The sequence below is a fragment of the Nicotiana tomentosiformis genome, chromosome 1, assembly GCF_000390325.3.
Source record: "Nicotiana tomentosiformis chromosome 1, ASM39032v3, whole genome shotgun sequence".
In the NCBI taxonomy this organism is placed as follows: domain Eukaryota; kingdom Viridiplantae; phylum Streptophyta; class Magnoliopsida; order Solanales; family Solanaceae; genus Nicotiana; species Nicotiana tomentosiformis.
Genome location: NC_090812.1, coordinates 38,305,013 through 38,377,101, shown reverse-complemented (window position 1 = coordinate 38,377,101; position 72,089 = coordinate 38,305,013). Strand labels below are relative to the sequence as shown.

The 72,089-nt window shown below is 37.3% G+C and overlaps 2 protein-coding genes across 2 annotated transcripts; one reads left to right on the top strand and one right to left on the bottom strand.

Annotated features, from left to right (window-relative positions):
- Positions 1 to 31,089: 31,089 nt before the first annotated feature.
- Positions 31,090 to 32,892, top strand: LOC138905903 (uncharacterized). The gene is made up of 3 exons (XM_070194417.1): positions 31,090 to 31,102; positions 31,733 to 31,943; positions 32,280 to 32,892. The coding sequence occupies exons 1-3, from the start codon at positions 31,090 to 31,092 to the stop codon at positions 32,890 to 32,892; spliced, it is 837 nt and encodes a 278-aa protein (XP_070050518.1).
- A 9,536-nt stretch (positions 32,893 to 42,428) lies between these two features.
- LOC104104137 (wound-induced protein WIN1) lies at positions 42,429 to 44,327 on the bottom strand. The gene is made up of 2 exons (XM_009612141.4): positions 43,876 to 44,327; positions 42,429 to 42,840 (listed from the first exon to the last, which is right to left on the bottom strand). The coding sequence occupies exons 1-2, from the start codon at positions 44,293 to 44,295 to the stop codon at positions 42,634 to 42,636; spliced, it is 627 nt and encodes a 208-aa protein (XP_009610436.1). The 5' UTR covers positions 44,296 to 44,327; the 3' UTR covers positions 42,429 to 42,633.
- Positions 44,328 to 72,089: the final 27,762 nt, after the last annotated feature.

Genomic DNA, 72,089 nt, shown 5'->3' with positions numbered 1-72,089 from the left:
CTCATCACCACATCTCTGGTCTTAAAAGTTGTTCATAATTAATTCCAGCATCATCAATTAATCTCATATTAACCACCACCTCATTTTCAAATTTTTCACAACATTGACAACAGAATGTGAGGTATGAAGACCTCATGATTGCTTACTCGGATTGATGAGTCACATTTAACGCCACTTGGGCACTCATCTCATAGGTTAAAACTCAATGTTTACAGCACAAAAATGGCTGAATATGCAGAGAAAAATATACAAGAATTATCAAATAAGCCTAACAGGCATGACTCCATTTTAATACTATTGTACAATTAAAATTCACAAAGGAAAAATTTTAAACTCATAAATATTTCACCACAAGGACCTCGTCCTTACATAACTTCCATCGCGGCTTGCAGCCCGGTTTAAATATTTCACATCATGTAAACAAAATACGAGGATCTCGTCCTCAACTCCGAATCACAAGTATGTTGCACATTGTGCCAACTGTAATTTTCAATTTCCTTTCTTTCTTCTTTTCAATATATTTCATAAACAATTTTCACAACATATAATAAACCCTCATACCGGTAGGGCATATAATTCATAAAATTGAAATCAATTATTCCGAAATCACATCAAAACTCACAGTAGTGAGAAATAAAAAGTCACGCTTGGACTTATAGCCCTCAATGATGTACAAAATAAAAAAATGGTAGACACAGGCTAACATCATCAAACCTCCCAACAGGGATACACATGTGAGTGGTTCACAAAATTTTGAAGCTTACCCATAAGCAGAGCATAATAAGAGGACTCACCTCAATATTCGGATCCAAATCAAATTAAGGGAAGATATCCTTTATATAACAAATCAGGATCATACTTGTAACGACACCATCTGGTGTATCGGCCTTAACCAAATCATAGCATTTATAACAACGAGTCGGGCCTCCACCTCTTAGGCGCCGACTACCCGTCTATCCTCCACCTCTAACTGAATGTGCACATGAAGTATTAACTGGAATAAAGCTTGTAGTTGGAGTGTTATGATGAAATCCACCCCTCCCAAGTCTGGGACAATCTCTCATGATGTGCCTAGTGTCACCACACTCATAACAACCCATCTGAGGGTTCGGCTGCTCACACTGAGTCTATGCCGGATAACTGAAAAAACCATTATAGGAACTCCGTGCTAGTGGTGCATTAAAGAACTTACTAGAATACCCCGAGTATTCTGAAATTGTTTCTATGACCCCGTTGATACTGAAATGTAGAATTATTAACGACGCAGGAATATCGCAAGTCCCAACATCATCCCATACAAATCTCAGCTCTTAATCATATACAAGTTTTGGAGAACTTTTCCAATACAACATACATACATCTCATGCCAAAACTCATATAACACATGACCCCGCAATCTGATCGTTGATAGTGGACTCCCTCACTTGGCGCGAAGCCATAGGACATATTCTGATGATTCACATTACTAACCTTCATCGCTCGTAGGACACCAGTCATAATACACCTCAAGCCATTTATTTGGCGCATGCCATCCTCGTGATAGTTAAACTCGCTTCCTCCAGTGCCTTTGTTGCGTATGTACCCTTAGCTAAATAGAAATCCCATATGAACTACATAGTCTCTAATACCACCAACTATTTCAGATCTACATCTACCCCGTGACCCTACCACAATTGTGATGATTATGCAATTAATTAAACCTTCTTAATATCATACTTATCAACCAGATGTCAGAACCTGCTGCACCTTAATGTGCACAACTGAATGATCTCTTAATACTTCTGCATCCTCGATATGGACAACATGTTGTAATAATGGTTGAGCAACCCTGGGCCCCTTATAACCCCTCTATAGTATCACAAACTATTGGCGCATAGTTGATACCGAGTGCGCAATTTCATACACGAGTGGATGCAAAAGAACATATGATATATGCTTCAAGCTGAATAAATGTCGCATGATAAGGAATGAAAGAAGTGAAATTTCCTAACAGTTCTGTAGCCTCTCGAAGATAAGTACAGACGTCTCTGTACCGATCCGCAAGACTCTACTAGACTTTTTCGTGACTTGTAGAACCTATAAACCTAGAGCTCTGATACCAACTTGTCACGACCCAAAATCCCACAAGCGTCGTGATGGCACCTAGTCTCTAAGACTAAGTAAGCCGATTTCCATTACATTTCGAAGCCATTTTTTTTAATAAACGAAACCAACAACGGAAATAATAATAACAACCACCCAAGACTGGTAGTACTGAGTCACGAACTCTAACATAATACATGAAATGATCTCAATGATCGAATACTCAATACTGTTTGATTAAAAATTAACAGTACAATAAAATGAACAGACTCCAAGAGACTGCGATGACCAAGCAGCTCTACCTTGAATCTTTGCGATCACACTCTAACTCTGTCCAGGTCCGATACCTCCAATACCAAGATCTACACAAAAATGTGCAGAAGTGTAGTATGAGTACACCACGGTCGGTACCCAGTAAGTATCAAGACTAACCTCAGTGAAGTAGAGACGAGGTACAGTCAAGACACTCACTAGTCAAATAACCTGGACAATATAGAAGTATACAACAGTACTGGAAAAAAACTAGTAATGATAACAACAAACTCAACCAGTGACTTAACAACAAGGCAATAAGAACATCATAATTATTACTCAGGCGAATAAGAAACACAAGTACAATCAACAAGTCAAGTCCTTCAAATATAAATCCTTCACATATTATTCTTTAAGATAAATATCTTTCGAATATACTTCTTTTGAATAATTATCTTTCAAATATAATTCTTTTCAATAAATATATTTTCAAGTAAAAGTCATCATGTGACACCTCATTTCACAATCATAAAAATTACGGGTCTCAGCCCACTTTCATATTTTCCACGGCACCTCGTGCCCATATTTCTATCACCATCACACCGACAACTCACGTGTCAATAATAAAAGCATCATATTTTTCTCCGGCACCTCAAGCCCATATTATTTTCATAACTGCACGGACAACTCACGTACCAAAATCTCAATGTATATAAGATCCGCATGATCAATTTATTTTCAATAAAGTAAGGTTAAAAATCTTTAAATCAAGTAAGAAATCAACAAAAAGATAAGTTTATTTTAGAAATCGTTTGAGTGAGGAAAAATGACATTTCCATTAAAATAAAGCATCAGCTAAACTACTGATTTGGGTATAGAATATATTAAATTAAACATACTAGAAATTTTTCTTTTATTTAAAACAACTCAATCATAAAAAACAAATACAACCGAAAAATACAAATCCATAAATTCTTGTACGAAAAGGTCAAGGTCAACACAATACACCAAGAAATACAAAACACTTAATATTAAGTCAAATAATACATCACGGAAAATACAAGAATTTACAAATTACGGAAAAACAAAATAACGAAAGGCAAGTGCATCCATAAAAAATATCAACAAAAGGGCACTCCCGAAGTACCGCCTCGTAGTTCCAAAAGTAAATATGCAAGACAGTGAGAATCTCCCGAAGTACCGCCTCGTAGTCCCAAAAGTAAATATGCAGAGGAATCTCCCGGAATACTATTCCGTAGTCCCAAAGTAAATGTGCAAGGGAATCACCCGGAATACCGTTCCGTAGTTCCAAATTAAACGTGCAGGGGAATCTCCCGGAATACCGTTCCGTAGTCCCAAAGTAAATGTGCAGGGAAATCTCCCGGAATACCGTTCCGTAGTCCCAAAGTAAATATGCAGGGGAATCTCCCGAAATACCGTTCCGTAGTCCCAAAGTAAATGTGCAGGGCAGGGGGATCTCCCGGAATACCATTCCGTAGTCCCAAAGTAAATATGATTTCAACAACTATACATCAAGTGCTCACATATCACAACTTGCCACAGAAATCAACAATACATCATTTTCCACAATAAGGAGCCCATGGCTCGACCATAATGTGTACAAAATCTTAACAAAATATATTTCACATAAATTCAAGGTGGCAATCACACCAAATCATCATATATAAACAATTTCAACAAACAAGGATCTAGGCATGACAAATAGAGGATTTAATAAGTGCCAATAATTTCCAATTTAATATATAAGGGCATCTAAGGATTTTTAATCAATGAAATTCGCACATATAAACCAAGTACGTACTAGTCACCTCGCGTACATGGTTTTGAATTACACAATTTGCACATAAAACTCAATGCCTAAGGGGAAATTCCCCCACTCGAGGTTAAGCAAGACACTTACCTTTTTGAAGTTAGGCCGATATTCCAAAATCGTCTTTTTGCTTTAATTGACCTCTGGACGGCTCCAATCTTTCTTGAGCCTTCCTTACATTACTACGAGGTTCCGAAAATTCTAGCAACTTCAATCTATTTAGAAGCATAACAAAAGTGAACCATAATTAGGAATATTTTTATGGTTTCAGCTCATTTGAGCATTTTATCAAACACTAGGTGTGCAAATTTGATTACAAGGTTCTTATACAAGATTTCTTTCATTCCACAACCCAATCTTTACTTATTTGATGTCAACAATCTTCCTACAAATCTTATTGGTACAATCATATATACATAATACTCTTACACCCAAGAATCATACTCCCAATTACCAATCTTTTACCCCAAACACGAAATTGAAGACTAAGGGTTGAATCTTACCTCTTTGATGAAGATCTTGTGCTTAGCTTCCTTGATTCTTGAAGATTGGATGATTAGAATGTTAGGTTCCCTCCTTCTCTCTCTAAAATTCTCTTACCTCTCTCTAAAACCCTCAGAAAAACATCCCAAAATAAGCCCCAAAGCTTATTTATCAAAATGGGGTCGGGTTATGAAAATAGAAAAATTAACCCTCCGAAAGCAGGTCTACGGTCGCATAATGGACCGCAGAATGGGTATGCGGGCCTCAAAATTGATCGCAAAATCGGTGCCCAGAATTGGGCTCTTCTGGTCTATTTTACAACCAGTTTGCGGTCGTAGAAGTAGTTTTGCGATCGCATAACTGTTTTTCGATCGCATAATTTGTCGCAGAATTGTATTTTTCCAGCCTTTGGTAATATGGTCATAACTTCTTGTAGGAATGTCCGAATGGAGAACGGTTTGAAGCGTTGTAAACTAGATGCATAGACCTTTCGTTTGATAGGAAATACACTATATAAATCTTCATAACAAGAGAGGTATGTTCATTTGAAGTTAGGTCTTGTGCGAACTCACTTGAAACTTAGTCTATTATGAAATTTCCAACTTCAACATTCGACTGTCCTAGCTCTACCATATCTTTTGTTTCATTTCTTCTGGAACAATCACAAACACTTTTTTGATTATGGATCTACTACAAGAAATTCAATGCGTAATCTCAGCATTCAATGTGTATTCCTGAATAATCTCATTTTTCAATTATTCAATCATTTCATTTTACCAAGTTCAATGTTAGCTAGATTAGTCAACATTTTTCTCTTTCGATGCAACAACAACTTCAACATTCGATGCCGAAACCTATCGAATCAAGTCCGATTGATCTCAAATTTTGCACACAAGTCATAAGTGACATAATAGACCTATTCCAATTTTCAGAATTGGATTCCGACCTCGTTATCAAAAATTCAACCTTCGATCAAACTTTGCGAAAATCGTCTATTTTCCAACTTTCGCCAAAATGCGTCGAATTGTCCTACGGACTTCCAAATCCAAATCCGAACACGTGCCTAAGTCCAAAATTACCATACGAAGCTATTGACATCATCAAAATTCTATTCCGAGGTCGTTTAAGTCAGCTCTTTGGTCAACTCTTTCCATTTAAGCTTCAAAATGAGAATTTCTCTTTCAATTAAATTCTAAATCTTCCGAAAATCAAACTCGACCACACCCGCGGGTCATAATACATATTATAAAGTTTTTCGGGACCTTAAGTCATTGAACGGGGCGTTAATTCTTAAAACGACAAGTCGGGTCGTTACACCTAGGTTTTGATAAAAAATGAGATTTAGCCACAAAAATGATTATGAAATTGGGTAGAAATAATATATTTGAGTTCGTGAGGTTATGAGTAATATTTGTCTTCAAAAATTTTCAGAATCCAGACAGGAGGGTGAATTTTAAGAATCTTCCAATTTGGGTTGGGAAATTACTCTAATAGCTAAATTATGAACTTTTGAGTGTATATTGATTAATTTATATAATATTTGGCTAGTTTATATCATATTTGGCTAATTTATATCATCAAAATTCTATTCCGAGGTCGTTTACTCAAAGGTCAGCTCTTTGGTCAACTCTTTCCATTTAAGCTTCAAAATGAGAATTTCTCTTTCAATTAAATTCTAAATCTTCCGAAAATCAAACTCGACCACACTCGCAGGTCATAATACATATTATGAAGTTTTCCGGGACCTTAAGTCGTTGAACGGGGCGTTAATTCTTAAAACGACAAGTCGGGTCGTTATACCTAGGTTTTGATAAAAATGAGATTTAGCCACGAAAATGATTATGAAATTGGGTAGAAATAATATATTTGAGTTCGTGAGGTTATGAGTAATATTTGTCTTCGAAAATCTTCAGAATCCGGGCACGTGGGCACGAGAGTGAATTTTAAGAATCTTCCAATTTGGGTTGGGTAATTACTCTAATAGCTAAATTACGAACTTTTGAGTGTATATTGATTAATTTATATAATATTTGGCTAGTTTCGGATTGTTCGACACTAAGTTGAGGCTTTAGAGTGAATTTGTGGGCCGAAAAGTGAGCTTTGAGACAGGGTAAGTCTCTCGCCTAACCTTGTAAAATGTTTTAAATTACTATTTGCTTCTAATTTTGGGGGCTACGTACGCACGAGGTGACGAGAGTCCGTGCGTAGCTACTAATCATGCTTAAGTCCGGGTAGTTTTAGGATCCAAATAAAGAAATACTTGTATGGTTTGCACGTTACTTGTTAATTAAAGTGCCTAAATTATATTGAAACTTGAAAAAGGATTCGTAAAGAATGAATTTCAGTTACTTTGAGTATTAGCGGGTTACTTGACCGTTAATAGAAATTGTGCTTCTTTGTGTATTAGCCTGGTGAGAGCTTTTATGGGATCAGACCGTTCGTCTCGGCAGTATCATATTCTTATGGGATCGGGCCGTTGGCCTCATCAATACCATATTCTTACGGGATCGGGTCGTTCGCCTCGGCAGTACCACATTCTTATGGGATCGGACCGTTCGCCTCGGTATTTCTATAAACTACTCTTATGGGATCGGGTCGTTCGCCTCGGCAGCGTCGTGCGTAATACTTGACAAGAAACCAGCGTATCCATGTGTTTTTCCTGATTTGAGTTGTGATGACCTATCTGGTGAGGTCCATTTCATATATACTCCAGTTGAGGAGGTAACTAATGATTGAGAGCTTGAGTTTACTGTTCAGAGGAGGATTGTATCACATACCAATATTTGTTTATACTGTTTATTACCCTGCCTTAAATTTATTTACTTCCTACTGTATTTGATTTATTAGACCACTAGTAAGTGTTGATGTTGACCACTCGTCACTACTTATCGGGGTTAGGCTAGATACTTGTTGGGTATACATTGATTTACGTACCCATGCTACACTTGTTATACTTATTGTACATATATATATATATATATATATATATATATATATATATATATATATATATATATATATATATGTCTGGTGGCCTTTTGGGTGCCAAGGCGCGGCTGTTGCGGGGACTTTATGGTGAGCTGCATTCCATGTTACGATTCGCAACATAGAGAGTCTCCATCAGAGTTATTTACATTCTCCTGTCTAACTTGTATTCCAGACAGATGTTGTACTTTATTACAATCTTAGTAAATACCCATGCACTTGTGACACCGGAGTTTGGGAGTTGTTATAGAAGTTGTTTTTGGATTGTTTTACATTGGCACACTTGTGCTTTATATTTTAAATATACTGTAAGTAACCATGATTTATTTTAAATGCACTAGCTTCTTTATCTGAACAAGATTCATGATTTTAAAACTAATAAAATAAATAATTAAGTGCAGTGGCAGATCCAAGATTTTGGGTTCGTGGGTGCTTAACTTTTCTTGACGTACAGTTACTACCAATCACATAGTATAAGTGCATAAATATTTGAATATGGCGGTAAAAAAAGTTAATAAAAAATAGTATTAATAGAATAAACGCAAAAATAGTATTAATATAACAAATGCGTGTAACGAAAAATGCAACTGGCGAGAATATTTTTAATGAATTTTGCCACTCTAGAGGAACTATTTATTTTTAGAAGGGTCGAACTTTGGAGTTTCTTTCTTTCTTTGTTATAGAGAATTACTAGGTAAAATACAAAAGGAAAAACTTTATAAAAAAAGGGGGAAGGTAAAATAAAATTCAGGGAAAAAGTAATCTGGGATAAAAATAAATAAAGTAGTAGTATTGGATAAAAAATGTTGCTATCGGATAAAAATTAAAAAAGGAGACCTAAAAGGGGTAAAGGAAGAAAGAAAAATTAAGCCTACTATGAGTGAGTTTCGAACTCCCAACCCCTCACACTACTAAAGCAGCCACTATCCTTGCTTGACCAAAGCACCCATCAGCCTTTTTGTTATCTGGGTGCTTCCTGGATTAATATATCAAACGCCTCACATTTCTATATAGCTAATACATGCCATGTGGTAAGGTTAGTGGGTGCTGAAGCACCCAAATTTAGTATGTAGATCCGCCCATGATTAAGTGTTGACATGCCTAACGACGATATTGGGCGTCTTTACGGCCTATAGTAGGTTTTGAATCGTGAGATGGTGAGAGCGCAACACATTTATATATATATATATATATATATATATATATATATATATATATATATATATATATATATATATATATATATAAGGACATGAAGGAGGTGATGTGTTATCTCAATGGTGTAGGAATCTTTTTTATCTTTTTCCTAAAATTTTTTGCGTTTTTCCTTTCATTCTGTCCATTTTAATTGTTTAAAATTTAAAATCCATATCATAACGTCACAACTCTTCATTAGGGTCTATGACTCTTCAAGTCTATAACCTCCACAGTTTTAATGTCTTAAAAATAACTGTTTTAATTTTGGCTGAATTCTTTTTATGTGTATTTAAACTCCACACTCAGTGATATCCTTCATCCTCAATAAATAATGTTACCCATATTGTCTTTCACTTTTTAACTTGTTTACTCTTTCACTGCATATTGGCATATATGATTTACTGGGCAAATGACATATTTTTCTGTACTATGCATCTCTTACCAGTGTTTCCCCTTTAACTTCGCAGGTAAGTAACTAATACTTCGCATTTTCTACGGTTCATTTCTTCTCCTTTCTCTTTCACTTTAACAAAATATGGGGTTTATGTGATTTTGCTTTAAAGTAGGTATAAGCCTCGTGAATGTTAATTGTTAGAATACGATATTTGTATGTATTTTGGGTGTGATCATCCTTAAGCATATTAAAGATAAAAATAAATTAAAAAGACAGAAGGACTTTTTTCCATTTTTAAAAAATAATATTAGAATAACAAGTAAAGCAAGTGATAACAACGTTCATAAAGTTCTCCTATTAACCTAAAGCTTAGACAATATCAAAGTCCAACAAAATAAACCTTCAAAAGATATATACATCAAATACTACTATTTTTTTACTTTAAAAAAAATTAAAGCACAATAACTATTGAAGAACTAATATCATAAATGTGTAAATATTACACTGCAAGATCTTCACATAAGGGATGGAAGTCTTGGAATTTGGCTAAGAATGAAACTGAAAATGGAAGAAATAGATTTTCCATGTAGTAAAAGCGTGAATTCGATTTTTAAGATTTAATTTTCTTCTAATAAATATAATATCATAAATCATAATAACACAAAAATGTAATAAAAATACATAAACACTATACATTCTGTTGAATTTTCAATTTCAGTGTCTTATAAAGTAACATGATGCTTGTACATAGTTCGTTTGTTTTTAATTGTGATATATCACTTGTTGGTAAGATACAGGATATTATCCAATTAAGGCAAATTGGACAACAAGAGGTGTGAACACCTAATATTTTACCACAACCAGATTCTATACTATTTTAGTATAAATATTTTTTCTAGGTCTAATCTTGATATTTTAAACTTTTATCTTATTTTTAATAGGTTTTATTTGAAAAAAGTTAAAAATTACAAAAAAAACATATTCACATGATTATAGCATAAATCTTATTCCTATTTATAAAGAGAAAAAGAAAATATACAAAAATATATGGTTTCTTTAAATTAGAATTATAATAAATAAGTTAGCTTAGCTTTAGTATATTTTGGGTGTCATTTAAATTATAGTATAAATATTTAGTTTGCCTATATTATTTTAGTCTAAAAATTAGGTAGTTAATTTTTCTTATCTTTATATTTTATCTTTTAAAGAAAAACAAAAAGGAAAAGAAGAAGAAAAAAAAACTAAAAAAAAACCAAAAGATTAACTCATATCTAATCTAACTAATCACTACCTACACACACGCCACTCCTCACGTCCCAACCCCCATATCCCCAATTCCTTCACATACACACGGTTCCCCCATGTCCCCACTCTTCTTTTCCCATCAACACACACGTTCTATATATAGCTCACACACTTTACAAATAAAAGGGGGACGATATAGAAGGAGAACAACCCTAGAGTTTTAGGTCCGGCGCAGCAGCTCGTAAGAAAAAGAAAACCAAGCTGAAAAACAGTCCATAACAGTCCATAACCACCCAAAAACGACCTGAAAACACACTGAAACTCCATGAAAATGCAGCCATGAATACCAGCCATTAATCACCTCGAACTCAGCTCTAAATCACCTCGAAATCAGCCCAAAACAGCCATGAAAACTAGCTAAAAACTCCAGCGAAACAGCCCTTCTTCTTTGACATAAAGCAGCAACATTAAAAGGGAAGCGAGAGGTTGAATTGAAGTTGTTGTCCGGCGAGTCCGTTCGAGGTTATCGATTCCGTTCGAGGCTCCAGAAAGGTCACTGTTTAAAGGTCTCAGTCATTGTCCAGTTGTTCTGGCCGAAATTTTAACTCTGTATTTGCTTCGTTAATACAAAGGTCCATTTTTATCTCATCTCGATATTTTCAGTTTTATTCCATGATTAAAAGGCATGACTCGAATTTGTTTAAATATTTTGAGTTTGTCATCTATGTTTGATATGAGTATTTGATCGTCCATGGTGAATTGTTACATAAAGTAAACTTTGAGATATCGCATGACGGAGGAATGTCACTTAAATAGTAAGGGCATATGATCGTTTGAATTATTTTACCAGATTGTGTTACTACTGTTTCTTATTTGTCTTGGATCTTTGTCAAGAAGTGAGTTGTGAATAGTTGAGTTTTATGCCAATTCTCTTTAGATCGTACATGAGGCCTTTTTCACTATTTAGGCCAAAGAGTTCTGTCAGGCCACCAAAAAATGGTAATTTCTAGCTAGCTCATCTCTTATACATATTAATAATAGATATCAAAATAATTCGAGATATAGAATGTTGGTAATTTATTAAGTTGTAAATAGTTCTAAGGTTAATTGAGTTGTGAATAATTGTTTAAATAATACACATCTTCCACAACTTCATATCCATAATCTATGTGTAACGACCCGACCGATCGTTTTGAGAATAATAACCCTGATCCCCAATTTACTGCTTAATTTATTCTTTATAGTTATTTTATGACTTACCGGGTTAGTTGGTTCGGGTCCGGAAGGAATTCGAAACGAAATGAGACACTTAATCTCATTATTAAAATTTAAGTTAGAAAAGTTGACCGGATGTGGACCTATGTGTAACAGACCTCTTATTCAAATTTTGATGATTCCAACAGCTCCGTATGGTGATTTTGGACTTAGGAGCGTGTCCGAAATATTATTTGGAGGTCCGTAGTGGAATTAGGCTTGAAATGCCGAAAGTTTAATTTTTGAGAAGTTTGACCGGGGGGTTGACTTTTTGATATCGGGGTCGGAATCCAATTCTGAAAATTTTAATACCTCCGTTATATCATTTATGAGTTGAGTGAAATATTTGAGGTCAATCGGACATGATTTGATAGGTTCCGGAGTCGTTGGTAGAAATAAAAAATTTTATTAGGCTTGAATTGGGGTGTAATTCATGGTTTTAGTGTTGTTTGAGGTGATTTGAGGGTTCGACTAAGTTCGTATGATGTTTTAGGTCTTGTTGGTATATTTGGTTGAGGTTCCGAGGGGCTCGGGTGAGTTTTGGATAGTTAACGGATCAATTCGGACTTAGAAGAAAAAGCTGAAGTTTCTGCCCTCTGATGCAATCGCACTTGCGGAAATTCCATCGCAGGTGCGAGCTCGTAGAAGCGAGCCTGGCAAGCGCAGATGAGAAAATGGACTGTAGGACAGTGGTCGCAGGTGCGAGGGAAATTTCGCACCTGCGTGAGCGCAGATGCGGAAGGACGCGCGTAGAAGCGGCTTGCGCACACAGGCGCGCAGATGCGGTCAAAGGCGCAGATGCGGGGTTTTTTCCGCACATGTGGTTGGCGCAGAAGCGGCCAAGTTGCCGCAGGTGCAAAAACCCCTGGGCAGTACAAAAACAGAGGGGTTCCGAGCTTTTGCTATTTTTGGGCATTTAAGCTCGGGTTGGGCGATTTTGAGCAAGGTTTTCACGGAAAAACTTGAGGTAAGTCCCTTGTGATCATTTCTACTCCATAATATTGAATTATCATCGAATAATCCGACTAGATTACATATTTTTGAGGTATAAATCGGGGGTTTGAACTTAGGGATTTGAAAATAAGATTTGAAGATTTGGAGGTCGAGTTGAGGTCGAATTTTGGTAAAATTAGTATGGGTAGACTCGTGGTGGAATGAGCTTTCGGATTTTATAACTTTTATCGGGTTCCGAGACATGGGCCCCACAGGCAATTTATTGAGTGTAATTTCGGATTTTTATGGAAAATTAACATTTTCTTATGGAGTTAATTCCAATAAATTTTATTGACTGAAACGAATTATTTGTGACTAGATTCGAGGCATCCGGAGGCCGATTTGCGAGGCAAAGCCATAGTAGAGTGAAGAATTTCATACTCTGAAGTAAGTAACAGTTTTAAATCTGGTCCTGAGGGTATGAAACCCCGGAATTTGGTATCATGTAATTACTTTGGAGGTGACACACATGCTAGGTGATGGGCGTGTGGGCGTGCACCGAGGAGATTATGACTTGATCCGTCCAGTGAGACTGTACAGTTGAATAACTTATTGTTAGCTATGTGCTCTCTATGTGTTGTGAAAATTTGACTAGAAATCATGTTTAGACTATATGTTGGTACTGTTGGGACCCACAGAGGTCGTGTACATATTGAACTATTTGCTTAATTGTTAATTGTACTCGGTCACAGTTTACTTAATTATTTTATCTCAGTCTCTATTGTTCATTATTGATGCATCATATCATTGTTGTTTGGGCTGATTTTTCATGATTTCCCCGAGAGACTGGAGAGATTGATGACTAAGCAAGGTCGAGGGCCTGATTGTGAGATATATTATTATAGTACGTGAGTTGGCCGTGCGGATCCTTATATTATACTATAGCACGTGAGTTGGCCGTACAGATCCATATATTATACTATAGCACGTGAGTTGGCCGTGCAGATCCATATATTATACTATAGCACGTGAGTTGGCCGTGCGGATCCAGATATTTATATTATGGCACGTGAGTTGTCCGTGCAGATTATAGCGCTTGGGTTGTAGGAGCTCCTCCGGAGTCTGTACACCCCCAGTAAGTGCGGGTACCCATTGAGTGTGAGTGTTGAGGGTTGGGAGCCTAGTGAGTGATTGTTGTCCTGAGAGACTGTACTTGTTTTTCATTGGGTGATGCACTTAGTTGCTATCTGTTATTGGTGAAGTTTCTGAAAGATTCTATATCCGGATTACATGAACTTGAATTGTATAAAAATTAATTTGACTTAAACTGCCAGATTTGAAAGCATGTCTATTCTTTGCTAGAATTACTGAACATGAACTATAATTGTATAGATCGTCACTATCTTCGGTTTCTTATTTATTATTGTTAGTTGCTGAGTTGGTTATACTCATACTACACCCTGCACTTCGTGTACAGATTCAAATGTTCCCAGACGTAGCAGGTGTTGATTCTTCTGTAAAGCTGATTTTCTAGAGATTTAGAGGTAGCTGCCGTGTTTTGCAGACCTTGTATCTCCTTCCCTATCTCCTTATTACTGTATTTTGGTCTTAGACTATTGTAGACCGTACTTTTCCAGATTTGTATTCATATTAGATGCTCATGAACCTAGTGACACCAGGTTTTGGGGAGTGTTCGTATCAGAAGTTGTGGGATTTCGTATTGTATTTAAATATTATATTTTCAAACGTGAAAGAAATTTTAGTTTATTGATATTATCGGCTTGCCTAGTATCCTAATAGGCACCATCACGACAGGTTGGAATTTTGGGCCGTGACAAGTTGGTATCAGAGCCTAGGTTACACAGGTCTCACGAGTCATGAGCAGGTTTAGTAGAGTCTTGCGGATCAGTACAGAGACGTCTGTACTTATCTTCGAGAGGTTGCAGAACCCTTAGGAAAATTTCACTTTCTTGTATTCTGTCGTGCGATTTTGTGGATTGCGGAAACTAAAATTTTGTTATTCTATTCTCTCACAGATGGTGAGGACACGTACTACCAGATCAGACGGTCAGCCACCAGTGCCACCAGTTAGGGCTGGGGCCGGGGTCGAGATAGAGGTCGAGGTATAGCTCGTACCACAGTTGGACCAGCACCTGTAGTATCACCAGTTGCTCCAGCTCAGGCACCAGCTGTGCCCATTGAGATTCCAGGCCTTCAGGAGACTTTGGCCCAGATATTGGCAGCTTGCACTGGTCTTGCTCAGGTGGTTTCGGCTCAGGCCGCACTTGCCACTTCTCAGGCCGGGGGAGGTACTCATACCCCTGTTGCCTTTACTCTAGACCAGGTAGTACAGAGACTTCAGGTATCGGGGGCACTACCAGCCCAGCTGGCTGCAGCTGCTCAGGCCCCGGTAGTTCCTGTTATGACAGATGATGAGCAGAGGAGACTTGAGAGATTTGAGAGGCTTCGACCTCCACCATTTAGCGGTACTAAGTCGGAGGATGCTCAGAATTTTCTGGATAGGTGTCAATGGATGCTTCGGACAACGGGTATTCTGGAGACCAGTGGGGTCTCATTCACTACTTTTCAGTTTTTTGGGGCTGCACTCAGATGGTGGGAGACTTACGAGAGGCGAAGGCCTGTTGGCGCAGCACCCCTTACTTGGCAGCAATTCTCTGTGGTCATTTTGGAGAAGTTCGTGTCTTAGTCCCATAGAGAGGAGCTGCGCAGGCAGTTTGAGCAGCTTTTCCAAGGTGATATGTTCGTGACGCAGTACGAGATGAGATTTTCCGAGTTGACTCGTCATGCAATCTGGATGGTTCCCACTGATAGGGAGAGGATTAGGAGGTTCATTGATGGCCTCACGTATCAGTTGCGGTTACTTATGACTAGAGAGAGAGTATCTGGTGCCACTTTTGATGAGGCAGTGGACATTGCTCGGCAGATAGAGATGGTTCGTAGCCAGGAACGTGGAGAGAGAGAGAGGCTAAGAGGCCTCGTGGTCCAGGTAATTATAGTGGTGTTTCTTCAGGGGTCAGTTTTACCATGGTAGGGGTCGTTCTTCCAGACACACTCAGACGGGTCATCCTGCTCATCATGGAGCATCAGTTAGCCACGGTTCTTACAGTGGTCACTCAGGACAGTGTGCACTACCAGCGTTGAGTTCTCATCATGCCTCGTATGCTCAAGCTTCTACAGGTAATTCTTCGGGTTATCAGGAGCAGCAGTTCTGTCAGAGGAGGGGTTATTTTGAGTGCAGAGAATTTGGTCATTTCAAGAGAGAGCGTCCTAGGCTGTTAAGTGGGGCTCCACAATAGAGTTCTCGACCGACGGCACCAGCACCAGCAATTACACCACCCGCCCAGCCATCTCGGGGTGGGGGTCAGGAAGCTAGGGGTCGTCCAAGAGGGGGACGCCGATCAGGAGGTGGGCAGGCTTGATTCTATGCTTTTCCTGCCAGGCCAGATGTTGTTTCCTCAGATACAGTGATCACAGGTATTGTTTCAGTGTGCCACAGGGAGGCTTCTATATTATTTGACCCTAGTTCCACTTATTCACATGTATCATCGTATTTTGCTCATTATATAGATATGCCCTGTGAGTCCTTAGTTTTACCTGTTTGTGTATCTATACCGGTGGGTGATATTATTACTGTGGACCATGTGTATCGGTCGTGTGTGGTAACTATTGGGGAACTGGAAACTAAAGTTGATCTCTTATTACTCGGTATGGTTTATTTCGATGTAATCCTGGGTATGGATTGGTTGTCTCCATGTCATGTTATTCTGGACTGTCACGCAAATATCGTGACGTTTACGATGCCGGGGTTGCCAAAGGTTGAATGGAGGGGTTCTCTAGATCTTGTTCCTAGCAGGGTAATTTCTTATTTGAAGGCCAAACGTATGGTCGGAAAGGGATACTTGTCATATTTGGCCTTTGTGAGAGATGTTGATGTAGATACTCCTATTATTGATTCAGTACCGGTCGTGCGAGACTTTTCGGATGCATTTCCTACAGACCTGCCGGGTATGCCACCCGACAGGGATATTGATTTCGGTATTAACTTGGTGCAGGGCACTCAGCCCATTTCTATTGCTCCGTATCGTATGGCACCAGCTGAGTTAAAAGAATTGAAAGAGCAACTTCAGGAACTCCTTGAAAAGAGGTTTATTAGGCCTAGTGTGTCACCTTGGGGTGCACCGATTCTGTTTGTGAAAAAGAAAGATGGTACTATGAGGATGTGCATCGATTATAGGCAGTTGAACAAAGTTACAATCAAAAATAAATATCCCTTACCGCGTATTGATGACTTATTTGACCAGCTTCAGGGAGCGAAGATGTTCTCCAAAATTGATTTGAATTCTGGGTATCACCAGTTTAAAATTAGAGATTTGGATATTCTAAAGACAACATTCATGACTCGTTATGGCCACTATAAATTTCTTGTGATGTCGTTTGGGCTAACCAATGTCCCAACAACATTTATGCATTTGATGAATAGTGTATTCCAGCCATATCTTGATTTATCTGTCGTGGTATTTATTGATGATATTCTGGTGTACTCACGTAGCCAGGAGGAGCATGCACAACACTTGTGTATTGTATTACAGAGGCTGAGAGAGGAGAGACTTTATGCTAAATTCTCTAAATGTGAGTTCTGGCTTAGTTCGGTGGCATTCTTGGGACATATAGTGTCCAGTGAAGGAATTAAGGTGGATCTGAAAAAATAGAGGCAGTTCAGAGTTGGCCCAGGTCATCTTCAGTAACTGAGATTCAAAGTTTTCTCGGCTTGGCCGGTTATTATCGTCTATTGCATCGCCTATGACTAAATTGACCCAAAAAGGTGCTCCGTTCAGGTGGTCGGATGAATGTGAAGAGAGCTTTCAGAAGCTCAAGACAGCTTTGACTATAACTCCAGTATTATTGTTGTCTACAGGTTCAGATTCGTATACTGTGTATTGTGACGCATCGCGTATTGGTCTCGGCGCAGTACTTATGCAAGACGGTAGGGTGATTACCTATGCGTCCAGACAGTTAAAGGTACATGAGAAGAATTATCCAGTCAACGATCTTGAGTTAGCAGCTATTGTTCATGCCTTAAACATCTGGCGGCATTACTTGTACGGTGTCCATTGTGAGGTATATACAGATCATCGGAGTCTACAACATCTGTTTAAACAGAAGGATCTTAATTTGCGGTAGCGGAGATGGTTGGAATTGCTTAAGGATTATGATATCACCATTCTCTATCATCCTGGGAAGGCCAATGTATTGGCTGATGCCTTGAGTCATAAGGGGGAAAGTTTGGGCAGCTTAGCATATTTACCGGTAGCAGAGATGCCTTTAGCATTGGATGTTCAGGCTTTGGCCAACCAGTTTGTTAGATTGGATGTTTTCGAGCCGAATCGAGTATTGGCTTATGTGGTTTCTCGGTCTTCTTTATATGATCGCATTAGAGAGCGCCAGTATGATAACCCACATCTGCTTGTCCTTAAGGACACCATTCAGCACGGTGATATCAAGGAAGTTACTATTGGAGATGATGGTGTATTACGGATGCAGGGCAGGCTATGTGTCCCTAATGTAGATGGTTTATATGAGCTGATTCTCCAGGAAGCTCACAGTTCGCGGTACTTTATTCATCCAGGCGCCGCAAAGATGTATCAGGATTTGAGGCAGCACTATTGGTGGAGGCGGATGAAGAAAGATATAGTTGGGTTTGTAGCTCGGTGTGTAAATTGTCAACAGGTAAAGTATGAACATCAGAGGCCGGGAGGATTGCTTCAGAGACTTGAAATTCCGGAGTGGAAGTGGGAGCGTATTACCATGGACTTCGTAGTTGGGCTCCAACCAACTTTGAGAAAGTTTGATGCTGTTTGGGTGATAGTAGATCGGCTGACCAAGTCCGCACATTTTATTCCAGTTAGTACTAATTATTCTTCGGAGCGGTTGGCTGGGATTTATATTCGTGAGATTGTTCGCCTACACGGTGTTCCGGTGTCCATTATTTCTGATCGTGGTACGCAGTTTACCTCACAATTTTGGAGGGCAGTGCAATGAGAATTGGGCACTCAGGTTCAGCTGAGTACAACATTTCACCTTCAGATGGACGGACAGTCCGAGCGCACTATTCAGATATTGGAGGATATGTTACGCGCTTGTGTCATCGATTTTGGTGGTTCTTGGGATCAATTTCTGCCACTCGTGGAGTTTGCTTACAATAACAGCTATCAGTCGAGTATCCAGATGGCTCCGTATAAGGCTTTGTATGGGAGACGGTGCCGGTCTTCGGTGGGTTGGTTTGAGCCGGGTGAGGCTAGGCTATTGGGTACGGACTTGGTTCAGGATGCTTTAGATAAGGTCAAAGTGATTCAGGAATGGCTTCGCACGGCACAGTCTAGACAGAAGAGTTATGCTGACAGGAAGGTTCGTGATGTTGTTTACACGGTTGGGGAGAAGGTTCTGCTCAAGATCTCACCCATGAAGGGTGTGTTGATGTTCAGTAAGAAAGGTAAGTTGAGTCCTCGGTATATTGGGCCTTTTGAGATACTTAAGAAAATTAGAGAGGTGGCTTATGAACTTGCCTTGCCACCTAGTATATCAGGTGTTCATTCAGTGTTCCATGTATCTATGCTCCAAAAGTATGTCGGGGATCCGTATCATATTCTATATTTCAGTACAGTATAGTTGGACAGTAATTTAACTTATAATGAGGAGCCGGTGGCTATTTTAGATCGACAGGTTCGAAAACTGAGGTCAAAGAACATAGTATCGATGAAGGTACAGTAGAGAGGCCAGCCAGTGGGAGAAGCTACTTGGGAGATTGAGCAGGAGATGCGGAGCAAATATCCACACATATTTGATACTCCAGGTATGATTCTAAACCCGTTCGAGGACGAACGTTTATTTTAGAGGGGAGAATGTAACGACCCGGCCGGTCGTTTTGAGAATAATAACCCCGTTTCCCAATTTACTGCTCAATTTATGCTTTATAGTTGTTTTATGACTTACCGGGTTAGTTGGTTCGGGTCCGGAAGGAATTCGGAACGAAATGAGACACTTAATCTCATAATTGAAATTTAATTCAGAAAAGTTGACCGGATGTGGACCTATGTGTAACAGAGCTCGAATTTGAATTTTGATGATTCCAACAGCACTGTATGGTGATTTTGGATTTAGAAGCGTGTCCGAAAAATTATTTAGAGGTCCGTAGTGGAATTAGGCTTGAAATGCCGAAAGTTTAATTTTTGAGAAGTTTGACCGGGGGGGTGACCTTTTTATATCGGGGTCGGAATCCGATTCTGAAAATTTGAATACCTCCGTTATGTCATTTATGACTTGTGTGTAAAATTTGAGGTCAATCGGACGTGATTTGATAGGTTCCGAAGTCGTTGGTAAAAATTAGAAATTTCAAAGTTCACTAGGCTTGAATTGGGGTGTAATTCATGGTTTTAGAGTTTTTTGAGGTGATTTGAGGGTTCAACTAAGTTCGTATGATATTTTAGGACTTGTTGGTATATTTGGTTAAGGTTCTGAGGGGATCGGGTGAGTTTTGGATGGTTAACGGATCAATTCGCACTTAGAAGAAAAAGCTGAAGTTTCTGCCCTCTGATGCAATCGCACCTGCGGAAATTCCAACGCAGGTGCGAGCTCGCAGAAGCGAGCCTGGCAAGTGCAGATGTGAAAATGGACTGTGGGACAGTGGTCGCAGGTGCGAGGGAAATTCCGCACCTGCATGAGCGCAGATGCGGAAGGACGTGCGCAGAACCGGCTTGCGCAGAAGCGCACACAGGCACGCAGATGCGAGCAATGGCGAAGATGCGGGGCTTTTCCGCACATGCGGTTGGCGCAGAAGCGGCCAAGTTGCCGCAGGTGCGAAAACCCCTGGGCAGTACAAAAACAGAGGGGTTCCGAGCTTTTGCTATTTTTGGGCACTTAAGCTCGGGTTGGGCGATTTTGAGCAAGGTTTTCACGGGAAAACTTGAGGTAAGTTCCTTGTGATCATTTCTACTCTATAATATTGAATTATCATCAAATAATCCGACTAGATTACATATTTTTGAGGTGTAAATCGGGGAGTTGAACTTAGGGATTTGAAAATAAGATTTGAAGATTTGGAGGTCGAGTTGAGGTCGGATTTTGGTAAAATTAGTATGGGCAGACTCGTGGTGGAATGGGCTTTTGGATTTTGTAACTTTTTCGGGTTCCGAGACATGGGCCCCACAGGAAATTGTTTGAGTGTAATTTCGAATTTTTATGAAAAATTAGCATTTTCTTATGGAATTAATTCCAATAAATTTTAATGACTGAAACGAATTATTTGTGACTAGATTCGAGGCATCCGGAGGCCGATTTGCGAGGCAAAGCCATAGTAGAGTGAAGAATTTCACGCTTTGAAGTAAGTAACAGTTTTAAATCTGGTCCTGATGGTATGAAACCCCGGAATTTGGTATCATGTGATTACTTTGGAGGTGACACACATGCTAGGTGATGGGCGTGTGGGCGTGCACCGAGGGGATTATGACTTGATCCGTCCCGTGAGACTGTACAGTTGAATAACTTGTTGTTAGCTATGTGCTCTCTATGTGTTGTGAAATTTGACTAGAAACCATGTTTAGTCTATATGTTGGTACTGTTGTGACCCACAAAGGTCGTGTACATGTTGAACTATTTGCTTAATTGTTAATTGTACTCAGTCACAGTGTACTTGATTATTTTATCTCAGTCTCTATTGTTCATTATTGATGCATCATATCATTGTTGTTTGGGCTGATTTTTCATGATTTCTGAGAGCCCGAGAGAATGGAGAGATTGATGACTGAGAAAGGCCGAGGGCCTGATTGTGAGATATATTATTATAGCACGTGATTTAGCCGTACGGATCCTTATATTATACTATAGCACGTGAGCTAGCCGTGCAGCACGTGAGTTGGTCGTGCGGATCTAGATATTTATATTATGGCACGTGCCGTGCAGATTATAGCGCTTGGGCTGTAGGAGCCCCTTCGGAGTCTGTACACCCCCAGTAAGCGCGGGTACCTATTGAGTGTGAGTGCTGAGGGCTGGGAGCCTAATGAGTGATTGTTGTCCTAAGAGGCTGTACTTGTTTTTTATTGGTTGATGCACTTAGTTGCTATCTGTTATTATGGTGAAGTTTCTGAAAGATTCTATATCCGGATTACATGAACTTGAGTTGCATAAAAATTGATTTGACTTAAACTGTCGGATTTGAAAGCATGTCTATTCTTTGCTGGAAATACTGAACATGAACTATAATTGTATAGATCGTCGCTATCTTCAGTTTCTTGTTTATTATTGTTACTTTTTGAGTTAGTTGTACTCATACTACACCTTGCACTTCGTGTGCAGATTCAGGTGTTCCCGGATGTAGCAGGTGTTGATTCTTCCATAAAGCTGATTTTTCGGAGATTTAGAGGTAGCTGCCGTATTTTGCAGACCTTGTATCTCCTTCCCTATCTCCTTATTACTGTATTTTGGTCTTAGACTATTGTAGACCGTACTTTTCCAGATTTGTATTCATATTAGATGCTCAGTACCCAGTGACACTAGGTTATAGGGAGTGTTCGTGTCAGTAGTTGTGGGATTTTGTATTGTATTTAATTATTATATTTCAAACTTGAAAGAAATTTTAGTTTATTGATATTATCGGCTTGCCTTGTATCGAGATAGGCGCCATCACGATAGGTTGGGATTTTGGGTCGTGACACTATGGCCTTCACAATTATCTCAAACGTAGCAAAAAAATAACTCTAAAATAGCTATAAGAGCTTTACACGCGCTTTAAATATTAGCCCATGTGTTCATACCCGAACCTTGGATCAATATGCTTAAATAATAAAAGGATCATGTGCGCATTCCCGCGTCGTGATACCTTTCAATTTAAAATAATTATGTTTTAACCATGTGTACATTCTCGTACCTTAGTTTAACATCCAACTTCAAAGAAGACTACCTTGTGTGCGTACCGCATCTTGGTGAACACAATTAATAAAATACAATAATTAATTAAGTGGTAATAGGTAAACCATAACCAATAAAATATAAGAATAGCCAAGAATTGATTTAAGCCGGACATGAGTCAATAAAGTGACCGTTCTAGAACCACGGGACCCGAGGGGTGCCTCACACCTTCCCCTCAGTGAACAGAATTCCTTACTCACTCTTTTGTTTTCGTAGACTATAAATAAGGAGTCAAACCTTCCGTTTGATAAGGGATTGAAATAAAAGGTGACTTGGAACACCAAAACTCAATTCCAAGTGGCATCTCTAAATAATAAATAATCCCTTTTCAAAATGTTACTTTAATTGGAAAAACTCTTCAAACTCAACCTCATAATAGGGTTGCCGGAAAAAAGAGGTGTGACAACTCTGGCGACTCTGATGGGGAGAATTAATAAGAATTCGAGCTTTGTAAATTGATTCTTGTTTGGCTTTTATCATGTTTTGGATATTATTGTGTTTGGGAGCCTAATGTGCTATTTATCACTTATTTACCGCTTTAATATTTATTTGAACTGTAATATAAACTGTTTCCTCTCTCGCACCCCTCTGAGTCTTCTATTAGGTAGTTATGTTGTGTTTGCCTACCAGCATCACAAAATTTCTGTCTTGAGATAAAGCCAGTTAGCCTACCAGCTTCTGGTGAAGGATTTAGTCATACATGTTTAGGCGAAAGAGACGTTAGCTAGTCAGTGTTGTTCTACTACTAGTGACGCTTGACACTCCTCGGCTCGGGTTGTCCGCCCGGGTAAAGCCATGTCTAGATATCATCTCCATTAGGATTTGAAAAATTACAAGAACAAGACACAAGCAACAGATATCCCTAATAGGCTACGCCTTATTTGAATCATGTGCATTGGACTTAACGGTACTCGGCACAAAGGTTGGGCCCGTTTAGGACATGTACCAATTTTTTAGACCAACATGTTCATTTTTCTCTGCTATATGTAACATTATTTGGTAGGCTTTACTAAAGTGTTTATCAACTTTAGGATATATTAATTGAACATGGGAGAGAGAAAGAGAAAATCTCCTCCAAGTTTTCATAAAATACTTTTTTTTTTAAGAATAAAATTTTGAAGTGTTCTAGTGTATAAAAGCATAATTTTCAAAAAGGTCTTTTTTTATTATTTTATTTTAACCGAACTACGCGGGTCTAATTCTCACCGGATGTGAGATATGTAGGCAAACCTCATCAGTTCCGGCCCTCAATTTTCAAAAAATCCAAAAATATTTCTCCTTTCCTTAATTCCTTCTTAGAATTCTTTCCTTAGAAAATTCAAGAAAAAAAATCATTAAATCCAAAAATATTTTTTTTTTCCGAAGTCTTTCATTTAAAAAAATAAATAAATAAATTTGCAAATCAAAATCCAAAAATATGTTTTTTTCCTTCTTTAGAAGTCTTTCTTCCAAAAATTCAAAAACAAATCAATCAAAATCCAAAAAAAATATTTTCTTTCTCCTTTAAGAAGTCTTCTTTTCAAAAATTCCCAAAGAAAAAAAAGAGCTATCTTATGTACTTTGTTCCCGGTATTCCCGAACTACGCAAGATCTGATTCATGCGGTGTCATGATACGTAGGCAATCCCCATCAGATTCGAACATTGCCATCAAATAAACTGAGTAAAAAAAAAGAGAGAAGAAAGAAAAAGAAAGAAAGGAGTGATAAAAATAACAAAGAAAAACAAAGAGCGAAAAACAACCAAAAAAAAAAGCAAGAGTGAAAAAATACAAAAATAGAACTCTTTGTCCAATTTGAAAAAGAAAACTGCGGAAAGTTTCCGTGAATGCTGTCAAATGGCGCAAGCAAGCCGCCAGGGTAAAACCTCCAATGGATGAAGCAGAAATGGTTACGGTCTTCCTACAGGCCCAAGAGGCGGACTACTTCCAGAACATGATGTCCTTTATGGATAATCCGTTCACCGAGGCTATCAAAATTAGGGAGATGGTCGAAAGTGGATTAAAAAGGGCCAAATCTTGAGTCATGCTGCCTTTAAGGCCACATCACAGACCGTTCAGAATGGTTCGGGGGGTTTGATAAACAGAAACAGGAGGGAAGAGGGAGCCGTGATGGCTTTGAGCTCGAGGGGGGCCCGCATGTCATTCAACTAATCATATATATTTCTTAAGGTCCCACAACAATATTCTCCCCATCAAGATGTTGTTTATGCCATGGCACTGCCTCTCTATGAGGTGATGAACGCGCAACCATACACGCGGCCACAACATTATACACAAAATCGAGCTCCACCTCCCAGAAATGCCTGTCCATACCAAGCTCCATATAATCCCCAACCAAATATTCCCCAATACAATCCTCGCCCAAGAGAGCTCCTTAGAAGGAATCAGTTCACTCCTATTGGTGAATCATATTCAAGTTTGTTTCAAAAGCTAATCGGGTTAGGTCTGCTGTAGCCAGTGGCCCCGAATCGAACAAATCTTGAGTCCCCCTCTCACCAAGTTGATGCTAGATGTGAATACCATTCTGTAGCAGTAGGACATGATACAGAGAACTGTTGGACCCTCAAAAGGGAAATTGAAGAATTTGATCCGGCTCGAAAAGCCATTGCCGCAATAAAAAAGAAACCTAAAAATGGGTGCCAAACCTAAAACTTTCCCTATCAGACGGGAATCTCGGTAGCCGGTCTTGCTATCTTTTCCGAAGGGTTCCAAAAAGAATTTTGATTAACTTTCCCTTTGGATGTTACAATGGTTCGACGATGGTTTCGCCCGAAGGGTTCCAAAGTTCTAATTTAATCCAAATTCTTTTTACCCAAATCCTTTCAAGTCCTTCCGATCAATCTGCAAGAATGTTCAAGAATTGGAAGATACAGTTATTTGGATCGGATGCAATCAAATGAGAGAAATAAAATAAGAGACTCATATTGGTGAAAACCCTCATGGGCACTGTAGGGCGATGGAGAGTAGAGAAAATAAAAATGAGAGAGTCTTGTTAGTGAAAACCCACAAAGGGTACTATAAGATGATGGCGAGAAGAGAAATGAGAGAGATCAGCCAGTGAAAACCCGCAAAGGGCACTGTTGATCGAAAAGAGGAACCACACAGCCATGGCATCAACACAGTCCTGAGCAAGATTTTTCGTTTTCAAGTCAAAAGTTGTGATGAGTTTCTAAGAGTCGGACAATTTACACAGATCATACATCCAGTCCAAAAGGCATGTCATGCTCATTGAAGTCCGCATGTACTCCCAGATAAATCCGTCTTTCTGTTCCCCGAAACGGACCCCTCTTATTTTAAACTTATTCTCTATTCCATTGTTTATATCTCTTTGAATTCCTTTCGGTCTAACTTTGTTTAAAAAAATAAGGCAAAGAAAAGACTGCAAGACCGATTTACAGGGTTCTCGTTTGAAGTGAGCTGATATATTCAAAAGGCGCCCAGCCTCGGCAAGGGAATCAAGTCGACCTCGACTGCCATGATTGGCCGATGCTTATAAATGGAAAACTTTGAAAGAAGCCAAAAGCAAAATGCCCACAAAGGCAAAATATAGTTGAAAAGGGTTAAGTCCCACACGACCAACTGCCATGGCAAAGTTTGGAAATGCCAAAGGATCTCCAGGATCAGAAATGCAGTTGGTATTCAGGAAATAATCAGTTGCAGTTGGAATCATTGAAGAAGATGAGCCGAGATCAAGAGATTGAAATAATCAAGGCCACAAACCGACCTCCTGTCACGACCCAAATTAACCCTCCGTAAGGTGTCGTGATGGCACCTAGTCTTTACGACTAGGTAAGCCTAACATTTGCAAAAAATATAAAGAAAACGCAATATTTTTTTTTAAGATAAACAGTATATTTTAAATAGCCAAGAGTAGTACCACTCGGCATACACAAAATAATTTCCCAAGACCCGGAATATCACTAAGTCACAAGCTGCTATAATCTATGTAGCTCTATACAAAAGTTTGAAGATAATAAGGAAAATCTCTAGACGAGGGAGTAGAAGGGGACTCCGAAGATCTGCGGACGCAAGTAGAGGTACCTTGAAGTCTCCTAGAATCAGCAGCACGTACTAACCCCAAGGCTGATAGCTCGCATCTGGATCTGCACACGAAAAACATGTGCAGGGAAGGGAATGAGTACACCACAATGGTACCCAGTAAGTGCCAAGCCTAACCTCAGTCGTGTAGTGACGAGGTCAGGTCAAGGCCCTATCGGAGTAAATATAATAAATTAAACAGTAAAAGATATAAGTAGAATTTACGGCAACACAGTTAAAGAAATTCTCGAAAATTTAACAGTTAAGAGAGCCCTTGGCTCAAAACAAGGTAAACACAGTGGGAAATCTCTCGGGATACCGTCCCGTAGTTTCAAATGAATATGCAGTACAGGGGGATCTCCCGAAATACGTCCGTAGTCCCAAAGTAAATATGCAGGGGGATCTCCGGGAATACGTCCGTAGTCCAAAGTAAATATGCAGTACAGGGGGATCTCCCGGAATACGTCCGTAGTCCCAAAGTAAATATGCAGTACATGGGGATCTCCCGGAATACGTCCGTAGTCCCAATTTAAATATGCAATGCAAGATGAAATAGCAGGTATGGCATCGAGTTATACAGTTTATACTGGATACAGATAAGGCAAATAAGGACTTAACTAAACATGATGCACAAAATGTCAATTAGGCAGTTAAAACACGTAAGCATATTTTTCTAGTCTAAACTACACAATTAAACATATTAGTACAATTAATAAGAGAAGAAATTTATGATTTAAAAAGGTTAAACATGATTTTTGCAATAATAGCCCGTGTATGTACTCGTCACCTCACGTACACGGCTCCCACACACCAAATAATATCAAGATATCTTAAGGGGAAAGTCCCCAACACAAGGTTAAGCAAGCCACTTACCTCGAACCGCTCAAATCAACTTGATATCATGTTCTTGCCACGAGTATCCGACTCCGAATGGCCTGAATCTATTCAAAACAGTACAATACCATCAATACGCGCTAATGGAATGAATCCCACAAGAAAAACTATAAAATTAGGCCAAAACCCGAAATTGGCTCAAACCCCGCCCCCGGGGCCCACGTCTCAAAACCTGACAAAATTCACGAAACTAGGAAGCTCATTCACTCATGAGTCTAACCATATCAAATTTACTAAAATCCGACACCAAATAGTCCTCCAATCCACAATTCAAACTCCCAAATCCCTAGTCTCCAACTTCCAATTTCCACCTTAAATACACATTAACTAGGTAGGAAAATACATGGCAAGGCAATATTATTGACCAAAAATAAGCACAAGGAACTTACCTCAAGAAATGCCTCGAAAATGCTCTCAAAAATCGCCCCAACCCGAGTTTGCAAAGCCAAAAATGATAAAAGTCGTGAAGCCCTTCAGTTTTAATCACTGCCCAGGTATTTCCGTACCTACGGGTGCGCTTGTGCGAAAAACGTGCACATCTGCGCAACTCACTTACCCCCTCTGCCTTCGCACCTGCGACGAAAGGGCCGCATCTGCGCCCTCGCGCCTGCGGAGTCCCTTCCGCTTCTGCGCATCTTGCGCATGTGCGAACATCCATGCGCATTTGCGGGCATCGCAGATGCGGAAACTTTCTCGCACCTGCGACCCCAGGCCAACTCTCGATTTATCGCATCTGCGCTTCCATATCCGCATGTGCGGCTCGCGCACCTGCGGTCTCTTTTACGCAGGTGCGAAAACACCAGAACCAGCAAAGTTCAAAAATTCCTCTAAGTCCAAGTTTTTACCCGTTAAGCATCTGAAACACACCCGAGGCCCCCGGGACCTCAACCAAACATACCAACCAATCCTAAAACACCTTACGAACTTAGTCGAGCCTTTAAACCACGTCGAACAACACCAAAATCATGAATTAATCACGGATTCAAACCTAAGAATTTAAAGTTTTCCAAATTTTACAAACGACACCGAACCATATCAAATCTAGTCCGAATGACCTCAAATTTTACACACAGGTCACATATGACATTACGAACCTATAACCACTTTCGGAATTCCATTCCAAGCTCGATATCAAAATTTCCACTATCGGCCGACATCGCCGAAAAACTAGCTTCCGCCAATTCAAGCCAAAATCTACTACAGACCCCCAAAACACATTCCGGATATGCTCCCAAATCCAAAATCACCTAATGGAGCTAACGGAACCGATGAAATTCCATTTTGGAGTCGTCTTCACACAGTTTCGACTACGGTCCAAATACTAAGTCTTAAGCTCTCATTTAGGGACTAAGTGTCCCAAAACACTCTGAAACTCAAAACCAATCATCCCGGCAAGTCACAATAGCAGAAAATGATTTGGGGAAGACAGTTAATAGGGGATCAGGGCTATTACTTTCAAAACGACCGGCCGGGTCGTTACACCTCCATTGTAAAACTAACAAATCTTTCTTTGTTCAGAACAAGAACACAACAATTTAAGAAATAGTTTGTAAAAAGACAAACACCACCAAGTGAAATTCTCAAATCCTTGATTTTCTTCCAATATACATGTAAACATGTTATTTTTAGTTTCATTATAGGGAATCAATACCCTATCTTCAATATAGGGTACTACATCCCCTGGTTGCATTACTTGTTGCCAACATAGGGTACGACATTCCCTAGTAGCATCTCAGAGCGCCACGAGCCTTATTTTATTGCCAACATAGGGTACGACATTCCCTAGTAGCATCCCAGAGTGCCACAAGCCTTATCTTATTGCCAACACAGGGTACTACATCCCCTGGCTGCATTACTTTCTGCCAACATAGGATACAACATTCCATAGTAGCATCTCATAGCGCCACGAGCCTCATTTTATTTCCAACATAGGGTACGACATTCTCTAGTAGCATCCCAGATTTCCACAAGCCTCATCTTATTGCCAACACAGGGTACTACATCCCCTGGCTGCATTACTTTCTTCCTACATAGGGTACGACATTCCCTAGTAGCATCCCAGAGTGCCAAGAGCCTCACCTTATTGCCAACACAGGGTACTACATCCCCTGGTTGCATTTCTTATTGCAAACATAGGGTACGACATTCCCTAGTAACATCCCAGAGTGCCAAGAGCCTCACCTTATTGCCAACACAGGGTACTACATCCCTTGGTTGCATTTCTTGTTGCAAACATAGGGTACGAAATTCCCTAGTAGCATCCCAGAGTGCCAAGAGCCTCACCTTATTGCCAACACAGGGTACTACATCCCCTGGTTGCATTTCTTGTTGCAAACATAGGGTACGAAATTCCCTAGTAGCATCCCAGAGTGCCAAGAGCCTTACCTTATTGCCAACACAGGGTACTACGTCCCCTGATTTCATTTCTTATTGCAAACATAGGGTACGACATTCCCTAGTAGCATCCCAGAGTGCCAAGAGGATCACCTTATTTCCAACACAGTCTACTACATCCCCTGGCTGCATTTCTTGTTGCAAACATAGGGTATGACATTCCCTAGTAGCATCCTAGACTACCACGAGCCTCATCTTATTCTCAACACAGGGTACTACATCCCCTGCTTGCCTTCCTTCTTGTTAACATAGGGTACGACAATCCTTATTATAAAATATTATAATATATATATATATATATATATATATATATATATATATATATATATATATATATATATATATATATATATATATATAAAAATAAAAAATAAAAAAATCTCTCATTTCTTTTTCAATTCTTTATTTTGCAATAGAAAGATAGTTTATTGTATTTTCAATAACTAACAAAAAATTTCTAGTGCAAACTGGGGCACACAATTTTTGTTCGTTTTGTTTGTTTCTGATGGCTTTCAAGTTTTTCTGCAAAGTACGGATTGGATGTGCAAAAATAAGATTCCAACTCTCGCTAGAGAAAGTGGAACATTTGATCTCAATACCAGCCAAACCCGCTTTGATATAATGCATGCAGAGAGACATAGGATTTCAAGATCCATCTTCTCATCATCTGATTATGAAACAGGCCTGTGAGAATATTTCCTAGTCTGTTGCATCGAGAACATCAAGTTTCAGTCTAAAGTCAATGGGGAAAGCAAGTCAAGAATCAAGACAAGACTCGAGATGGCATTTAGATAGGAATTTTGTAACTCTTAGATTTCAAGAGTATGTAATTTACTTTTTCTTTTGATGTAATAGTAGGAGCTGCGGATCGGAACCTCGAAGGAACTTCACTCGACTCTCCCTCTAAGTATACTCCTTCACTCTTCTTCCACTTAAACTACACGAACCTGATTCCCTTATAACCCGAGATAATGTAGGCTGCCTAAAACCAAGGCTCAGTCATATCTTTTTCATTTACCTTATTTTCCTTTATAAATAATAAGTCCTTCACATTCTTCATACCACTGTCTCGTCTCTCTTACTCAGTCACTGTTTTCGACCGTTACTTTAGCGCCGGCTCCGGCGTGATGGGCAGTCCAGGTAAGCCTCCCCCCCCTCCCACACTCCCCTCGCCCCACACCCCTCTCTTTCCTCCACCTCTATTCTCACTCCCCCACCCCCTCTCTTTCTTCCCCTTTCCTCTTCTCCCCCCATTCTTAACACAACAATAGATTTCCAAGGAACGACGAGCAGTCCAGCGACCACCCCACGCCGACGCCGTTCCTTTTGTCTTCTCTTCTTTATACCTTTCTCTGTCCGCTGCGTCTCTGCTTCGAGTTCAATTGGGCCACTTATGGTGAGGGTGACAGCCCTACCATCATCTATTTTTCTTGGTTCCGTGGTGTGTTGTGAGTGCTGCAGGTACCATTTTTGTGGTTGTTTGGTGACGGGAGGGAGGCGCACGTGCAAAAGCAGCAAAGCAGGTCGGTTGGTAGGAACAAGGACATAACATCGGGTTCTACAGCATCGGGAGTATACCAAGTCGAAAGTCCAGGTTATATTTGCGGGAATTGATACCTCCCGCCTCCTGTTTCTCTCTCTCCTGTCTTAGTTGATTTGTTGTTGTAGTACTACGTAATTAGTTCAGTTAATTTAGTAGTGGACCTATATTCCCATTTTTTACATAGACTTCCATAGGTATAACGGATGTGGTTTGTAATGGCAATGTAGGATCATATCCTCGGGGAGGGCGGCTGGCGGGGCGAGGATTAGGGCAAGGGTCAGGGGGTAGGACGGGGACCATATGGGGTAAGAGGAACAAGGGTGCCTATAGATTGAGAATTGGATCGTGGAATATAGGGACATTGACGGGTAAGTCTATAGAGCTGGCGAAGATTCTCCAGAAAAGAAAGGTTATTATAGCTTGTGTTCAGGAGACTAGGTGGGTAGGATCGAAGGCGAGGAATGCCGACGGGTATAAGTTGTGGTACTCCGGAGGCGTGAAGAGAAAGAACTGAGTGGGTATTTTGGTGGATAGGGAGCTTAGAGAGTCAGTGGTAGAGGTTAGGCATGTGAGCGATAGATTGATGGCGATTAAGTTAGTAGTTGGACGAAGCACTCTGAATGTTATTAGTGCTTACGCGCCACAAGTGGGCTTAAACGAAGAGGTTAAAAGGGGATTTTAGGAGGAGTTGGATGAGGTGGTGCGGGGTACTCCGCCTACAAAGAAGTTATTTATATGAGGGGATTTCAATGAGCATATTGGGTCATCTACTAGTGGCTATGGTGAGGTACACGGCGGCTTCGGCTGTGGGGTTAGGAATGGAGGAGGCACTTCACTGTTGGATTTCGCTAGAGCTTTTGAGTTGGTGATCGTGAACTCTATTTTTCCGAAGAAGGAGGAGCATTTGATTACTTTCCGGAGTATGGTGGCTAAGAATCAGATTGATTATCTTCTCCTCAGGAGGTGTGATAAGGGGCTATGCGAGGATTGTAAGGTGATCCCGAGTGAGAACCTCGCGACACAACATAGACTCTTGGTGATGGACATCGGTATCTTGATAAAGAGGAAGAAGAGGTTTGTACGGGGTCAACCAAGGATCAAGTGGGGAGCCTTGACTAAGGATATTGCACTGGAGTTGGAGGGGAAGTTGGCAACGATGGGAGCCTGGAAGAGTGGTGGAGATGCTAGCGGTAAGTGGACGGCGACGGCGGATTGTATAAGGGAGGCAGCGAGAGAGGTATTAGGGGTCTCGAAAGGATACTCAGGTGGGCACCAAGGCAACTGGTGGTGGAATGACGTGGTCCAGAGTAAAGTGGAAGCAAAGAAAGCGGCTTACCTTAAGTTAGTGGAGAGCACCGACGAGGAGCAGATGAGAGAGAATAGATAAAGGTATAAGGAAGCTAGGAGGGAGGCAAAAGTAGCGGTCACGGAGGCTAAGACGGCTGCGTTTGGGCGGCTGTATGAGGAGTTGGGGGGTAAAGGTGGGGACAAGAAGTTATTTAGGCTGGCCAAAGCGAGAGAGAGGAAGGCTCGTGATCTAGAGCAAGTGAGGTGTATCAAAGACGAGGAAGGTCGTGTATTGATGGAAGAAGCCCAAATTAAGCAGAGATGGCAGTCATATTTTCAAAGACTTTTGAATGAAGAAGGAGACATAAACATCGAGTTAGGGGAATTGGGGCACTCCGAGAGTCACCAAGACTTTAGGTACTGTGAACGTATTGAGGTGGAGGAGGTCGTGGGAGCAATGCGTAAGATGAGCCAGGGCAAAGCGACTGGACCAGACGAGATTCTAGTGGAATTTTGGAGGTATGTGGGTAGAGCAGGTTTGGAGTGGATGACTGAGATGTTTAATGTTATTTTCAGGATGAAAAGGATGCCAAATGAGTGGAGGTGGAGTACGATGATCCCGCTGTACAAGAACAAAGGGGATATCCAGAATTATAACAACTATAGGGGTATTAAGTTACTAAGTCATACCATGAAAGTTTGGAAAAAGGTGATGGAAGGGAGGGTAAGGAGGGCGATGTCAATATCAAATAACCAGTTCGGGTTCATGCCAGGTCTTTCTACAACGGAAGCTATCCACCTTATCAGGAGGTTGGTAGAATAGTACAGAGATAAGAAGAGGGATTTGCACATAGTATTTATTGATCTAGAGAAGGCGTATGACAAGGTCCCTAGGGACGTTCTTTGGAGATGCCTGGAGGTGAAAGGTGTGCCGGTAGCTTATATTAGTGCAATAAAGGATTTGTATGATGGAGCTAAGACTCGGGTAAGGACTGTGGGAGGGGACTGAGAGCCTTTTCTAGTGGTTATGGGGTTACACCAAGGATCTGCGCTCAACCCATTTTTATTTGCTCTGGTGATGGACGCACTGACACACCATATTCAAGGGGAGGTGCCATGGTGTATGTTGTTCGCTGATGATATAGTTCTGATTGATGAGATGAAAGGTGGCGTGAATGAGAGACTGGAGGTATGGAGGCAGGCCCTGGAGTCTAAAGGTTTCAAGTTAAGTTGGACCAAGACGGAATATTTGGAGTGTCAGTTCAACGAGGGGTCGGGGGAAGCGGGCGTGGAGGTGACGCTTGACTCGCAAGTCATCCCTAAGAGAGAGAGTTTCAAGTATCTAGGGTCAATTATCCAGGGAGATGGGAGATCGACGGGGATGTCATGCACCGTATCGGGGTGGGGTGGATGAAATGGAGGTTAGCGTCTGGAGTCCTGTGCGACAAAAAGGTGCCACTAAAACTTAAAGGTAAATTCTGCAGAGCGGTGGTTAGACCGGCCATGTTGTATAGAGCTGAGTGTTGGCCAAGTATAAAGGTAAGTTCTACTGGGTTGATGTTGTTGTTGTCCTTTTTAAATAATAGTGAGGTCAAAAGTCAGTCACCTTGTTTATTTTCTTTGCCTAAAAACTCTTCATGTTTCCAAGCAAAGAGAGGCATGCTCTGAACATCTAATTTTTGACCACACCCGGATTCTATTCTATTTTAGTGTAAATATTTTTTATAGGTCTAATCCTGATATTTTAAACTTTTATCTTATTTTTAATAGATTTTATTTGAGAAAATTTAAAAATTACAAAAACAATATTCACATGCTTATATTAGAAATCGTATTCCTATTTATAAAGAGAAAAAGAAAATTTACAATAATATATTATTTCTTTAAATTAGAATTATAATAAATAAGTTATCTTAGCTTTAGTATATTTTGGGTGACATTTAAATTATAGTGTAAATATTTAGTTTGCCTATATTATTTTAGTCTAAAAATTAGGTAGTTAATTTTTCTTATCTTTATATTTTATCTTTTAAAGAAAAACAAAAAGGAAAAGAAGAAGAAAAAAAAAACTAAAATAAAATCAAAAGATTAACTCATATCTAATCTAACTAATCATTACCTACACAAACACCACTCCTCACGTCCCAACCCCCATATTCCCAATTCCTTCACATACACACACACATGATTCCCCCACGTCCCCACTCTTCTTTTCCCATCAATACACACGTTCTATATATAGCTCACACACTTCACAAATAAAAGGGGACGATTTAGAAGGCGAACAACCCTAGAGTTTTAGGTCCAGCACAGCAGCTCGTAAGAAAAAGAAAATCAAGCTGAAAAACAGTCCATAACCACCCAAAAACAACCTGAAAAACAGGCTGAAACTCCATGAAAATGTAGCCATGAATACCAGCCATTAATCACCTCGAACTCAGCTCTAAAACACCTCGAAATCAGCCCAAAATAGCCATAAAAACTGGCTAAAAACTCTAGCGAAACAGCCCTTCTTCTTTGACATAAAGCAACAACATTAAAAGGGAAGCAAGAGGTTGAATTGAAGTTGCTGTCCGGCGAGTCCGTTCGAGGTTATTGATTCCGTTCGAGGCTCCAGAAAGGTCACTGTTTAAAGGTCTCAGTCGTTGTCCAGTTGTTCCGGCCGAAATTCTAACTCTGTATTTGCTTTGTTAATACAAAGGTCCATTTTTATCTCATCTCGATATTTTCAGTTTTATTCCATGATTAAAGGCATGACTCGAATTTTTTTAAATGTTTTGAGTTTGTCATCTATTTTTGATATGAGTATTTGATTGTCCATGTTGAATTGTTACATAAAGTAAAGTTTGAGATATCGTATGACGGAGGAATGTCACTTAAAAAGTAAGGGCATATGATCGTTTGAATTGTTTTAACAGATTGTGTTACTACTGTTTCTTATTTGTCTTGGATCTTTGTAAATAGTTGAGTTTTATTCCAATTCTCTTTAGATCATTTTTTAGATCGTACATGAGGCCTTTTTCACTATTTAGTCCAAAGAGTTCTGTCAGGCCACAAAAAAATGGTAATTTCTAGCTAGCTCATCTGTTATACATATTAATAATAGATATCAAAATAATTCGAGATATAGAATGTTGGTAATTTATTAAGTTGTAAATAGTTCTAAGGTTGATTGAGTTGTGAATAATTGTTTAAACAATACACATCTTCCACAACTTCATATCCATAATCTATGGCCTTCATAATTATCTCAAACGTAGCAAAAATATAACTCTAAAATAGCTAGAAGAGCTTTACACGCGCTTTAAATATTAGCCCATGTGTTCATACCCGAACCTTGGATCAATATGCTTAAATAATAAAAGGATCATGTGCGCATTCTCGCGTCGTGATACCTTTCAATTTAAAATAATTATATTTTAACCATGTGTACATTCTCGTACCTTGGTTTAACATCCAACTTCAAAGAAGACTACCTTGTGTGCGTACCGCATCTTGGTGAACGCAATTAATACAATACAATAATTAATTGAGTGATAATAGGTAAACCATAACCAATAAAATACAAGAATAGCCAAGAATTGATTTAAGCCGGACATGAGTCAATAAAACGACCGTATTAGAACCACGGGACTCGAGGGGTGCCTCACACCTTCCCCTCAGTCAACAGAATTCCTTACTCAGTCTTTTGTTTTTATAGACCATAAATAAGGAGTCAAACCTTCCGTTTGATAAGGGATTGAAATAAAAGGTGACTTGGAACACCAAAACTCAATTTCAAGTGGCGGCTCTAAATAATAAATAATCCATTTTCAAAAAGTAACTTTAATTGGAAAAATTCTTCAAACTCAACCTCATAATAGGGTTGCCGAAAAAACGAGGTGTGACAGCTCTGGCGACTCTGCTAGGGAGAATTAATAAGAATTCGAGCTTTGTAAATTGATTCTTGTTTGGCTTTTATCATGTTTTGGATATTATTGTGTGTTGGGTGCCTAATGTGCTATTTGTCACTTATTTACCGCTTTAATATTTATTTGAATCATATATATATATATATATATATATATATATATATATATATATATATATATATATATATATATATGTGTGTGTGTGTGTGTGTGTGTGTGTCTGGTGGTCTTTTGGGCGCCAAGGAATGATGAGGGTGGCTATTGATATTGTCTAGGCGGAGCGATAAGGGTGGCTATAGGAGTGATAAGGGTGGCAATAGGAGCGATAAGGATGGCTATTGTCAGGGACAACATGTGATGATGTGGGGTTGTGGTGTTGATAATTTTCATGTGATGTTGTGATTTTCTTGTGTTTATTTTTATACCTTATGCAATTTGTCTTGTTGTTGGTAAATTGATAACAATCTGATATATGTTGAAATTGAGAGCCTGTGGTCAGTGCCGATGGATTATATAATGAAATGTGGACACAAGATGCCGTGAGTAAATAATGAGGATATTTGGCACGTGAATTATCCGTGCAGTTGTGATATGAAATGTGAGCACGAGGTGCTGTGATGAAATGATAATGATAATTGGCACGTGAATTGTCCGTGCAGTTGTGATATGAAATGTGGGCACGAGGTGTGATATGAAATGTGGGCACGAGGTGCTGTGATGAAATGATAATAATAATTGGCACGTGAATTGTCCGTGCAGTTATGATATGAAATGAGGGCACGAGGTGCAGGTGAAATATGATGATCTAATTATGGGCACGAGGTGCCGTGGAAATATAAAAATGGGCTTAGACCCGTGTTTAAGAAAAATATGAAAATGGACTGAGACTCATATTTTTATGATTATGTATATATATATATATATATGGACATGAAGGAGGTGATGTGGCATCTCAATGGTGTAGGAATCCTTTTTATCTTTTTCCTAATTTTTTTGAGTTTTTCCTTTCATTTTGTCCATTTTAATTGTTTAAAATTTAAAATCCATATCATAACGTCACAACTCTTCATTGGGGTTTATGACTCTTCAAGTCTATAACCTCGACGGTTTTAATGTCTTAAAAATAACTGTTTTAATTTTCGTCGAATTCTTTCCATGCGTATTTAAACTCCACACACACTGATATCCTTCATCCTCAATAAATAATGTTACCCAGATTGGCTTTCACTTTTTAACTTGTTTACTCTTTCACTGCATATTGGCATATATGATTTATTGGGCAAATGATGTATTTTTCGGTACTATGCATCTCATACCAGTGTTTTCGCTTTAATTTCGCAGGTAAGTAATTAATACTTCGCATTTTCTATGGTTCATTTCTTCTCCTTTCTCTTTCACTTTAACAAAATATGGGGTTTATGTGATTTTATTTTAAAGTAAGTGTAAGCCTCATGAATGTTAATTGTTAGAACACGATATTTGTATGTATTTTGGGTGTGATCATCCTTAAGCACATTAAAGATAAAAAGAAATTAAAAAGACAAAAAAGACTTTTTTCCATTTTTAAAAAATATTATTAGGATAACAAGAAAAGCAAGTGATAACAACGTTCGTAAAGTTCTCCTATTAACCTAATGTAATGACCCAACCAGTCTTTATAACTTTTAGAACCCCGTTCCCGAAAATATAAAAATTTTTGTATGTGCTTTTAATAATTTATGACTTGCGGGGATGGTTGGTTCGGAATTTGAAAGTGTTTGGGTTAAAACCGGAACAGTTGGTTCCTTAAGTTGGCCTTAAAGTGCTAAGTTTGACTTCGATCAATATTTTGAGAAAACGACCCCAGAATAGAATTTTGACAATTCCAACAGCTCCGTATGGTGATTTTGGACTTAGGAGCGTGTTCGTAATTTTATTTGGAAGTCCGTAGTTAAATTAGGCTTGAAATGGCTAAAATAGGAATTTAAGTTTGGAAGTTTGACCGGGGAGTTGACTTTTTGATATCGGAGTCGGAATCCAGTTCTGAAAATTTTTATAGCTCCGTTATGTCATTTATGATTTGTGTGCAAAATTTGAGGTCAATCGGACTTGATTTGATAGGTTTCGGTACCGAATGAAGTTGAAAATTTTAAGTTTCATTAAACTTGAATTGGAGGATGATTCGTGGTTTTAGCATTGTTTGATATGATTTGAGGTTTCGACTAAGTTCGTATGATATTTTAGGACTTGTTGGTATAATTGATTGAGGTCCCGAGATGCTCGGGTGAGTTTCAGATGACTAACGGATCACTTTTGGCATTTGAAACACTGCTGATATTTTTCTTCTGGTATCCTTATACGCGATCGCGTAAGTTGGTCTGTGATCGCGTAGAGTAAGTTAGGCAGAGGTGGATTTGTTCTACGCGATCGCGTGAATGGGGTTGCGATCGCGTAGGCTTAATTTGGCAGCTGAGAATTTGTTCTATGCGATCGCGTGGGAAAGTCCGCGATCGCGTAGGTTGGATTCAGTTGTGCTATGCGAACGTATGGCTAAGGATGCGTTCGCGAAGAGTAAACGAAGCTGAAGTTGACCACACACTTAATGTTTCGCAATCGCGTGAGGAGGCTCGCGATCGCGTAGGCTTGCGGAGACTGTGCTTCGTGATCGCGTGGGATTTTTCGCGATCGCGTAGGGTTAATGTTTGGGCAGTAAAATTTGTGCTACGCGATCGTGTGAGGAAGACCGCGATCTCATAGAAGAAATCACTGGGCAGAGAGTTTAAGTTCTGAAAATGGGACTTCCATTTTTAACGATTTGGAGCTCGGATTTAGGCGATTTTTGAGAGATTTTCCGAGAAAATAACGGGGTAGGTGTTCTTAACTCAATATTGGTTAAATTACCCGAATCCATCACTATTTTTATCATTTAATTGATAAATTGAGTTGGAAAAGTTTGAAAACTCTCTTGGATAGATTTGAGGATTTGAGAGCCGCCTTGTTAGCGGAATTTAGTGATTTTGGTATGGGTAGACTCATGGTTGAGTGGGCGTTCATATTTCGTAACTTTTGCCAGATTCCGAGACGTGGGTCCCACGGACGAATTTTTAATTAATTTCGGAATTTTTATTAAAAATATAGTATTTTCTTATAGAATTGATTGCTATAATTTTTAGTGATTATATCGAATTATTTTTGGCTAGATTCGAGCGAGACAGAGTTGGATAATCGTGAAAAAGGCCTTCTAGTGGATTAAATTGGAGCAAGACGAGGTAAGTCTCTTGTCTAATCTTGTGAGGGAGAAATTACCCCATAGGGATTAAATTGAATAATTGTTGCTAATTGCGGGGGCTACGTACGCACGAGGTGACGAGAGTCCGTACGTAGCTACTATTAATGCTAAAGTTCGGGTAGTTTAGGACCCAAAGCATAAATTATATGTGTACATTGAATTCTTTATTTAATTAATATTAATTGATATATATGAATATATTGTGAATTGTCAGATAAAGATATTAAAGGATGGAAATCTCATATGCTTGATTTTCTGTTTAAATTAATTAATTGTTAAAAGAAATTATTCTTCCTCTCGAATTTATATTATAATAAATATACTCTCCTTTCAGTGGTACATAAGAAAATGTCCTCCTTTCTTGTGGAGCGGGCGGAACGCCTCGGCAGGATAGATGCATCTATGGATCGCGCTGCACGTCCCTCGGCAGTTTACACGACACTCTGGATCGGGTTGTACGTCCTCGGCAGAAATCGTGTTTAATAATAATAATTACACGATACTTTAATAATTTATTTCAGCTTGCGAAGCTAATTGATAAATTAAAAAATCCTTGGAATTTAATGAATTATTATTCTTGCTTGTTAAAGAATTAATTGTTATTCCTGTAAATGATATTTAATTGATAAATTGGAAATTATTTGAATTGATAGAATTTAATTTACATATTGAGAATTGTTGCATTTGAAGAAATTTAATTATTTCCGCTGATTAAATAAATTATCTTAAATTATGTAAATCATGTTGATTTAAATATCCTAGTTGTATTTCAATTATTATTATTGATCCATAGTGAGTGTCAAAGTCGGCCATCTCGTCTCTACCACTTCGAGATTAGGCTTGATACTTACTGGGTACACGTTATTTTCGTACTCATACTGCACTTGCTGCACATTTTATTGTGCAGGTATATATATGTATAGCGGCCTTGTGGGCGCAGAGATATGGTTAATAATTGTGGAAACATGGGTGAGCTGCATTCTATATTACGATCCGCAGCTATCAGAGTCTCTTTCAGAGTTATTATATTTTTCTGTCTAATTTGTATTCTAGACAGATGCTGTATTTTATTTTTAATTTCCTAGTAAATGCTCATGCACTTGTGACACCGGATTTTGGGAATGGTTGTGAATTGTTTAGAAATTTAGCTGCAAAAATATTTATCATTTACTCTATGAGTTTTATCTCTACAATTTTATTAAAGAAATTTTTATTTCAAAAATACTAAAAATGGGTAATTAAGTTATTCGAATTATGGTTGGCTTGCCTGACAGTGGTGTCCGACGCCATCACGCCCTAAATAGATTTTGGGTCGTGACACTATTCAAGAAGTGTGATCAATTAATTTCTGGAGTAAGAAAAGATTGTTTTTATGTATATGTTATTAAACAAAAATAATAAGCAATAAGATTAAGTCAAGATCCAAGCTCCTAAAAAATTACATCTCAATATAACAATTGTAAGTAAGAATAATGTCATAATATTAAACATGTAACAAAAGGACAAAAGTTTTAAAAAATTAAATATAAAAATATAGAATGATAAGACCTATTTGAATTTGAGGTGAAAAAGTATTTTTTAAATTTTGATGAGAAAAGTCATATATACAATGGACAATACCACATATTTGAATCTTAATAGACAAAGTAAAAAATCAAAAATATCAAATACTGAAAAACTTCCAAGCAGAAGAGTAGATATTAAGTAAAATATGTGAATTTATCTTATAAGAAATTAAATTAAATATAAAAACCAAAATTTAAATAGCGGAAATTTTTTATTTACTTATTATATATAGTATAAAATAATAATTATTAAAAATATAGAACTTAATAGTAAAGAACACATTCAAATTCATAATTTAGTACTGCATATTTGTTGATATTTATAATCTGAATTATTTTAAAAATAATATTAATAACTTTAGACTTTTGAAGATGAACAATAGAATAAAAGTTTAAAGAAAAATTTTAGGAGTAAGAAAAATATATATCTGTGTTATATTAATAGGCGAGCAATTGAAAAAAAAATTAAGCAAAGTGAAGCAAATAATAAAATGTAATGAAATAATACTATAAGTATAGTAGATTATGTAATAAAGAAAAATAATGAATTGAAAAGCTATTCGTGACTATATGAATCTTTTTATAATTTCATAAGATTCTTTTATTGGTATGTTTCGGGTAACAAGAAGATAATTAGAATTTAATTCAAGCAATATGATAGAATGTGCTCAAACACATTAAATCACATAACATAATTTACATTCTTTAATATTCTTCGCGTATCGCGCGGGTACTAATACTAATTTTCTTTAATTTTGTTATGAGTCCAACCAAGAATTAACTTTTCTTTAATTTGTTTTCTGCCCAATCTAATTTGGGATATGACGCGTCGTAATTAATTAATATTCCTTTTATAGCCACGAAAATGTTACTTCGGAATGAGACCAACAAATACTGTCCCACTGCGATTCTTTATTTAAAATCACAATATTCGCATACACACGTCACCTCATTATTCCCAAACGAAAGACATTCTTATATAGAAATTGGAATTGCCTAACCCTTCAAAGCAACTTTATTTTCTTTTTCCTTTTACATATCGTTCTTTTACTTTTATTTGGGCCGTCAAAGACTAAAACATGGGCATCGATAGCTTCTTATTCTTTGTCAACTGGGGATAGCAGAACATTCATATTGTCACCACAATTAACAAACTCGTAGTTCACAATAAGATGGCCGCGTTGATTCCCTCTTCCGTCTGTGTCGAGCTGCCGGAAAACATTAACATCCAAGTCTAGTCCGCCATTGCTGCATTGATCCACGATTCTCACTGTGGTCTGAGCTCCTGTGCCTGTATTTGTCACCTGTACAATTTTGTGATGATATTATTATAGTGCAGTTATAGACTGTTTAGGAACAAATAAAATACTATATCATGCTTAGTTTTTAGTTGTTTAAAATAAATCTATTTGGCCATCAAGTTAAATTGAGACCACGATTATTCAAAATACATGAAGTTTACACAAAACAAGCCTTAGAGTTACTAATTAAAGGGTGATTTCGGATATAATTACGCTTCTTCATGAATAGTTTAGGTTGTGAAAGTCAATACCCACACTACCAACTTGGCCAATAATAATGGATATAAAAGTCAAAGATCTGAAAGAAGAGTCTAAGATCTACGTATGTACATCTCTCTACAAATCTCACGCACCTCACCACGTAGAACGTAAGTACGGATATTTTTCTTTTCAAATGTTGCCTTCTTATATATAGGATTCATTTATTTTATTTTTTTATACAAAATTTGGAACATTTAACTAGCTATAAATTTAGCGTTATTATTCTAAATTTTCAAAATAATTATCAATGAAATATTTTCAAATAATTAATTAGGGCTAGAGACATGAATTAAAAAAGAACTTTTAAACAAAATTCACTACTTAAAATTGCACAAAATTGAATAGTTAAAATAAAATTTTCTGTGTTAAATTTATACGAGTAAGACTTTAATAGAAGTATCAAGGTACATTAAATTTTTGAAATCTAAGAACAAGAGATCGTCGTTAAATAAATTGAGAATTTGAAATTCAAAGGAGGAGAAGAGATGCTAAATTGCAGATTTTTGTAGTTCTATCGGATGATTATTTCATTACTGAATTTAAGGCAATTTCTTAGAGCGTAAATAGTGGATAGCCGAATCGCTACCACTGAATCAATGGAATTAAACGGTATGTTTATGTAACCTTAACTCAAATTAAAATTATGACTTAATATTCGTATATTATATGTTACTAGCTGATATGGTGATTGATTTAATATCTCACGAAACTACTTTATAAAAAAAACAAATTAAACTAATATGATCATCAAAAGTAGATTAAATTTCCAAATCTTACCCTTAAGCATTTGCCACAAGAGTCTCGGCCACGAGGTCCAACAGGGCCACAGAATGCAGTCCAACCATACTTCCTCCGCCATGCCAAAGGCTTGTTACCATCCCAAGTTGAGCAGTACGCACTAACTGCATACAAATCCCACCCAACATTCTGCGGGTTATATATATGATATGTTGCCCTAACGTTTTGCGCACCACCACCGCCGCCACCGCCACCGCCACCGCCGCCACTGCACTGGCTTTGGCAGCCTTGGCTAGGTGAACAGTATTCTGGTGTAGACCCACACCACCCAAATTGGCTGCAGCACAAGTTTCCACTGCATAAGGCTCCTCCCCTTTGCCTTCCGCACTGCTGTGCGTTGGCACCTGCGGCTATGAAATAGAGGATCAGAACAAGCAAAAGAGTACTTAGCTTTCCCATTTTCAAAGTGTTTGAACTGGTGTTGTCTGATCCATTTGTGGATTTTTATAGGGTTTTCTTTTTTATTTAGCTGTTTAATTAGTATATATTTTTTTGGCTTGACATAAGTGTTGAAAAATTACGTGAATAACTAAAAAACACCTTGAAAACTTGAGTTGGTAATTCGAGATGTTAAATCATAGGAGTACTTAATTATTACTATGTTACTAAAATTTTACGAATTTAATATCTTCAAAGGATAAAAGTGTACCGTAAATATATTTTATAAATTAAAATAGTTACATACTCATTAATTTAGAAGTATTTTCAACTTTTAAGTATTAGTGTGTTACGTCAGTGTCACTAATTTATGCCGTGGGGATAGAAGACGTATACAGCAGTAGGACTGATGGCGGCTTTTATAGTAGAGGCGGCTATTAGCAAATGATGGACCGGGTCGTCTCTTTTAATCTAGAAAAAGTCCTCCTTAATAAAAAGTTAGGTCAAATACCACTTAAACTTGGCTACAGTTTTTATTTTGACACTTTAACTAAGCTCATTACCTATTGAACACTTTAACCCAAATCAAAGTATACCTATTGAACACAAAAAGCTTAGTCCCAAAAAATAAAACAAATGTGTGAAGCTCAAACGCGCTTATGTGGAAATATAATCTATGAAAAGATGCCAGATCATTAAAACAAGCCACATCAGTAAAAAAAAAGTCATGCTGTTATTTTTTTGGTTGTAAAAAAGCCGTTGGACCTTACATGTTGCTGTTCATCTTCTCCATTCCCATCGTTGGTCATCCTCTTTCCTCCTCCCCCGTTCTTCTTCTCCTTTCGTTCATAGGCCCTTCGCTCGTCGGGATCAAATCTAAAATTGATAGTCGGACAAATCATTTTTGTTTTTGAATTTCTTTGCTGTAACAATAAAAAATTTCAGATCTGGGTTGAAAGAAGATGGCGAGGCTGAAGAAGATGGTGAGCGAAATCTGAAAAAGTTAAAAAATAATGGATAGAATTTGGAAAAAATCAGTCATTGACGTATTTATTTTGCCCAAATTTGTTGTTGGAGAAAAAAATATTCTTCTGTCCTTTTGTCACAGTTCAGAAGCTGCAAAATAGAACAATAATTGAGATGCATATTTACAGAGGTGACAATGGTGGAGATAAGGTGGTTATGGGTGGACTTTAGAAAAAAAGTCAATTTTAGTTTAAACAAAAAAGAAAAGAAAAACATGATTTTTAAACCATCAAAATTCACGCGCCTAAGAGGGGTTGAAATACAGCTCTTTTGCCATGTCAACTTTTGTATTCAATAGGCATATTTTGATTTGGGTTAGAGTGTTCAATAGGTAATGAGCTTAGTTAAAGTGTTAAAATGGAAAATACTAGGTATTTGGTCTAAAAAGAAATTAATACTAAATTACCTTCGATTTAGGTGCACGTACTTTGATGCTCCACCATGTTTTAAGTTTAGATATTCGACCCATAAATTAATGCCAACATATAATATACTCCATCATGTACCGCTGAAGTCTCGCAGCTAGGGAGGATGCAACATAGACACAATAGATTTAGATGATTTCATTATTTCACATATGTATATAATATCCCCGCTAGTGTTTCCAAAATGCACAAGTTTCTATGTATAAATAATTTAGTACTCCCTCTGGTCCACAATAAATGATTATTTTGTGTTTGTACACCCTTTAATAAAATACAAATTCCTAAAAAATAAATAAGTATTTTAACTAAATTACCCTTTATTAAATTTTGTATATTATTAACTTGACACATTGGAATATGTAAATAGGGATAAATTTAAAAAAATATATTCATTCTTGATTATTTAAAAAAGATACTTATTTTATATTAAAATAGAAAGGCTAAAAAATTACTTATTATGAATCGGGGAAGTATACACTAACGTTTGACCAAAAGAAATCCGATGCTGCCTTCAAATTTTCGTTTAAATTAAATTGATCGTTTGGATAAGTTTGCGCAAATAAGTGGAAGCATTTAGGTTTTTTGATTATGACATACTTCATAAATTTTAGACCCTTGAACCGCAGCTTCTTCGAATATGCTTTTTTTTTAGGGAGTGGAAGGGGAAATCGATTTTATGCACATCATAAAGGTTTTAAATTAAATGATTATACACAAGAAATTGATAAATAGAACACACTTTTATACCCAATTTTAAACCGATTAAAGGAGGGTACAACATATAGATGATTTCGGGTTTGATCGAAGTCGTCACCTAATTATTTCTAAGTTGAATTAGGATACCTAAATTGATTAAAGTGGATAAAAGTATAACTTTGTTAATGGTTTATTTATCCTAAAAATTCTAGGTAAGGGTTCAATTAATCTAAAGAAAAGGTTTTTAAAAGCACTCTTTAAAATTCATAATAAATGGTTAACCGGTCGGACTTAAAATTATTAACTAAGCAAAATGTTAATTTACGAAAGATTAAGTATTAAAGTCATAAAACTCAAGTATTTGAAGTCTAAGTGAAAACATGTAGTTTGATAGATTAGACAATTATTAAACAGATTAAGACCAAGTAAAAAGGCTAAGATGGGCAAATAAATGATTACTTATTTGAACCTAAAATAGAGTTTAAAACTTATCCTAGAAGCTATTAGAGTAAAAGACTACAGGCTGTTTCGGAAAAAGATTATCGCAAAGTAAACAATGTCAAGGGTCACTTTCAAAAGTTATTTTAACATGTTAGGCTAAAATGAAATAGATTCCACCAGAATAAGCTTTCAACATATTACCTTTAAAAGCTTTCTGATGAATAAAAAAGAAGATTAATTTAAGTACCTAAAAGTTAGTTTTTTTTTTTTTAACTAAGGGTCAAGATCCCAAATAAAACTCGGCATAGCGATTCTTGGTTGAACAAAATCATTATACAACTAAAGAGAACGTTAGTCACATGGGCAAGACATAAATGAAAAGAAACGTTAGTCACATAAAATAACAGAAATGAAATAGCCAAGAGCCATGTAAGCTCCTCAGAAGAAGTTGGAAAAGGGACTTATGGATGTGCAATCTCCATGCGGGATTACGGCATCTTTGAGTCTCAAAGTGAAACTCTTCGGCTCCGATGTTCATGCACAAAAATAGAGAAGAAAATAAATGAGAAGCAGGTACATACGAAACTAACAAGGATAACTACTTAAAGGAAACCGAGGAGATCAATTTCAAAATGCGAAAAGATTTTAGCTAGCCAAGTAAGTATCAAATAGTGACATTGTGACTACCCAAAATTTACAAATCGTGATGGCACCTAACCCGACCCGTTAGGTCAACTAATTAATAGTTAACACAATTCTAATAAGTTAAATGTGATCAACAATTGATATATCTGGATTCCAAACAATAACCCAAGGACTGGTAGTACAAGACATGAGCTATTAAGACTGGATTATTGCAAAAACGGATGCGAAATAAATACAACTTCTATTTGAAATGTACATAAACAGAATTCAACTCTAGAAATACACAGGGATAAGTGGTAGCCACATCCGAAGGGCACGAACATCTTCAGAGTCAGCCCCGTCATCCATCGCATCTCCGCTCCAAAAATCTACATGTGGGTGCAGAAGTGTAGTATGAGTACAACCGACCCCATGTACTCAGTAAGTATCTTGACTAACCTCGGTGAAGTAGTGACGAGACATTTTAATTAAAAGATACTCATTGATATAACCTGAACAGTAAACTAGCAATATAACGATACTACAATATAACAGAAAAGAGTACACAAAATGAATATGTGAAGCAATAAATGAGTACTAGAAGAGATCACAATTTAGCATTTCCCAATATCTCGACCAATCCTTTCCTTAGAGCGATAACTAATAAACCACGATAGTAACTCCATAACTTTCATAGTGTGAGAAATATACTCAAGATATCAAGTCAATGACACGACAACACCCTTTGTGCATTTATCTCATCCTCACCAAATATACGTATAACAGTACCAATCGGGTGAAAGAAATGCCAATAACAGTAATGACAAAGTAAAAAATACACATGTAATAATAACGAACAAGGAACTACATATGGTCAACGGTAGCAGACTAGGTAGGAGGCATAGAAATAATGACAGCAATTAGGAAAGAAGAATATAAATTTTACTAACTAGCATGGTACAAGGCCTAAGTGTAGATATAACAAACAAGAGGGAAAGTGTAATCTTTATGAGCTAACACCTAGAAGGCATGAATAACTAACATGATAGAAAGCTTATATGAAAGTGTAACAAATGAGGAATGGCATGGATGTAGATATAACAACAAAAAGGAAAATATGATATTTGCAAGTTACACAAACAGAAGGCATGGGCAACAATAACAATTGAGATAGAGAACAAAAACAGAACAACAACAACAAGTCACATAAAAAACTTAGGTACAACATCAACAGCTCAAGGTAAAGGCATGAACGTATACGCCATGAAAAGACATCACAATATAATGCATGTCCCGCGTCCTCGTCTACACGGAAACACCCTTCGTGCCATGAACCCATGATAATATAAATAAAATGGCACGGCATTACCCTTCGTGCTTTTACAGTCATCCTCACATGTTAATGTAAATGAGAACACGGTAATATGAATAAAATGACACGGCATCACCCTTCGTGCTTTTACTTTCACCCTCACATGATAACATAAATAAAATGGTACGGCATCACCCTTCGTGTTTTACACTCTTCCTCACATGATAATGTATATGCAATGGCACGACATCACCCTTCGTGCTTTACGCTCTTCCTCATCAAGTGTATGTATAGCAATGACAAGTAAGGTAGGAAGCATAATAACATCAAGGAGAGTGTTTAAGCGAATATTCCAAATGAACATCAATCACAGCTTTCCAGCCAATAACAATTAAACAAACCTCAAGTACTTTATTATTCAAGTATTTCGACAAGTCTAAAAATGATCTTTAACTCAAGTATAGAATCCAATATCTTGAGAATACCGGTCGTAGCGATGTATTAATGATTAAACATAATGATGACCGAATGTAACACATCAATGGTTTCACAAAAATCCGTCAAATTTTAATCAAGTTATAATGAGCTATATCTTGGTTCCTAGCATTAAATTTCATATTCTTTGTAATCTAGAAGTCAAGTAGGGCACGAAACGAGAAGGTTAGAAAATTCGACAAGGAACAATTATCGTATAATATACCCCCGAGTTAGGCAAGATACTTACCTCAATTCGGCCAAATCAATACTCAAATTAGCTTTTCCTTTACAAATTCACCTCTGCTCGACTCAATCTAGCCAAAGACGACTTAAATACATCAAACAATGCAAGATAAAACAATTCTAATTAACAAAGTTATGATCTTTATACAATTTCTAAAATGTCAACAAAAGTCAACCCCATGATCGCCAGGTCCAAACCTGAGTCCAAGGCTAGGTCTTGACTACTCATAGCCCCACGAGTCCATATAAGTGTTTTGTTTCTAAATCCGAGTCCAATTCGACTCTCAAATCATAAATTTTTATTTTTTCAAAACTTTGACAAAATCTCCAAGTTTTTCCCTTAGGTTCTCATGAATTTAATGTTAAATCTAATATATAATCACGAAATATAATTGAAAGTTGATTAAAATTACATACCGGATAGTTTGGTAGGAAAATCCTTCCATAAAATCGCCTCCCATCGAGGCTAGGGTTCAAAATACATCAAAATGAAGCTAAGTCTCGAAATTACTCAGCTAAGGTAGATGCCATCGCAAAGGCGACAGAAATCTTCGCAAAAGCGAACAGCCCACACTCCCAAATGCGAGGAATGTCTTCACAAATGTGAACTCTTCCCCAGCAGCCCAGTTTCGCAAATGCGAGGACTACTTGTGATAAAAACGTCACAAATGCGATGGAACTAGTATGAGCACTCAAAAATTATATAAAATCATTCTGAAACCAATTCGAAACTCACCCGAGCCCCCAAGGCTCCAAACCAAACACCCACACCAGTCCAAAAATATAACAGGGACTCGCTTGCATGATCACAACATCAAAATAACCTCTAGAATCACGAATCGAACGCCAAAACGCATGGAAATCCCCATGAACTTAGAGAACCTCTATAATCGCAACCACTCGTCCGAACCATATCAAATCAACTCCAAACTATGCCAAATTTTACATGTAAGTTCCATATGACGAAACGGACCTATTCCAAGTTCCAAAATCAAAATCTGAACTCGATAGCCTTAAAGTCAAACCATGGTTAAACCTAAAAAAATTCCAAACATTTAAATTGCTAACATCCGCCAAATGATGTTGACACCCCTTTAGAAACATCCAAATGCAAATCCGGGCATACGCCCAAGTCCAAAAAATCATCCGGAACTATCAGAACCATCAAAGCTCTGATCTGATGTCAAATACTCAAAGGTCAAATCTTGGTCAATTCTTTCAACTTCGAGTTTCTCAAATGAGAGTCACTCCTTAAAATCATTTCGGAACCACTCAAAACCCCGAGCCAATGATGCACGCAAGTCATAATACACTACGTGAAGCTACTCATGACCTCAAACTGTCGAACCGGGCGCAATTTCTCAAAACGACCAGTCGAGTCGTTACATCCTCCCTCACTTAAATATATGTTCGTCCTCAAACGTGACAGGAGTCGTTCCAAAGCTATCAAATCACCGCATGAGCTCACTATATATATACCCGGGGGTGATTTCCCCATCACTCAAACCTTTGTAAGTCTGACAACACAACATAACTGAAGATCCTTAATTCAACCTTAGCTCACAAGCCTTAGAACCCAAATTTACAATATCTGGAATTACTTACAAGGCCTGAACCTCGCATCTATACACTGTATAAGTCTGAACAAGCTGTATTAAGTCATAACCATAACCCAAGATGTAATCACATGATATACCCCATCACTCAGATACTCACAACAGTAACTGTTGACCACCACGACTACCCAAAAATAGATTTGGTACCGGTAGTAAACCTCATATCAATTAAAACCTTGTTCAAAACCTTCATACACTGTCGATGATGAAAAGAAGCACGTAGAATCTCTTAGCCACTCATCTGATTAATAAGGCAAGAAGCTCACTCGTCCGACCAGGGCCATTGCCCAAATCCTTAGCAGAAATACAATATCATTCTTCCAAACATTCCTTATCCCAATACGATAGTGCAAATCTCTGGTCTAGAGACCTCATCCCAGCCAATGCAAGTAGCCCAACCTTCAAGTCTCATCAAAACCATATGGAGCCCCCACACAATGCGGTTTCGTACACCAAATGAGTAATAATTCAGATATGCAACAAAAATAGAAGGAAAGCAAGGTACGAGGAATATCTAACAAGTACAACAAATATAACAGCAAAAGTACATTTTCATTAACTCATCCCACAGAGGGAAAACAAAATACCAAATAAAACACAAGGAAAGGGTATCCCACAAAACATCTGCTACGGCGTGCAGCCAGATCCTAAATATATCAATCCACATAGGGATACCCATCGAGCCAAAGTGCTCGGGCTCACTGATCACATGTGCGTCAACATCAATCACGATAGAGTGCACGAATATAACTATGGGAAGATGATTAGTCACAAACAATACTGAGAAAGACAAGCACAACTATGGTGCAATAAGCAAGTCAATATCACGAGGGTCATCTCGCCCATAATGTCACAAGGCCTAAATAGAATTACAATATGCGTGCAAAAAACCATGTACCCTCACAACCTGTCATAGCATAAGAGAGAAACACATAACATAGACCAAGACGTGAATAACATTCATTCCGCCCGATGATATACCTGTGGCAACAACTGTGCAAGAGAAGGCAAATCTGATCCAATACAGAATACACATTGTCATTAGGCTCACAAATAATCCCCAAACCAAATTCCGATCATTCCCAAAATAGGTAATTAACCTTCCAAAATCCATAGCAACATTTCCATAACACCTACCATCAATCATCCAATCCCCAACATTTATTCACAATTTGTAATCAAGGAACAGTCTACCAACGACAACATCTAGCCTATGAACCTCACGAATACCAGAATCTTCATATCTGATCTCAACATCGCTACTCAAACGGCCGATACGTCACTCACACTCCATCATTTTACAGAAAATACCCACAAGTCAAAACACAATGCACTTGCCAATGTGCACTCTCACCTCCGGTAATATCAAATAGTGCCCACATCCTCTTAAACATCTGGAATCATCCGTGACATCAAGAACTCATATCATTCCCTTCAAAACTTAACCGCAATCTTGAACTCGCAGCTTTCAACCCCACCAACGCACCGTCACTAACATGCTAACTTGCGAAAATACGAAAATCTCATAATCAGTTCTCTGAACCACAAGCAAATTGAACATCTCATCAACCGCGAACCTTGCATTTAATTCAATCTAGGAGAACATCACCACACACAATATAGCTTATATACCTGTAGAAAACATCAACTCCGGCAGTGGCCATAACCATGGTAAATTTTTCGGAACTCATTAACACATGATCGAGTCATCAGAACTGATCACTTCTAACTCAACCGAATCACCCAGACTGCCAACCCGGAAGTAACTTAATCTGATATGCATCGCTCTGAAGGGACCTTCTGGGAATCTGAAGTCGTTTCTTGCATCCCTCCAGTATTGCCATGTAGAATCATTCTTGACATAGTAATACCGCAGATCCGATTACCATTCGATATCGATCTCAAGCCTTACCCATACACAAATTCAGAAGTCTTTTAATGCTACATATGATCTGGAACTCGTCAGAACCTTCTCGATAACCACTCACCTTACTATGATCTTCAATACACAATTAATACGCACCGAGCAACCCGCGCTTCACAGCACATGACTAATATAACGCATGATCCTACAATCCGATCGTCATTAGCATACTCTCCCACTTAGCCTAAAGCCATAGAACACATCGTCGGTAATCCAAAGTACCATATCTTCATAGCATGACCCGATCTCGCATGGCTATTTAGCTGAATACTTTAAAAAAACTCAAGCAATATTGGTCATAGAATACTCTGAAGACTCTCCCAAGCGCTTACCCATCTTTGCAATAGTCAAACAACTTCCCCAAATGCTCTGAAATGATAATATATGCATCTCACCGAATGGAAACCTTATATGAAACACACGATCCAAACTCATCACGCGGGAGATAACCCACCGGTTGTACTCAAATCAAAAACTCTCCATGAACCCACCATAATGAGAACGTCTAGGCCACTAGCCCACCTTTCCAAGTCTATGCTTACCAACCGGATATAAGAGCCCGCCTCGTACCACAAATGAAAGATTTAACATTGCATCTGCTCCCGAGACTAGACATCACATTGCGATGATAATCAAGCATCCATAGCCCTTAGTAATCCATTCGCAGCATCACAGATCATCGGCGCATAGCAATTACTGAGTGCGCAACATCTCATATGAACGAATAGGAAGAATCAAAATCGTAGGTTTCAAGCTGAAACAAGGCCGCACGATAAGGAATGAAGAAAGGGAAATTTTCCTAAATGCCCTATAGACTCTCGAAGATAGATATGGACGTCATTATACAGATCCGACTATACTAGACACTTGCTCATGAATCGTAGAACCTACAAGACTAGTGCTCTAATACCAACTTGTCACGACCCAAAATTCATAAGTCGTGATGGTACCTAATCTGACCCGTTAGGTCGGTCAATTAATAATTAACATAATTCTAATAAAATTAATGTGATCAACAATTGATATAACTGGATTCCAAATAATAACCCAAGGACTGGTAGTACAAGACATTAGCTACTACGACTGGATTATTGCAAAAATGAATGTAAAATAAATACAACTTCTGGTTGAAATGTACATAAACATAATTCAACTCTATAACTACCTAGGGACAAGTGGTAGCCACATCCGGAAGGCACGAACATCTTCAGAGTCATCCTCATCATCCACCGCAGCTTCGCTCCAAAATTCTTCACGCAAGGTGTAGAAGTGTAGTATGAGAATAACCGACCCCATGTACTCAGTAAGTATCTTGACTAACCTCGGTGAAGTAGTGACGGGGCTTTTTAGTTAAAAGATACTCATTGATATAACCTGAATAGTAAACTAGCAATAGAACAATACTACAATATAACAGAAAAGAGTACACGAAACGAATATGCGAAGAAATAAATGAGTACTAGAAAAGATCACAATTTAGCATTTCCCAGTATCTCGACCAATCCTTTCCTTAGAGCGATAAACAATAAACTACGATAGCAACTCCATAACTTTCATAGTGTGAGAAATGTACTTAAGATATCAAGTCAATGGCACAGCAACACGCTTCATGCATTTATTTCATCCTCACCAAATATACGTATAACAGTACCAACCGGGTGAAAGAAATACCAATAACAGTAATGACAAAGTGAAAAATACACATGTAACAATAACGAACAAGGAAGTACATATAGTCAACGATAGCAGACTGGGTAGGAGGCATAGAAATAATGACAGCAATTAGGAAAGAAGAATATAAATTTTACTAACTAGCATGGTAGAAGGCCTAGGTGTAGATATAACAAACAATAGGGAAACCGCAATCTTTATGAGTTAACACCTAGAAGGCATGAATAACTAACATGATAGAAAGCTTATACGAAAGTGCAACAAATGAGGAACGGCATGGATGTAGATATAACAAAAAAAGGGAAACATGATATTTGCAAGTTACATAAACAGAAGGCATGGGCAACAACAACAATTGAGATAGATAACAAAAACAGAACAACGATGACAAGTCACATAGAAAACTTAGGTACAACAGTAATAGCTCAAGGTAAAGGCATGAATATATACACCATGAAAAGATATCACAATATAATGCATGTCCCTCGTCCTCGTCTGCACGGAAACACCCTTCGTGCCATGAACCCATGATAATATAAATGAAATGGCACGGTATCAACCTTCGTATTTTTACAGTCATCCTCACATGTTAATGTAAATGAGAACACAGAAATATGAATGAAATGGCACGGCATCATCCTTCGTGCTTTTACTTTCACCCTCACATGATAACATAAATAAAATGGTACGGCATCACCCTTCGTATTTTTCACTCTTCTTCACATGATAATGTATATGCAATAGTACGACATCACCTTTCGTGCTTTACGCTCTTCCTCATCAAGCATATGTATACCAATAACAAGAATGGTAGGAAGCATAATAACATCAAGGAGAGTGTTTAAGCGAATAATCCAAATGAACATCAATCACAGCTTTCCAGTCAATAATAATTCAACAAACCTCAAGTACTTTATTATTCAAGTATTTCGACAAGTCTAAAAAATAATCTTTAACTCAAGTATAGAATCCAATATCTCGAGAATACCGTCAAATTTTAATCAAGTTATAATGAGCTAAATCTTGGTTCCTAGCATTAAATTTCATATTCTTGGTAATCTAGAAGTCAAGTAGGGCACGAAACGAGAAGGTCACAGAATTTAACAAGGCACAATTATCGTATAATCTACCCCTGAGCATGATTAATCCCGGCACATGCATATACATTCGTCACCTCATATATGCATCACCCCGCATATAGCAAACAATGGCAATTAGTAGGAAAAAAATTTTCAACAAAGTTAGGCAAGACACTTACCTTAATTCGGCCAAATCAATACTCAAATTAACTTTTTCTTTACAAATTCACCTCCATTCGACTCAATCTAGCCAAAGACGGCTTAAATACATCACATAATACAAGATTAACAAAGTTATGATCTTTATACAATTTCTAAAAAGTTAACAAAATTCAACCCCGCGCCAGCCGGGTCAAAACCCGAGTCCAAGGGTAGGTCTTGACTACCCATAGCCTGGCGAGTTCATATACGTGTTTTGTTTCCAAATCCGAGTCCAATTCGACTCTCAAATCCTACATTTTCATTTTTTTCAATACTTTGACAAAATTTCCAAATTTTTTCCTTAGATTCTCATAATTTGATGTTAAATCTAATGTATAATCACGAAATATAATTGAAAATTGATTAAAATTACTTACCCGATAGTTTGGTAGGAAAATCCTTCCACAAAATCGCCTCCTATCGAGGCTAGGGTTCAAAATATATCAAAATGAAGCTAAGTCTCGGAATTACTCAGCTATATGCAGGCTGCAGATATCGCATTTGCGGCATGGGGTTCGCAAATGGGAACCCCGCAAAAGCGAACAAGGCAACGCAAAAGCGAACCAGGAGGAGTTCCGCTAAAGTCGCATTTGCGACCAAAATATCACAAATGCGAAGACAGCTGCCATCGCAAAAGCGATAGAAATCTTCGCAAAAGCGAACAACCCACACTCGCAGATGCGAGGAATGTCTTCGCAAATGCGAACTCTTCCCCAGCAGCCTAGTTTCGCAAATGCGATGGCTACTTTACAAATGCGATAGTCGCATTTGCGACAAAAAAATCACAAATATGATGGAACCAGTACCAGCACTCAAAAATTATATAAAATCATTCTGAAACCAATCTGAAACTCACCCGAGCTCCCGAGACTCCAAACCAAACACCCACACCAGTCCAAAAATATAACACGAACTCGCTCGCGCGATCACAACATCCAAATAACCTCTAGAATCATGAATCGAACGCCAAAACACATGAAAATCTCCATCATGAACTTAAAGAACCTCTAGAATCGCAACCACGCGTCCGAACCATATCAAATCAACTCCAAATGACGCCAAATTTTGCAGGCAAGTTCCATATGACGAATTGGACTTATTCCAAGTTCCAAACCAAAATCCAAACCCGATAGCTTTAAAGTCAAACCATGGTCAAACCTAGGAAAATTTCAAACCTTTAAATTGTCAACTTCCGCCAAATGATGCTGAAACCCTCTAGAAACATCCAAATGTAAATCCAGGCATACGCCCAAGTCCAAAAATATCATCCGGACCTACTGAAACCACCAAAACTCCTATCCAAGGTCAAATACTCAAAGGTCAATTCTTTCAACTTCGAGCTTCTCAAATGAGAGTCACTCTTTAAAATCATTTCTGAACCACTCAAAACCCCGAGCCGATGATGCACGCAAGTCATAATACACTAGATGAAGCTACTCATGACCTCAAACTGCCGAATCGAATGCAATTGCTCAAAATGACCAGACTTGAACCAATTTGTCTCATAAAGGAAAGTCCAGGTTATCAAACGAGTATAAACCATAAAGTTCACAACAATTAAGATCTTTGTCTACTACTAATATCATGAAAATCAAATATGAAAGATAAAATGAAATCGATGAATTATAAGCATGTGAAATCTTTTGACAATGTCTTAGCAAGAACGTGACTCTTGAATTGAAAGATAGACTTTATGACATGGTTTCATGAAAGAAGACTAATAAGTTAACAGTTGGAGCCTTCTCTAAACACCGAAAGAAACCCAACGCTCATCTTCTAACCAACTTGCCATACAAGATTCCTATAGCCATTATTTCTAGTGAAATTTAGAATATGAACATCTACGGTATAAAAAGACTCAAAGCAAAAACTTACGAACATGATATCTAAACACAAGTCGAAATAACCTCATTTATCAATGACTTCGAAGTGACCACATTTTCAAATAAGATTTTTTTTAGTACTTAGCAGTCACGTTTGAACTATATGACTAAGAAAAGGAACTCCTAAAGAACATGATTTCTATACAAAACAGCAGCCCCCTAAATCATGATTTCTAAATAAATGAAGCAATCAGTATCATATTAGCAGCAAAAGAAAAATAGAATAAATCTGAGTATTGGGAAAAATGACACACACATATAGGTTTGCATTCTAAGCACGAAATAGACATCAAATCAGTTTCTAGATGTCAAAGAGTGTATGCTATAGACAAATAATATGAACACGGGTATTTTGTCAAACATCATAAAATATAAATTCCTAAGAGCATTATTTCTAAACTCGTCTTTATCAAGAATTCTGTAAATTAATTTTCAATAGGATTGAAATCTAAAACATGGACCTAAAATAAAATATTATTCGAACAAAAGAGAAAAAAAAAGAACGGGGTCGAATATTACAAACAAATCTGAACCTCGAGCCGAATGGATTCGAACACCTCTATCGCGGCTAAAGTACACCGAGATAGAAAATAAAATGTTTGAAAGTGATTTCTTAGAGTTTCTAAGGAACGAAAATAGTGATAAATAGTAGGAAAAAATGGTAGTGCTCAAGCGGCGGCTCTAGAATGTCCTAAACTCTCCCGAACGCGAGTATTTATAGGAGATGTAGAGCTAGGGTTCGAGTTTTTGAGCGGAATTTCAAAATTAGGGATTCAAAATCGAGTCAGAGTCCGTTTGAATCCGAACGTTGAGACGAGCTGGGTGTTCACGTGATTTGGTTCAACTTTTTTTTCGAAATGTCATGATTTTGACTGAGACCTTGAAGATTCACGGGTCATCAAGCACAAATATGGAAGAGTAAAGAATGAGATATTATTTGCACCAAAATGGTGCAACAACTTTTGATTGAAAGATGTCAAAGCTTGGAGGTTTCTGAAAATGAAGAAGGTGACAAAGGAAGGTTGACAGAGGCGCTGATGTGTTTTCTCACTAGGTTAGAAATGAGAAAATGGTACGAGGTCACAACACATAGTAGGAATTGGCAATTTTTTAGCCTTATATTAGGTTTAGCAAAGATAGCCCCAAACAATTGGCATTATATAGCCAAATCCTAAAAAGAAACTACTCTCTTATATATTCTTTCTCAAATAATTGGTCCTTCCCCCCCCCCTCCCCCTCTTCGCCGCTCACTTCTCGTCTTGTTCGCTGCTTCCCTCCCCCTTTCTCTCCTTGTATTTCTTCTTCTATATCCTCTTTCTCTCTCATAGTTTAGTAAAAGTTCTTGCAAATTATGCAAAAAAAAATCAGTGGGATGAAAAGGTAAGGTTGATCTCACATCAGAGAAAATCAAAAGCAAAAATTAAGATAGAAAAAATACATATCAACTTTATTTTTTTTCTCTCTTCTTTTTTTGGTTGGATTGAACGAGTGGGTGTGATTGAAATTGGTTGAAAAAATCTAAACGAGGCTATATACAAAATTTGATCAAGATAAGAAGTGATTTAGATTGGTTTCAGGTAAAAAAATCAGACCTAAAAATCCAACTACGACATGTGTATATCACGTTATATATCGTGTACATCAGTGTATATCACACACAGGTTTTTAAGGACATCTGTGTATGTCAATTTGTATATCATGTATACAACACAATTTTTGTATGGACGCCCGTGTATATCACATTGTATATCGAATATATAACACAAATTTTCATGGATATACATAGATATACATGATATATATGATATATCACTGATGTATATAGAGATATACTCGGGATACAATAGGGGATACACATGTGGAGTAGTCTTGAACTTGAGTTTTTCAATCTGAAATGTGTTATACAAAGAATAATATACTTTTTTGATATACATATTATTATTGTGTTATACATTGTGATATACAAATAATATAATTATTATTGTGTTATATATATTTGGATATACAAATAAAAAAACTAGAAAAATAAATTAAAAATATGTCACGACCCAAACTGACGGGCCGTGACGGGCACCCGGTGCCTTACTTAACCGAGTACCAATGTAACGTATCTTTCGTATCATACTATCATAGGTAAATGAATCAGAAAGGCTGTCATGAGATAACTAGAATAAAGCATAAGGGAATACTCAACATAGGATGACCCAACCTGATATGTCGACTTATACATATGACGTACGGGCTTATAAGACCAAAATGATCACTCATACACTGAACATAGGCCGACAAGGCCATACAATATTTCACGTACATGGCATATATCTACAAGCCTCTAAGAGTAGATAAATATCATAAAGGTCGGGACAGGGCCCCGCCATACCAATCAATACATGTCCAAATCATACTGACCAAATAAGCAACTCCGGAGCAAATGGAATGCACCAACATCTCCCGCTGAGCTGATAGCCTACTTGGAGGACTCTCAACCTGTCTATTGGGACCTGCAGGCATGAAACGCAGTGTCCCCAGGCAAAAGAGACATCAGTATAAATAAAGTACCGAGTATGTAAGGATGGAAAAATCGTATACAATTAACATGGAAGAAACATGGAGTAAAAGACTCAACTTGTAAGTCTGAATAGCTTTGTGAATCATGAAACATCTATAATGTCATGCATATATGTATAAATAGCATATCATGCATAGATATATGCGTACATAACATCATCAAGCCTCTAAGGGCATCTCATCATATCATTTTGGCCATTATGGGAAAAATCATCAACGTATACCAGTTGATCAGGTAGTGGTACTTATATAACGTTGTAACCTTTTCTCATATCCCATATACATATAATATACGCATATATAATATCATCTGGTCATGGGTCAATATATATGTATAAATGAATAAAATGCATAAGAAGTACGTTAATAAGATCTTCGATATGTCATAAGATCAATATGCCTTCTATTAATATCATGAAATAAACTTTATCAACTTACGTATTTTCTGAGACCCATGAACAGAAGATGTAATAATAAGACACATGGGAATTCAAGAACATAGGCACCTCTAATACTTCTATGAATAGAGTCATTTATGATAGTTGTGCAATTACTCGTTTCGTTTGTATCATATAGATCATGCCAAAAGGAAAAAAGGGATAGCCTTAACATACCTGAGCCGATTCTCTTGAAAATTCCTCTAACACACATCAATCGCGACAAAACACGTAATGGCGAGATCGAGGTAGGAAAAAATTCGTATGATATTGATATTCTGGAGAAAAGTTGTACCGTGCTCCCTTAGAATTGCATCTCACATTGTTGTAGTGTTATAAGGTTTCATATGAAGTCTTGTTGAGAATCCCATCCGTTAATAGCAAGCTTATGTATCTCACTTAATAATGTAGGAAAAGCTCTTAAAATTATGGGTTGTGGGCCCCACTTTGTATGATGACTTGGCCAACAAACTCCTCTAAATATGCCCTGCCATGTTGGGGTTGATGTCCCCATCTAATAATTATCCATATTTTCCTAATTACATGGTTAGTCTCCATTTAAACCAATAATTAACTAATTTCCCATATAATTAAGTAATATCCTAGTTTACTTAAAATACTAATCACTTTTAACACACTTTATATACCTTACTATCACGGTTATGTGGTACCTTGTATGGCACTAGTCCATAAATATGGGGTATTATAGCTTGGACCGTATTTTATCTCCAAATGTCAAACTTCGACGAAACTCATTTTCTTCGATTCACTTACCCTCTCACCTTGACGAATTTACTTATCACTTATTTGAAATAGCATAATACTTATAACCTCAAAATAATCTTGTCCTTGAACTGATGTCAATTACATTACGACAAATTCAACGTACAATACTACAGGGTGTAACATCGTCGTAATACTGCGGAGCGTAACATCATTCCCCCCTTTGGAACATTCGTCCTCGAATGTTGACTGATACACTTATCATTTTCATAACCTATGTCTTTCGAATACTTTAGTACTCTCCTTGCCATCTAGACAATAAATCCAAAGGCCAGGGCATTCCCCCTTTTAGGCCTCTTTCTCACACCACGACTTATGGTCGGATTTCTTCCAATCTTGTAACTATTGCTACCTTCTATCATGCGGTCTGTACGACTTTGTCTTTGTATGTGTGCTTATGCGACTCTTCGCTCCTTTTTTTCTCCAGCCTTTAGCCAATCTCTAGGCCTCACTTTGTGAACATATATAGAATTATAACAAGTTGTCCCTCTGGGCGTCTATGACTTTACTACATCTAAGTAGGTCATACTATACCATAACTCTTACTTCAGTTTATTGTTACTAAGGTCTACTAACAAACTCCAGGTTACTCTCGTTGCTTATCCTATATGTATAAATTTAAGTCCTTTAATGCCTCTTCATTACTGTTCATCTTAAGAATGATGACCTAATCTCACCTCATACTTTGTAACTTTTATCCATCCATTGTTGATTCACCTCAATGTTGATCCATAATCTACCACTGATAACTTGAAACCTTTTACGTAATACATTATCACTAAGGCTCACGTCGCATCGAGGAATATTTGAAGTGATTTGCCTGATCCACCTACGAATGATACTATACTTTAATAATTGTATTTCATAGCAGCCCAATATGATTCATCTTATAAGGATATTCTAATCCGGTGCAATTCATGAAATCGCTTTTCTTTAGATCATCACTCAATCGAATGCCTAAACGACAACTTCTTATCTATCATAATTACACCTTTATTCTACTACCAGGGCAATATTTTATCTCTTCTAAATGCTACTAGTCTTAGAGTCCTTTGAGTTTATTCAGGCTATACTGAGCTTTCTATAACTAAGAGAAACCATTAGCTCTCTTGTTTTCATGGGTTTAATCCCGAGGACTTATCCATTCTCATCACCTTCTCACTCGCCTTTCCTTATCCTTACTAATGTCTTCCTAAAACCTTGTCGCTCTACCATACTTTAGCTTGCGATCTACACATATCTATTTATACTACTCGTAACCTTCCTTCAACTTGCTTGCACCATAGATTTCCTTATGTTATTCTGGAACATCAAGCGAGACATCACATCGTCTCTAACCTTATTTACTCTCTTAACTAGACCTCTCGATACCTAGAAACCATAGGCATGAAGATATGCCACTAATAACACCTCTATCATTCCTGGATACCGAATCCAGCGCTTCTAGCCCTCTATCCGAAGTATGGATTATTCATAACCTTCTGCACCTGAGTATCTCGTACGTTGTTTACCTTTACCTTACTTACCTTTTAATACCACATCGTATCTTCTATATCTTTCATAATCCCCCTTCCACATAGGTATAATTCATATCCATAACTTGAAGCTCTACTATAATACTTGCACCTCTGGTGTATACACAATCCGGTGGGAGCTTCATACTGACTTCTTATGAGGCCGGTACTCTTTTAACTGGCTTTATCTTAGTTCCCACGCATGCCGAAATTTTTGTGCAACTCATATGATCTCGAATATTACCTTTGTTTTCACTTCCCGCTCATTAGCCACGATAGGTGTCACTTTCTTATGGAGTGCATACAATAATGTAGTGAGACTGTTGTTATAAGACCATTTCCTCTTCAAGTTACTATGCTTAGGTTGAAGCCTTCTTCCTTATTTCCTTAGCTAATCTTTTGTTATAGTACTTAGGGAGGACCCTCTGACTCTTGTAAAGCTACGAGCTTATCACATCGTATATTCGATGGAAATCTATTTTTTTTTGTTCTTTCTCGCCTATAATTGTTTTTGGTTAATTGCTTCTGAGCTGATATTTTGACTGTCTTCCCAGTGGTACTCTCTTTTATTTCCATAACACTCATACGGTACCTTCAACTACCCCAACTCCTATCTGAATATTTCTCAAGGGTCACGATGTCATATCTACGAGACTGAATTCCCCATGTTAGGGTTCACTATGTTTATCTTGCATGATCTGTTGATTTGTCTGTATCCTCTTGTATGGTCATAACTAGGCTCTTCCTGAATCAACTATTAACTATTCGTTGGCCCATTATCATATCAATATTCCGCGTAATATTTCTTGGGTTATTTCCTTTGTCTTAACATACATCTCGCACTGGCTCCTTATCTATCAATAACATCTCGGGCAGGAACCCTTACTTCCTCTCCTTGATGTCGTGTTTGCATAATGTTCTGGAATTGTAGCATATCTGTAGGATTTAAATAAGTGCAATCTCATCCCTTTCTCATTTTTATCGCATTCTTCCTTTACCATTCCATAGTTACTAGAACTACTTAATTCTGACTTAATGCCACATCACTCCATATTTTCCCCTTTAGGGGAGTACTAAGATTTAGAGCTACGACGATTTACCTATAGATGTTTTACCCCTTCATCTTTGGTGTCTTTTCACATCATCGATGACTCTTACTCACTTTGCAGTAATTCTTCTGTACCAAGGATAACAAAATTCCTTACTCACAAGGGTGACACTTAGTGTAACTGGCACACATAGTCCCTTAAGCTTAACTTTGCTCACATTGCTTGCTTTAGGGAAGCGTCTTCCTGAATGACCTTTAAAGGGTTTTTTTCTGTCATCCATTCTATTATCGCCGGAATGCAATCTCTGAAATTCTCATGATGCCGACTATTATCAAATCACATAGTCCCTAATTCGTGTTTAGTTTATCTTGTTCTCCAGCTCATACTGATTTTTATTACTCTGGGGTCTAGCCTTTCCTTCTTGTAATCACGTTGGAATCACTAACTTATTTCTCGAAATGAGGATATGACTTTATGGCTTATACTCTTTTATTGTTTCAAGGCATGTCTCGTCTTGTCTTTCCTTCACTTGACTATAGACTCTGTCATCGTGTCATATTTTGATCTACCGTTGTCATCCATGTATCACATCTTACTCATAATGCTTCATTATCTCTTTTCTTATTTCCTTGCTAATATTTCTATCTATCACTTTATTTTGAAAACTTCAACAAGACATTCCTTTGCATTTAGCCCCCTTTTCTCAATCCACTAGCTCTTCGGGTTGCCTAACATTATCTCTCTGCTAGGGATGAGAGCCACACTAAGGTAATATTTATCCTTTCCAGGCTTAAAGTGCCTATCTTTGAATTTTTTTTATTTTTTTTTGAACATTCTAGTATTCATATCTAGCTATACTATTTTAGAGTCACCATCTAGGTGTCTCACAAGGAGATCTATTAGCACATTTGCAATATTTTTCGGAAATGTCAACTAACGTAGACAATCCATCCACCATTTGGGGTTACTCTAACCCCAGTCAGATCCTGATATCCCGTCCTTCTCTTAAACTATATCTGTTAGCTCCTATAAGGCATAACTGAGATGGGTGGGGCCGATTGTACATACATCTGTTATTGTTGAAGGTAACTCAAAATGCTTATATTTCTCTGCCTGAATTGTAATTACTGATAATCTTCATTAACTGGGCGCCTTGTACCCTTCTTCACCTTGCTTCTTTTACTTGTTAAAACTGTATTTATCTTCGGATTCTCTTATTGTTTTTACCATATGGGTGGATAGATATTCATGCCTTAGGTTTCCTTATGAAGCTTACACATTTTAGTACACACATGATCTACTGAAGACCTCATATTTACTCATTATAAGCATGATGCAAAATTGAGTTCCTCTGACTCAACTCTTTCACAGTTATATCTCTTACCAAATGTCTTTCTGGATGTAAGTATCGTCTTATTACGAATAAAATAGAATTTAGGAGTTTGAATTCTTACAAGTGAACTCTACCACACGATCTAGAGTAAGAAGAAAGAGTGATAGCCCTAAATGCCATGCAGCCTCCTGCTTATAAGTGTGGTGCACCGTGTACAACACACCCATAAACAAGACTCTACTAGACACGGCTTGTAGACTCCCTATGACAGAACTGCTATGATACCACTTTTGTTACGACCCAAACTAATGGGTTGCGACGGGTACCCGGTGCCTTAATTAAACGAGTACCAATGTAACGTATCTTTCGTATCATACTATCATAGGTAAATGAATCAGAAAGGTTGTCATGAGATAACTAGAATAAATCATGAGGGAATACTCAACATAGGATGACCCAACCTAATATGTCGACATATACATATGACGTACGGGCCTATAAGACCAAAATGATCACTCGTACACTGAACATAGGCCGACAAGGCCATACAATATTTTATGTACATGCAATATGTCTACAAGTCTCTAAGAGTAGATAAATATCATAAAGGTTGGGACAGGGCTCCACTATATGAATCAATACATGTCCAAATCATACTAACTAAATAAACAACTCCGGAGCAAATGGAGCGCACCAACATCTTTCGCTGAGCTGATAGCCTACTTGGAGGACTCTCAACCTGTCTATTAGGACCTGCGGGAATGAAATGCAGCATCCCCAAGAAAAGGGACATCAGTACAAATAAAGTACCGAGTATGTAAGGCAGAAAAAGTCGTATATAATAGATATGGAAGAAACATGAAGTAAAAGACTCAACCTGTAAGTCTGAATAGCTCTGTGAATCATGAAACATTTATAATGCCATGAATATACATATAAATATCATATCATGCATAGGTTTATACGTACATAACATCATCAATCCTCTGAGGCTCTGATCAGCTGGTATGATGGGATCCCATCTAATATACGTACATACGCGTATATTATATGTATATAGCGTTGTATCATTTTTCCATATCCTATATACATATAATATACGCGTATATAACTTTATCTGGTCATGGATCAATGTACATATATAAATGAATAAAATGCATAAGAAGTACGTTAATAAGATCTTTCGGTATGTCATAAGATCAATATGCCTTCGATTAATATCATGAAATAAAATTTATCAACTTACGTATTTTCTAAGACCCATGAACATAAGATATAATAATAAGACACATGGGAATTCAAGAACATAGGCACCTCTAATACTTCTATGAATAGAGTCATTTATGATAGTTGTGCAATTGCTCGTTTCGTATGTATCGTATGGATCATGCCAAAAGAAAAGAAGGGATAGCCTTAATATACCTGAGCCGATTCTCTTAACAACCCCTCTAGCACACGTCAATTGCGACAAAATACGTAATGGTGAGATCGAGGTAGGGGAAATCCGTATGATATTGATATTCTTGAGAAATGTTGTACCGTGCTCCCTTAGAATCGCATCTCATGTTGTTGTAGTGTTATAAGGTTTCATATGAAGTCTTGTTGAGAATCCCAACCGTTACTAGCAAGCTTATGTATCTCACTTAATAATATAGGAAAAGTTCTTAAAATTATGGGTTGTGGGCCCCACTTTGTATGATGACTTGGCCAACAAACTCCTCTAAATATGCCACATAATCTCATAAATCAAAGAGTCATTGTCACCTAAATTGTCTTGCTGCCACGTTGGGGGTGATGTCCCCACCTAATAATTATCCATAATTTCCAAATTACATGGTTAATCTCCCTTTAAATTAATAATTAATTAATTCTCCACATAATTAAGTAATATCCTAGTTTACTTAAAATACTAATCACTTTTAGCACACTTTATATACCTTACTATCATGGTCATATGGTACCTTGTATGGCACTAGTCCATAAATACGGGGTATTATAGCTTAGACCGCATTTTATCTCCAAATGTCAAACTTTGACGAAATTCATTTTATTCGATTCGCTTACTTACCCTCTCACATTCACGAATTTACTTATTACTTGTTTGAAATAGCATAATACTTATAACCTCAAAATAATCTTGTCCTTGAACTGATGTCAATTACCTTACGACAAATTCAACGTACAATACTACGGGGTGTAACATCGTCATAATACTGCGGAGCGTAACAAAATATTTGGGAGTTTTTTCGGATACTACTGAAGGAAATGGAACCTAATTTCTAGGATGATGGTTGCTATGAGAGATAAGAGAGAGGGTTCTAAATATTTTTGCTGTTTATAAGGAAAATAATTTTGATGGGGCTTATTTTTAGGATGGTGGTTGAACCATTAGAAGAGAAAATAACTTTAGGCTATCATATGCCAAATCCTAAAACGTTGATTTTTTTATGCCAATTGTTGGACCTAGTTGTCATGCCATGCCAAATCCCCATTAGAAATTAGGGAGTAAAATATTTGAAGGATTGTTGGGCCGATTGGGCTGAGGTTCAGGCGGGTTTCGGGCATAGGCTTGGCCGAACTGGGCCTATTCTTGGGGGCTAGGGATTGTTTTTAATTTTTAGGTGACTAGATATTGAAAAACCCACTTCCTTCTTCAAGTCTTTCTTTGGGCTTCTAATTCTTATTAAATCTCTTAATTAATCACAATAGCATATATTAATATTAAATAATTAATTAATTTATTCGATGCGGCTTATCAAAACATAAGATTTTCTAGCATTTAATTTGTTAAAATAACTATTACATTAATTGTAAAATAGATAGTAAATATTGTAAAGTATAGAATTAAAATAAATACTACTATGTGATTAAATGAAGGAAACTGATATGCTTTTCGCAAAAGACGATAAGAATGATATTAAAATAAAATTAATAACAATAATAATAGTAATAGTAACATCTAATGATAATAATAATAATAATAATAATAATAATAATAATAATAATAATAATAATAATAATAATAATAATAATAATATTTATACTTATTAGGTCTATTTGGGATAACAACTGTTATTAGTAATATTAGAAGCATAAAGAAATAATTTAGAAGAAAAGAGGGACAAACACATGGACTTTTTGTATGGCCATTTTCTTTTCTTTTTCCAAATTATAACTAGTTATAGAGATCATTTCCTAATGTGTAAGTCAGTGGACTCCTTACATAAATATTAAAATCAAAGCTTTACAATCCAGTGGTATTGAATGGTGAAAATCTTTCACATAATGTGTAAGTCTGATTTTCGCATTCCCCCTTCTCTTTTTGCTATGTAATAAAAATCAACGTTTAGCAAACCTATTTTACGCCTTGCCTCTCTAATATATAGTCATATAGAATGTTTCTTTTCCCTTGGTTTTATCCTGAGATAAGCTTGGTTACAATGCAGTTGAAAGACCAGCATTCTTGTCATTTATATATATATATATATATGCCTCGGAGTGGAGTTATTTTTTATCTTTTTTCTATGTATTTGTATCAATATTTATTCCATTTCATTTACTCTGCTAAATGTGTATATACGTAGTTTCCATTTTTCTTCATTAAAACAGTTTACACGTCCCCACTCCTTCCCAACTTTTATATTTACAACATATATCAATCACTATTATATTGGATTAAGCAATCAAGAACAATAATTTAAAAAGTAGTTAGTAAAACGTTAACGACATCTCAGGCAGATAACATTATTCGATTTAGCTAAAATCACGTAGAAGTAATTTAAAATATAAGTGGTTATCATTAGGAAAAAGTTTCAAAAATAGTACTATTTTGTAGTGATCAAATTTGTAAATGATCAATTAGATAAAGATATCTCGAAATACTTTATTTTCTCAGCACAAAGAAGAGATGAAGAATTAACCCAAATAGTTGCTCACCTAACCGTTTAAACTAAAAATAGCTGGTGGATGTATATTGTATACATAATTTATGTATTATATGTGTATAATAAATGTATTATCTATGTCTATGGCTGAAAAAAGTAAATAATAAATATGATCGGCTATTTGTGTAAAAATTTAAGAGATTGTAGTGGGCCTAGGAAGCCCAGACAATCCAGTCTTGGATTGCATTGGTTTTTGATCGATGCAACCCCTCTAGGCTCTGAGCAAATTTCTAATATTTGGCACAGAAATAATTGAGATGCTTGTTCATTCTCTCTCAATTTTCCCAAAACTTTGAAGAATTAATTTAACTAGACCACCTAACCGCTTAAATTAATAATAATTGGAGGATTTATAGTGTGTGTATATATAAAACGATCATTATATGGGTAAAGATCCAAATAACTTTCAATGAACTTAGTGGACTATTATCTCCCTATGGAACTTATACTCGTGTTGGCACTTTGATTAATTACAAAGTTTGAATTTCACCAGTAATCAGGTAAACCGACACGTGTATAAATATGTAATCCTCATCCCCTCAGATATACTAAAAATAAGTTTCTGTAACTTGCAAGGTTGTTTAAATGATCTTAATCTTTCTTTCGAATTAGTGAAAAAAATCAAATATTTCATGTTTAGAATCAACCTTCCTATTTTTCACTCTAAAACAATATATAGGATAACTCAATAACCTATGTATACTTGTAAACAGTTTAATTATTTGAAGGGATAAGATCTATCTTCAAGTCTTCAAATTTCAACAATCAATGTATATCCAATATTATCGACACGAAATATAAATATATACATAAAAAGCATTCTGTGTTTAATACTTTAAAAGTTAAATCCATCAAATTTAAATCGCGAATTACTTCTCTATCCATATCCTATCAATAATGTGGAACTTCTTTGACTTATATCTGATGTGTGAAGTGGATAATCTAGACCATGTTAAATGTATCCACCGATAAGGAAGATACTTCAAAGCAATACAACAGCAGCAAATTAATTGATAGGTAAAAGGAGCAATTGGCCTTTAATACAGAAAACCAATTTGAATGAAAGGACAGTACGGTTTGTAGTCAAGAAGCCTTCCATTCATGCATGAAAACTGAAAAGGATGTTACAGATAATGTGGAATAGTCCAATATTCTAAAATTTGATTAATGAGATAAGAGACAAAGCAGAGACAGCTCAACAAAGAAGAAATTTCTTTGTTAAAAAAAAAGGGAACAAATATTCATGTTCTTCTTTTTACTAATATTTTCTTGATCTTCATTTCGAATTCCCCTGTCATTTAATGGATTAAAATTTTGATTTTGTTTATAGTATATTAGGTAAAAAATGAAAATATAAGATTTCAGATCAATCATTTTTCAAAAAAGTGCTTAGATCTTAATTGTATTTTATATGTATATATAATATATATATGTAACTCTAGGTCATCTTCGAAAATTAAATAGCTTGTAAATTTGATTTAGAAAGAATACTTTCGAAAGCTCAACACAACAATAACAACAACAACCCAGTATAATTTGGGGAGGATAGTGTGTACGCAGACCTTACCCCTACCCTAGGGTAGAGAGACTGTTTCCAATAGACCCTCGACATCCTTCCGTCCAAGAACTCCCACCTTGCTCTTGGGGTGACTCGAACTCACAACCTGTTAGTTGAAAGTGGAAGGCGCTTACTATCAGAGCAACTCACCTTGTCAAGACCTTTACAGTATTAAGTACTTCTGAAGCACTTTTTTTAACTGAGAATAATCTCACCATGAAGGTACGTAATAAGTAAATTTTTAACACAAAAGTTTTGGCCCATTGCAATTTAAGAAGGGCATTTTTCACTTTTAGCCCATGTCATAAATTATTTATATTTGGTAGTCGAAAAAATATATAAAATTTATATAATTTTTGTATTTAATATATATTTTTCTGCCATTATTTTAAGAGCGGTTATGCAGGCCCAAAAAACTCTCGTACTTGTGAATATTAGTAAGAATTAAAAACATGAATGCCACTACACTTCACGGTTATGGTGGAATACCAAAAAATTGAACTTTTAAATTTAATATGACTCCCACAACACTTCCTAACTAATTTAATTTAATGAAGGAATTAAGGCCAGAAGCAAAGATATGGACCACTCAGGCCAGTGTCAGATCTAACAACGGATTCGATGGTTCGACATAATATGGTGTTTTTGGACCGAATTCTATAAATAAAGTTACATATACATTTCACAGCACACTCTCTCAATACAAAACTTGCAAGAAAAGATAAAGAAGAAATGCGGCCTCATTTGTTTTTATTACAATTAGACGTTTGAATCTGAATACATATCTCAATATCAAGATGTGTATTAAGATTAAAATATCTGAATATTAAGATATTGCATTAAGATCTGAATACTCAATAATTAAGACTGTTTGTTTTCTCAACATCTGAATGTATAAAACGTATCTTTATTCATTTTTTTTTAAAAATATGGTAGTTAGCTGTGGTGACGGATAACATAGATGCTTGTAAATGCCGACTAGAGGCGGTGGTTGGTGGTGATTTTGATTGA

Excerpts from the sequence above, each read along its gene's own strand:
- LOC104104137 (XM_009612141.4), bottom strand. The coding sequence starts at position 44,295 with ATGGGAAAGCTAAGTACTCTTTTGCTTGTTCTGATCCTCTATTTCATA. Across the intron at positions 42,841-43,875 it reads CTTGTGGCAAATGCTTAAGG|GTGACAAATACAGGCACAGG; the intron begins GTAAGATTTGGA and ends AAAATTGTACAG.
- LOC138905903 (XM_070194417.1), top strand. Across the intron at positions 31,944-32,279 it reads GCTTGTGTTCAGGAGACTAG|TGGCTATGGTGAGGTACACG; the intron begins GTGGGTAGGATC and ends GTCATCTACTAG.